Below are 72,089 nucleotides of genomic sequence, written 5' to 3'. Positions count from 1 at the left end.
AATGCCGGTGTAATTTACCTAACATGCATTAAGCGGTACTAACTCAAGTCATAATGCCAGGTGTAATTTACCTAACATGCATTAAGCGGTACTAACTCAAGTCATAATGCCGGTGTAATTTACCTAACATGCATTAAGCGGTACTAACTCAAGTCATATAATGCCGGTGTAATTTACCTAACATGCATTAAGCGGTACTAACTCAAGTCATAATGCCAGTGTAATTTACCTAACATGCATTAAGCGGTACTAACTCAAGTCATAATGCCAGTGTAATTTACCTAACATGCATTAAGCGGTACTAACTCAAGTCATAATGCCAGTGTAATTTACCTAACATGCATTAAGCAGTACTAACTCAAGTCATAATGCCGGTGTAATTTACCTAACATGCATTAAGCGGTACTAACTCAAGTCATAATGCCAGTGTAATTTACCTAACATGCATTAAGCGGTACTAACTCAAGTCATAATGCCGGTGTAATTTACCTAACATGCATTAAGCGGTACTAACTCAAGTCATAATGCCGGTGTAATTTACCTAACATGCATTAAGCGGTACTAACTCAAGTCATAATGCCTGTGTAATTTACCTAACATGCATTAAGCGGTACTAACTCAAGTCATAATGCTGGTGTAATTTACCTAACATGCATTAAGCGGTACTAACTCAAGTCATAATGCCGGTGTAATTTACCTAACATGCATTAAGCGGTACTAACTCAAGTCATAATGCCGGTGTAATTTACCTAACATGCATTAAGCGGTACTAACTCAAGTCATAATGCCGGTGTAATTTACCTAACATGCATTAAGCGGTACTAACTCAAGTCATAATGCCGGTGTAATTTACCTAACATGCATTAAGCGGTACTAACTCAAGTCATAATGCCAGTGTAATTTACCTAACATGCATTAAGCGGTACTAACTCAAGTCATAATGCCGGTGTAATTTACCTAACATGCATTAAGCGGTACTAACTCAAGTCATAATGCCGGTGTAATTTACCTAACATGCATTAAGCGGTACTAACTCAAGTCATAATGCTGTGTAATTTACCTAACATGCATTAAGCGGTACTAACTCAAGTCATAATGCCAGTGTAATTTACCTAACATGCATTAAGCGGTACTAACTCAAGTCATAATGCCGGTGTAATTTACCTAACATGCATTAAGCGGTACTAACTCAAGTCATAATGCCTGTGTAATTTACCTAACATGCATTAAGCGGTACTAACTCAAGTCATAATGCCGGTGTAATTTACCTAACATGCATTAAGCGGTACTAACTCAAGTCATAATGCCAGTGTAATTTACCTAACATGCATTAAGCGGTACTAACTCAAGTCATAATGCCAGTGTAATTTACCTAACATGCATTAAGCGGTACTAACTCAAGTCATAATGCCAGTGTAATTTACCTAACATGCATTAAGCGGTACTAACTCAAGTCATAATGCCGGTGTAATTTACCTAACATGCATTAAGCGGTACTAACTCAAGTCATAATGCCAGTGTAATTTACCTAACATGCATTAAGCGGTACTAACTCAAGTCATAATGCCAGTGTAATTTACCTAACATGCATTAAGCGGTACTAACTCAAGTCATAATGCCGGTGTAATTTACCTAACATGCATTAAGCGGTACTAACTCAAGTCATAATGCCGGTGTAATTTACCTAACATGCATTAAGCGGTACTAACTCAAGTCATAATGCCGGTGTAATTTACCTAACATGCATTAAGCGGTACTAACTCAAGTCATAATGCCGGTGTAATTTACCTAACATGCATTAAGCGGTACTAACTCAAGTCATAATGCCAGTGTAATTTACCTAACATGCATTAAGCGGTACTAACTCAAGTCATAATGCCGGTGTAATTTACCTAACATGCATTAAGCAGTACTAACTCAAGTCATAATGCCGGTGTAATTTACCTAACATGCATTAAGCGGTACTAACTCAAGTCATAATGCCAGTGTAATTTACCTAACATGCATTAAGCGGTACTAACTCAAGTCATAATGCCAGTGTAATTTACCTAACATGCATTAAGCAGTACTAACTCAAGTCATAATGCCGGTGTAATTTACCTAACATGCATTAAGCGGTACTAACTCAAGTCATAATGCCAGTGTAATTTACCTAACATGCATTAAGCGGTACTAACTCAAGTCATAATGCCAGTGTAATTTACCTAACATGCATTAAGCGGTACTAACTCAAGTCATAATGCCAGTGTAATTTACCTAACATGCATTAAGCGGTACTAACTCAAGTCATAATGCCGGTGTAATTTACCTAACATGCATTAAGCGGTACTAACTCAAGTCATAATGCCGGTGTAATTTACCTAACATGCATTAAGCGGTACTAACTCAAGTCATAATGCCTGGTGTAATTTACCTAACATGCATTAAGCGGTACTAACTCAAGTCATAATGCCGGTGTAATTTACCTAACATGCATTAAGCGGTACTAACTCAAGTCATAATGCCGGTGTAATTTACCTAACATGCATTAAGCGGTACTAACTCAAGTCATAATGCCGGTGTAATTTACCTAACATGCATTAAGCGGTACTAACTCAAGTCATAATGCCGGTGTAATTTACCTAACATGCATTAAGCGGTACTAACTCAAGTCATAATGCCGGTGTAATTTACCTAACATGCATTAAGCGGTACTAACTCAAGTCATAATGCCAGTGTAATTTACCTAACATGCATTAAGCGGTACTAACTCAAGTCATAATGCCGGTGTAATTTACCTAACATGCATTAAGCGGTACTAACTCAAGTCATAATGCCGGTGTAATTTACCTAACATGCATTAAGCGGTACTAACTCAAGTCATAATGCCGGTGTAATTTACCTAACATGCATTAAGCGGTACTAACTCAAGTCATAATGCCGGTGTAATTTACCTAACATGCATTAAGCGGTACTAACTCAAGTCATAATGCCGGTGTAATTTACCTAACATGCATTAAGCGGTACTAACTCAAGTCATAATGCCGGTGTAATTTACCTAACATGCATTAAGCGGTACTAACTCAAGTCATAATGCCGGTGTAATTTAATAGGAAGTGGTGAATGACGCAACGAGCAGAATCTACAGGCTTATAATTAAAGGCTGATTCCCTGATTACCTTAATAGTCGGAGTTCAGTGTTTGTTATTAACTTAAGGTTATATTCTGAAACTCTGGTTTGAAGATTACTTTTTTTTCCTGTAGCTATTTTTCTTAGGTCTGCCAGTCTTTGGCATTTTGTTAAAATGGGCATATGATTTATTAAAACTTCTAAAAAAAAAAACGTGCTTGTCTGAAAAGCATCCTCCAACTCCATCCTGTGACGTTTGCATGTTGTTGTTGTTGTTGTTGTTGTTGTTGTTGTTAGCAGCATTTGCAAACGCCTGCATGCAACAAACCACAAACGGGGCACTCGTTTTTTTACATTAATCTCATAGCAAAACATAACATACTCTTCGAAAACATCATGGATACCTCGCTGGCACATAGCGGCAGCGTTAGACAGGTCTGCTTGTGGTCGCTAGTTTAGCATTGATAACACTTACCTGTCTGGTGTACCGGACTTCTTCGGAGCCGTTGAGAAGTGGGCTTCTCTCGCCGCCACCGGACCCGTCACCCCGGCTCGACCACGACACTTTCTTCGTGATATTGGCCATGTTTACTCGCGGTAGTTCTCCACTCTCACAATCAGTGAGATAGTTTTTTTATTTTGCAGTTGTGTCTGGTTATAACCGCCTCTCATTCTTGCCTTCCTTTATGGGAGGATCTCAATGAGTTCCGCCTCGCGTCCTCTCTCCTCGTCTCCTTCTGAAAACCCATTGGAGGAGAAATCCAGAGGTCCCGCCCCTCTGACCATCTCCTCCAATGGGTTTTGAAAAGGAGACAAGGAGAGATGAGTGAGGACGTAAAGAGGGAACTTTAAGATATTCCACATGACTAAAATCATAGGCGAACTCGTGATGGTTTCTACCGGTGGCACACAGGGTCAAACATAACTGTTTTTCGCATGGATTTCTGGGAATTGTAGTTCTCTAACTGACAGCTGAGACCAAAATCAGAGGGAGAGGGAGACGCATTTTTGCCCTTATTTTACAGCATCAGAGCCAGGCAATGATATCGATGTCATATTATGAAGACCTGATGGTTTACATGTTGCTGGTTAATTATTGAATAATCTAGGTATTTGTAGCGGTTTTACATCAAGGATCTTGGACATTGAATTAGTTGAAGTAGACGGACAGAAAAAAACGATGCTTTTCCCTCTCAAGTGAAATAATACACTGACAAGACAAAACCATGCATAACAAAGACATACAAACAAATTCAAACGAACTGAGTGAATCAATGTTTATAGATAAAGGATCATTTGTCTCGTGAATGATGACTGTTATATATCCAGTAGAGTGGAGAGCAGCTCCAACTGACATAATCTTGATTTATTGGCATGATAATAACCGACATCAGATGTCAGTTGGTCAACTAGCCGCTAGTCTGTTGACTTTATAACAGAACATCTGAACAATCTGCCTCTCACTCTCTCTCTGTCTGTCGGTCTGTCCCTGTCTGTCTGTCCCTCTGTCTGCCTCTGTATGTCTGTCTGCCTCTCTCACTCTGTCTGTCTGTCGGTCTGTCTGCCTCTGTATGTCTGTCTGCCTCTCTCTCTGTCTGTAAGTCTCTCTCTCTCTCTGTCTGTCTGTCTGCCTCTCTGTCTGTCCGTCTGTCCCTCTGTCTGCCTCTGTATGTCTGTCTGCCTCTCTCTCTGTCTGTAAGTCTGCCTCTCTCTCTGTCTGTCTGCCTCTTTGTCTGTCCGTCTGTCCCTCTGTCTGCCTCTGTATGTCTGTCTGCCTCTCTCTCTGTCTGTAAGTCTGCCTCTCTCTCTGTCTAAGTCTGTATCGGTCTGTCTGTAAGTCTGTCTCTGTCTGTTGCTGGGTAACAATATATATGCTATGAAATAGTCTTTGTTTAGCCATATAACAACATTGCTTTAAGTAATAATTGATGGCTTTCATTCACATGCTCAATTTTACAGTGTGTCAGTGGCACTGTTTAAGGTTAGAGAAGTGTTCCTCTTTCAATACAGGTCCACGTCCAGTCCGAAGGGCAGTTCTGCCGGTCTTCATTCTCTCTGGTAGTTAATTGATGTCACGACTTCTGCCGAAGTCGTTGCCTCTCCTTGTTCGGGCGGTGCTCGGCGTTCGACGTCACCGGTCTTCTAGCCATCATTGATCCTTTTTCATTTTCCATTGGTTTTGTCTTGTCTTCCCACACACCTGTGTTCAATCCCATTCATTACCTGTTGTGTATTTAACCCTCTGTTTCCCCTCATGTCTTTGTCAGAGATTGATTTGTTGTCAGTGTAGTGTGATTGTTTGTATAGGTGCGCGTCGGGTCCTCGTACCCATGTTTTGTTTGTTTGTACATTTATTGTTATGGAGCATACTCTTGGAACTTTATTAAAAGACTCCATATTTACACTCCATTTGACTCTCCTGCGCCTGACTTCCCCGCCACCTATTACACCTATGCGTGACAATTGATGAACAGTAAAACATTTAGACAGCTGAATCCCAAGGCCCCCCAGGCTGGTTGTTGTTGTTTGTTATTATTTATTTTTAATTGACGCACAATTAAGACATAGACAACCAGGTGAGGGGAAATCAATTACCTTAATCAATTACCTTAATTACCTCAATTACCTCAATCAAGTACAGAGGAGTAAAAACAAGCCCACTCTGCCCTAAAGGACCACACCGTAGATCTAGGAGTGCCTATAGGGACGAGGGATGAGGGTCGGTTTGGAATCAGACGTCTCAGCTACAGTGTTCCAGGCACTCGCAGGCTACCTGCTGCACCTCCCCATGAACTCCGTAAACGTCCCCCAACTCGAGCACCACCCCCCGGGGTACCCCCCTCCCCGTAGCCACCCCCGTCACCTCCCCAGGACTCAACACCCGGTCCCATACGGTGAACCCCGCCAGGCGCCCCACGAACCCCTCGTTGGGATCAAACCCTCCCCCCTGGCTGTCCTGCTCTGCTCCCAGCACCACTATCCCCCCTCCCGGCACCTCGTAACCCTTCCTGAACCGTGACCCTGCGGAGGTCAGGCGCCGGTCGGTGTAGTGCCAGAATCGTCCCTGGATAGAGGACCAGAGTACACAGAGGTGGTGCCAGCACCCGTCCAGCACAGAGTCCACAGGGAGCTCACGGTACGCAGGGTCTCCCACCACGAAGTCCAGGGTTGCTCGGCTGGGGGTGGAGGAAGAGGAGGAGGAGGAGTTGCGTCCGTATAGGACTAGTTTGTTGTCGTTGTCTTCCGTGGCGTAAGAGAGGAGCGTTCCTACGTACCCGACGTCGACGCGGAGCCACAGGCACACGGAGAGTTCTGGAAGAGCAGGGAAGCTCCGGGAGAAGGTGACGTAGTTCTCAGAGGAAGCTGACGGGAACAGGAGCATGGAGTCCACATTACAGACTGGAGGAGAGAAAACAGAGACAAGATAGTCAGGGAGTACTGGAACAAAAACACTGCAACAAATCAGACCTGGGATAACTCTAGTTGTAACTACTCGTTGTGAAGTCAGACCTGGGATAACTCTAGTTGTAACTACTCGTTGTGAAGTCAGACCTGGGATAACTCTAGTTGTAACTACTCGTTGTGAAGTCAGACCTGGGATAACTCTAGTTGTAACTACTCGTTGTGAAGTCAGACCTGGGATAACTCTAGTTGTAACTACTCGTTGTGACATCAGTCCTGGGATAACTCTAGTTGTAACTACTGGTTGTGACATCAGACCTGGGAGAACTCTAGTTGTAACTACTGGTTGTGACATCAGACCTGGGATAACTCTAGTTGTAACTACTCGTTGTGACATCAGACCTGGGATAACTCTAGTTGTAACTACTCGTTGTGACATCAGACCTGGGATAACTCTAGTTGTAACTACTCGTTGTGACATCAGACCTGGGATAACTCTAGTAACTACTGGTGACATCAGACCTGGGATAACTCTAGTTGTAACTACTCGTTGTGACATCAGACCTGGGATAACTCTAGTTGTAACTACTCGTTGTGACAGTCAGACCTGGGATAACTCTAGTTGTAACTACTCATTGTGACATCAGACCTGGGATAACTCTAGTTGTAACTACTCATTGTGACATCAGACCTGGGATAACTCTAGTTGTAACTACTCATTGTGACATCAGACCTGGGATAACTCTAGTTGTAACTACTCGTTGTGACATCAGACCTGGGATAACTCTAGTTGTGACATCAGACCTGGGATAACTCTAGTTGTAACTACTCGTTGTGACATCAGACCTGGGATAACTCTAGTTGTAACTACTCGTTGTGACATCAGACCTGGGATAACTCTAGTTGTAACTACTCGTTGTGACATCAGACCTGGGATAACTCTAGTTGTAACTACTCGTTGTGACATCAGACCTGGGATAACTCTAGTTGTAACTACTCGTTGTGACATCAGACCTGGGATAACTCTAGTTGTAACTACTCGTTGTGACATCAGACCTGGGATAACTCTAGTTGTAACTACTCGTTGTTTCATCAGACCTGGGATAACTCTAGTTGTAACTACTCGTTGTGACATCAGACCTGGGATAACTCTAGTTGTAACTACTCGTTGTGAAGTCAGACCTGGGATAACTCTAGTTGTGACATCAGACCTGGGATAACTCTAGTTGTGACATCAGACCTGGGATAACTCTAGTTGTAACTACTGGTTGTGACATCAGACCTGGGAGAACTCTAGTTGTAACTACTGGTTGTGACATCAGACCTGGGATAACTCTAGTTGTAACTACTCGTTGTGACATCAGACCTGGGATAACTCTAGTTGTAACTACTCGTTGTGAAGTCAGACCTGGGATAACTCTAGTTGTAACTACTGGTTGTGACATCAGACCTGGGATAACTCTAGTTGTAACTACTCGTTGTGACATCAGACCTGGGATAACTCTAGTTGTGACATCAGACCTGGGATAACTCTAGTTGTGACATCAGACCTGGGATAACTCTGGTTGTGACATCAGACCTGGGATAACTCTAGTTGTAACTACTCATTGTGACATCAGACCTGGGATAACTCTAGTTGTGACATCAGACCTGGGATAACTCTAGTTGTAACTACTCATTGTGACATCAGACCTGGGATAACTCTAGTTGTGACATCAGACCTGGGATAACTCTAGTTGTAACTACTCATTGTGACATCAGACCTGGGATAACTCTAGTTGTAACTACTCTAGTTGTGACATCAGACCTGGGATAACTCTTGTGACATCAGACCTGGGATAACTCTAGTTGTAACTACTGGTTGTGACATCAGACCTGGGATAACTCTAGTTGTAACTACTCATTGTGACATCAGACCTGGGATAACTCTAGTTGTGACATCAGACCTGGGATAACTCTAGTTGTAACTACTGGTTGTGACATCAGACCTGGGATAACTCTAGTTGTAACTACTCGTTGTGACATCAGACCTGGGATAACTCTAGTTGTGACATCAGACCTGGGATAACTCTAGTTGTAACTACTGGTTGTGACATCAGACCTGGGATAACTCTAGTTGTAACTACTCATTGTGACATCAGACCTGGGATAACTCTAGTTGTAACTACTCGTTGTGACATCAGACCTGGGATAACTCTAGTTGTAACTACTCATTGTGACATCAGACCTGGGATAACTCTAGTTGTAACTACTGGTTGTGACATCAGACCTGGGATAACTCTAGTTGTAACTACTCGTTGTGACATCAGACCTGGGATAACTCTAGTTGTAACTACTGGTTGTGACATCAGACCTGGGATAACTCTAGTTGTAACTACTCGTTGTGACATCAGACCTGGGATAACTCTAGTTGTAACTACTCGTTGTGACATCAGACCTGGGATAACTCTAGTTGTAACTACTCGTTGTGACATCAGACCTGGGATAACTCTAGTTGTGACATCAGACCTGGGATAACTCTAGTTGTAACTACTGGTTGTGACATCAGACCTGGGATAACTCTAGTTGTAACTACTCGTTGTGACATCAGACCTGGGATAACTCTAGTTGTAACTACTGGTTGTGACATCAGATGGGATAACTGGGATAACTCTAGTTGTAACTACTCGTTGTGACATCAGACCTGGGATAACTCTAGTTGTAACTACTCGTTGTGACATCAGACCTGGGATAACTCTAGTTGTAACTACTCGTTGTGAAGTCAGTCCTGGGATAACTCTAGTTGTAACTACTGGTTGTGACATCAGACCTGGGATAACTCTAGTTGTGACATCAGACCTGGGATAACGCTAGTTGTAACTACTCGTTGTGACATCAGACCTGGGATAACTCTAGTTGTAACTACTCGTTGTGACATCAGACCTGGGATAACTCTAGTTGTAACTACTCGTTGTGACATCAGACCTGGGATAACTCTAGTTGTAACTACTCGTTGTGACATCAGACCTGGGATAACTCTAGTTGTAACTACTCGTTGTGACATCAGACCTGGGATAACTCTAGTTGTAACTACTCGTTGTGAAGTCAGACCTGGGATAACTCTAGTTGTAACTACTCGTTGTGACATCAGACCTGGGATAACTCTAGTTGTGACATCAGACCTGGGATAACTCTAGTTGTGACATCAGACCTGGGATAACTCTGGTTGTGACATCAGACCTGGGATAACTCTAGTTGTAACTACTCATTGTGACATCAGACCTGGGATAACTCTAGTTGTGACATCAGACCTGGGATAACTCTAGTTGTAACTACTCATTGTGACATCAGACCTGGGATAACTCTAGTTGTGACATCAGACCTGGGATAACTCTAGTTGTAACTACTCATTGTGACATCAGACCTGGGATAACTCTAGTTGTAACTACTCATTGTGACATCAGACCTGGGATAACTCCTTTTCAGAGGGAATAATTGGACTAAAACTCTTTGAATACAGATCCCAAAAACAGACTACCTTGTAAAACTATTTGAATGCAGGTCCCCACCGGTTCCTATTTGACCCTGTTGGTCATCTATGAACGTTTCAACATCTGAACAGTCTGGGGTTAATGGCCATGTAGTATTATAATCTCCACCCGGCACAGCCAGAAGAGGACTGGCCACCCCTCAGAGCCTGGTTCCTCTCTACCCAGTACAGCCAGAAGAGGACTGGCCACCCCTCAGAGCCTGGTTCCTCTCTACCCAGTACAGCCAGAAGAGGACTGGCCACCCCTCAGAGCCTGGTTCCTCTCTACCCAGTACAGCCAGAAGAGGACTGGCCACCCCTCAGAGCCTGGTTCCTCTCTACCCAGTACAGCCAGAAGAGGACTGGCCACCCCTCAGAGCCTGGTTCCTCTCTACCCAGTACAGCCAGAAGAGGACTGGCCACCCCTCAGAGCCTGGTTCCTCTCTACCCAGTACAGCCAGAAGAGGACTGGCCACCCCTCAGAGCCTGGTTCCTCTCTACCCAGTACAGCCAGAAGAGGACTGGCCACCCCTCAGAGCCTGGTTCCTCTCTACCCAGTACAGCCAGAAGAGGACTGGCCACCCCTCAGAGCCTGGTTCCTCTCTACCCAGTACAGCCAGAAGAGGACTGGCCACCCCTCAGAGCCTGGTTCCTCTCTACCCAGTACAGCCAGAAGAGGACTGGCCACCCCTCAGAGCCTGGTTCCTCTCTACCCAGTACAGCCAGAAGAGGACTGGCCACCCCTCAGAGCCTGGTTCCTCTCTACCCAGTACAGCCAGAAGAGGACTGGCCACCCCTCAGAGCTTGGTTCCTCTCTACCCAGTACAGCCAGAAGAGGACTGGCCACCCCTCAGAGCCTGGTTCCTCTCTACCCAGTACAGCCAGAAGAGGACTGGCCACCCTCAGAGCCTGGTTCCTCTCTACCCAGTACAGCCAGAAGAGGACTGGCCACCCCTCAGAGCTTGGTTCCTCTCTACCCAGTACAGCCAGAAGAGGACTGGCCACCCCTCAGAGCCTGGTTCCTCTCTACCCAGTACAGCCAGAAGAGGACTGGCCACCCCTCAGAGCCTGGTTCCTCTCTACCCAGTACAGCCAGAAGAGGACTGGTCACCCCTCAGAGCTTGGTTCCTCTCTACCCAGTACAGCCAGAAGAGGACTGGCCACCCCTCAGAGCCTGGTTCCTCTCTACCCAGTACAGCCAGAAGAGGACTGGCCACCCCTCAGAGCCTGGTTCCTCTCTACCCAGTACAGCCAGAAGAGGACTGGCCACCCCTCGGAGCCTGGTTCCTCTCTACCCAGTACAGCCAGAAGAGGACTAGTCACCCCTCAGAGCCTGGTTCCTCTCTACCCAGTACAGCCAGAAGAGGACTGGCCACCCCTCAGAGCCTGGTTCCTCTCTACCCAGTACAGCCAGAAGAGGACTGGCCACCCCTCGGAGCCTGGTTCCTCTCTACCCAGTACATCCAGAAGAGGACTAGTCACCCCTCAGAGCCTGGTTCCTCTCTACCCAGTACAGCCAGAAGAGGACTGGCCACCCCTCAGAGCCTGGTTCCTCTCTACCCAGTACAGCCAGAAGAGGACTGGCCACCCTCAGAGCCTGGTTCCTCTCTACCCAGTACAGCCAGAAGAGGGACTGGCCACCCTCAGAGCCTGGTTCCTCTCTACCCAGTACAGCTAGAAGAGGACTGGCCACCCCCCAGAGCCTGGTTCCTCTCTACCCAGTACAGCCAGAAGAGGACTGGCCACCCCTCAGAGCCTGGTTCCTCTCTACCCAGTACAGCCAGAAGAGGACTGGCCACCCCTCAGAGCCTGGTTCCTCTCTACCCAGTACAGCCAGAAGAGGACTGGTCACCCCTCAGAGCCTGGTTCCTCTCTAGGTTTCTTCCTAGGTTCCTGACTTTCTCTGGAGTTTTTCCTAGCCACCGTGCTTCTACATCTGCATTGCTTGCTGTTTGGGGTTTTAGGCTGGGTTCCTGTACAGCACTTTGTGACATCAGCTGATGTAAAAAGGGCTTCATAAATACATTTGATATCTTCCTTGCTGTTACGACTATCCCCTCATATGGATGTGAGGAGGAGGGAGAGAGAGAGGGAAGGAGAGGGAATGAGAGAAAGAGCTCTGGGGATATGAGCAGGAGGATATGAGTGGACAACAACTAGACTATCCCCTCATATGGATGTGAGGAGGAGGACTGGAGGCTATAGAGAATGAGAGAAAGAGATCTGGAGATATGAGCAGGAGGATATGAGGGGACAACAACTAGACTATCTCCTACAACTAGACTATCCCCTTTCTCTCTTTCTATCTCATTCCCTCTCCTTCCCTCTCTCTCTCCCTCCTCCTCACATCCACAGGTCAGGACAATGTAGTAAAAGCAGACAGTAAATCATGAAGCCTGAAGTCTACTGTAGCCCAGGATGACGGTCCCTACAGGACTGGCTGGATGGGGGTTCTGGCCGGAGAACAGGATTGGCTGGATGGGGGTTCTGGCCGGAGAACAGGATTGGCTGGATGGGGGTTCTGGCCGGAGAACAGGACTGTCAGTGTAACAGCTTTATTCTCAGTCATGTTTTATAGGTCAAACACACCATGATGACGAACAGCTAAAAGCAGACTGGTACCCAGGCTATAGGAAGGAAACAGACTGGTACCCAGGCTATAGGAAGGCTATAGAAACAGACTGGTACTCAGACTATAGGAAGGCTATAGAAACAGACTGGTACTCAGGCTATAGGAAGGCTATAGAAACAGACTGGTACCCAGGCTATAGGAAGGCTATAGAAACAGACTGGTACCCAGGCTATAGGAAGGCTATAGAAACAGACTGGTACCCAGGCTATAGGAAGGCTATAGAAACAGACTGGTACCCAGGCTATAGGAAGGCTATAGAAACAGACTGGTACCCAGGCTATAGGAAGGCTATAGAAACAGACTGGTACCCAGGCTATAGGAAGGCTATAGAAACAGACTGGTACCCAGGCTATAGGAAGGCTATAGAAACAGACTGGTACCCAGGCTATAGGAAGGCTATAGAAACAGACTGGTACCCAGGCTATAGAAACAGACTGGTACCCAGGCTATAGGAAGGCTATAGAAACAGACTGGTACCCAGGCTATAGGAAGGCTATAGAAACAGACTGGTACCCAGGCTATAGGAAGGCTATAGAAACAGACTGGTACCCAGGCTGGTATAGAAACAGACTGGTACCAGGCTATAGGAAGGTTATAGAAACAGACTGGTACCCAGGCTATAGGAAGGCTATAGAAACTTCTCTCTCTCTCTCTCTCTCTCTCTCTCTCTCTCTCTCTCTCTCTCTCTCTCTCTCTCTCTCTCTCTCTCTCTCTCTCTCTCTCTCTCTCTCTCTCTCCCTCTCCTGTCTCTCTCTCTCTCTCTCTCATCTGTTTATCTATTTAGAGAGCAGAGGACCTTGTAGTCCCAAGATGGGGCAAATGTAATGGTTCAACTCCCCTTTCCCTCCAAACTGAAGGGGAAAACACAACAATGCCTTTATCAGATGTGTGTGTGTGTGTGTGTGTGTGTGTGTGTGTGTGTGTGTGTGTGTGTGTGCGTGCGTGTGCGTGTGTGTGTGTGTGTGTGTGTGTGTGTCTCAGCAGATGTTGTTTCTGGATGTAAAACAATTCAATTCATTATTTTCCTCATCAATATACACACAATACCCCCATAATGACATCACAATACCCCATGATGACATCACAATACCCCGTAATGACATCACAATACCCCATAATGACAAAGTGAAAACCCGTGCTGCGTTGGTTTGGCTTTCCTGCCACTTGTGTTGTGCACAGATGATTACGGATCTCCTGTATTGGTACTCCTGTATTGGTACTCCTGTATTGGTACTCCTGTAATGGTACTCCTGTATTGGTGTAATTTACCTAACATGCATTAAGCGGTACTAACTCAAGTCATAATGCCGGTGTAATTTACCTAACATGCATTAAGCGGTACTAACTCAAGTCATAATGCCGGTGTAATTTACCTAACATGCATTAAGCGGTACTAACTCAAGTCATAATGCTGGTGTAATTTACCTAACATGCATTAAGCGGTACTAACTCAAGTCATAATGCCGGTGTAATTTACCTAACATGCATTAAGCGGTACTAACTCAAGTCATAATGCTGGTGTAATTTACCTAACATGCATTAAGCGGTACTAACTCAAGTCATAATGCCGGTGTAATTTACCTAACATGCATTAAGCGGTACTAACTCAAGTCATAATGCCGGTGTAATTTACCTAACATGCATTAAGCGGTACTAACTCAAGTCATAATGCTGGTGTAATTTACCTAACATGCATTAAGCGGTACTAACTCAAGTCATAATGCTGGTGTAATTTACCTAACATGCATTAAGCGGTACTAACTCAAGTCATAATGCCAGTGTAATTTACCTAACATGCATTAAGCGGTACTAACTCAAGTCATAATGCCGGTGTAATTTACCTAACATGCATTAAGCGGTACTAACTCAAGTCATAATGCCAGTGTAATTTACCTAACATGCATTAAGCGGTACTAACTCAAGTCATAATGCTGGTGTAATTTACCTAACATGCATTAAGCGGTACTAACTCAAGTCATAATGCCGGTGTAATTTACCTAACATGCATTAAGCGGTACTAACTCAAGTCATAATGCCAGTGTAATTTACCTAACATGCATTAAGCGGTACTAACTCAAGTCATAATGCTGGTGTAATTTACCTAACATGCATTAAGCGGTACTAACTCAAGTCATAATGCCGGTGTAATTTACCTAACATGCATTAAGCGGTACTAACTCAAGTCATAATGTCAGTGTAATTTACCTAACATGCATTAAGCGGTACTAACTCAAGTCATAATGCCTGTGTAATTTACCTAACATGCATTAAGCGGTACTAACTCAAGTCATAATGCTGGTGTAATTTACCTAACATGCATTAAGCGGTACTAACTCAAGTCATAATGCCAGTGTAATTTACCTAACATGCATTAAGCGGTACTAACTCAAGTCATAATGCCGGTGTAATTTACCTAACATGCATTAAGCGGTACTAACTCAAGTCATAATGCTGGTGTAATTTACCTAACATGCATTAAGCGGTACTAACTCAAGTCATAATGCTGGTGTAATTTACCTAACATGCATTAAGCGGTACTAACTCAAGTCATAATGCTGGTGTAATTTACCTAACATGCATTAAGCGGTACTAACTCAAGTCATAATGCTGGTGTAATTTACCTAACATGCATTAAGCGGTACTAACTCAAGTCATAATGCTGGTGTAATTTACCTAACATGCATTAAGCGGTACTAACTCAAGTCATAATGCCGGTGTAATTTACCTAACATGCATTAAGCGGTACTAACTCAAGTCATAATGCTGGTGTAATTTACCTAACATGCATTAAGCGGTACTAACTCAAGTCATAATGCCAGTGTAATTTACCTAACATGCATTAAGCGGTACTAACTCAAGTCATAATGCCAGTGTAATTTACCTAACATGCATTAAGCGGTACTAACTCAAGTCATAATGCCGGTGTAATTTACCTAACATGCATTAAGCGGTACTAACTCAAGTCATAATGCTGGTGTAATTTACCTAACATGCATTAAGCGGTACTAACTCAAGTCATAATGCCAGTGTAATTTACCTAACATGCATTAAGCGGTACTAACTCAAGTCATAATGCCGGTGTAATTTACCTAACATGCATTAAGCGGTACTAACTCAAGTCATAATGCCGGTGTAATTTACCTAACATGCATTAAGCGGTACTAACTCAAGTCATAATGCCGGTGTAATTTACCTAACATGCATTAAGCGGTACTAACTCAAGTCATAATGCTGGTGTAATTTACCTAACATGCATTAAGCGGTACTAACTCAAGTCATAATGCCGGTGTAATTTACCTAACATGCATTAAGCGGTACTAACTCAAGTCATAATGCCAGTGTAATTTACCTAACATGCATTAAGCGGTACTAACTCAAGTCATAATGCCGGTGTAATTTACCTAACATGCATTAAGCGGTACTAACTCAAGTCATAATGCCTGTGTAATTTACCTAACATGCATTAAGCGGTACTAACTCAAGTCATAATGCCAGTGTAATTTACCTAACATGCATTAAGCGGTACTAACTCAAGTCATAATGCCAGTGTAATTTACCTAACATGCATTAAGCGGTACTAACTCAAGTCATAATGCCGGTGTAATTTACCTAACATGCACTAAGCGGTACTAACTCAAGTCATAATGCCGGTGTAATTTACCTAACATGCATTAAGCGGTACTAACTCAAGTCATAATGCCGGTGTAATTTACCTAACATGCATTAAGCGGTACTAACTCAAGTCATAATGCCAGTGTAATTTACCTAACATGCATTAAGCGGTACTAACTCAAGTCATAATGCCGGTGTAATTTACCTAACATGCATTAAGCGGTACTAACTCAAGTCATAATGCCGGTGTAATTTACCTAACATGCATTAAGCGGTACTAACTCAAGTCATAATGCCGGTGTAATTTACCTAACATGCATTAAGCGGTACTAACTCAAGTCATAATGCCGGTGTAATTTACCTAACATGCATTAAGCGGTACTAACTCAAGTCATAATGCTGGTGTAATTTACCTAACATGCATTAAGCGGTACTAACTCAAGTCATAATGCCGGTGTAATTTACCTAACATGCATTAAGCGGTACTAACTCAAGTCATAATGCTGGTGTAATTTACCTAACATGCATTAAGCGGTACTAACTCAAGTCATAATGCTGGTGTAATTTACCTAACATGCATTAAGCGGTACTAACTCAAGTCATAATGCCGGTGTAATTTACCTAACATGCATTAAGCGGTACTAACTCAAGTCATAATGCTGGTGTAATTTACCTAACATGCATTAAGCGGTACTAACTCAAGTCATAATGCTGGTGTAATTTACCTAACATGCATTAAGCGGTACTAACTCAAGTCATAATGCCGGTGTAATTTACCTAACATGCATTAAGCGGTACTAACTCAAGTCATAATGCCAGTGTAATTTACCTAACATGCATTAAGCGGTACTAACTCAAGTCATAATGCCGGTGTAATTTACCTAACATGCATTAAGCGGTACTAACTCAAGTCATAATGCCGGTGTAATTTACCTAACATGCATTAAGCGGTACTAACTCAAGTCATAATGCCGGTGTAATTTACCTAACATGCATTAATGCGGTACTAACTCAAGTCATAATGCCGGTGTAATTTACCTAACATGCATTAAGCGGTACTAACTCAAGTCATAATGCTGGTGTAATTTACCTAACATGCATTAAGCGGTACTAACTCAAGTCATAATGCCGGTGTAATTTACCTAACATGCATTAAGCGGTACTAACTCAAGTCATAATGCCAGTGTAATTTACCTAACATGCATTAAGCAGTACTAACTCAAGTCATAATGCCAGTGTAATTTACCTAACATGCATTAAGCGGTACTAACTCAAGTCATAATGCTGGTGTAATTTACCTAACATGCATTAAGCGGTACTAACTCAAGTCATAATGCCGTGTAATTTACCTAACATGCATTAAGCGGTACTAACTCAAGTCATAATGCCAGTGTAATTTACCTAACATGCATTAAGCGGTACTAACTCAAGTCATAATGCCGGTGTAATTTACCTAACATGCATTAAGCGGTACTAACTCAAGTCATAATGCCAGTGTAATTTACCTAACATGCATTAAGCAGTACTAACTCAAGTCATAATGCCGGTGTAATTTACCTAACATGCATTAAGCGGTACTAACTCAAGTCATAATGCCAGTGTAATTTACCTAACATGCATTAAGCAGTACTAACTCAAGTCATAATGCTGGTGTAATTTACCTAACATGCATTAAGCGGTACTAACTCAAGTCATAATGCCAGTGTAATTTACCTAACATGCATTAAGCGGTACTAACTCAAGTCATAATGCCAGTGTAATTTACCTAACATGCATTAAGCAGTACTAACTCAAGTCATAATGCCGGTGTAATTTACCTAACATGCATTAAGCGGTACTAACTCAAGTCATAATGCCAGTGTAATTTACCTAACATGCATTAAGCAGTACTAACTCAAGTCATAATGCCGGTGTAATTTACCTAACATGCATTAAGCGGTACTAACTCAAGTCATAATGCCAGTGTAATTTACCTAACATGCATTAAGCGGTACTAACTCAAGTCATAATGCCGGTGTAATTTACCTAACATGCATTAAGCAGTACTAACTCAAGTCATAATGCCAGTGTAATTTACCTAACATGCATTAAGCGGTACTAACTCAAGTCATAATGCCAGTGTAATTTACCTAACATGCATTAAGCGGTACCAACTCAAGTCATAATGCCAGTGTAATTTACCTAACATGCATTAAGCGGTACTAACTCAAGTCATAATGCTGGTGTAATTTACCTAACATGCATTAAGCGGTACTAACTCAAGTCATAATGCCGGTGTAATTTACCTAACATGCATTAAGCGGTACTAACTCAAGTCATAATGCCAGTGTAATTTACCTAACATGCATTAAGCAGTACTAACTCAAGTCATAATGCCGGTGTAATTTACCTAACATGCATTAAGCGGTACTAACTCAAGTCATAATGCCAGTGTAATTTACCTAACATGCATTAAGCAGTACTAACTCAAGTCATAATGCCGGTGTAATTTACCTAACATGCATTAAGCGGTACTAACTCAAGTCATAATGCCGGTGTAATTTACCTAACATGCATTAAGCGGTACCAACTCAAGTCATAATGCCGGTGTAATTTACCTAACATGCATTAAGCGGTACTAACTCAAGTCATAATGCCAGTGTAATTTACCTAACATGCATTAAGCGGTACCAACTCAAGTCATAATGCCAGTGTAATTTACCTAACATGCATTATTAAGCGGTACTAACTCAAGTCATAATGCTGGTGTAATTTACCTAACATGCATTAAGCGGTACTAACTCAAGTCATAATGCCAGTGTAATTTACCTAACATGCATTAAGCGGTACTAACTCAAGTCATAATGCCGGTGTAATTTACCTAACATGCATTAAGCGGTACTAACTCAAGTCATAATGTCAGTGTAATTTACCTAACATGCATTAAGCAGTACTAACTCAAGTCATAATGCCGGTGTAATTTACCTAACATGCATTAAGCAGTACTAACTCAAGTCATAATGCCGGTGTAATTTAATAGGAGTGGTGAATGACGCAACGAGCAGAATCTACAGGCTTAATTAAAGGCTGATTCCCTGATTACCTTAATAGTCGGAGTTCAGTGTTTGTTATTAACTTACGGTTATATTCTGAAACTCTGGTTTGAAGATTACTTTTTTTTTCTGTAGCTATTTTTCTTATGTCTGCCAGTCTTTGGCATTTTGTTAAAATGGGCATATGATTTATTAAAACTTCTAAAAAAAACGTGCTTGTCTGAAAAGCATCCTCCAACTCCATCCTGTGACGTTTGCATGTTGTTGTTGTTGTTGTTGTTGTTGTTGTTGTTGTTGTTGTTGTTAGCAGCATTTGCAAACGCCTGCATGCAACAAACCACAAACGAGGCACTCTTTTTTTTTACATTAATCTCATAGCTAAACATAACATAATGGTTTTTACTCTTCGAAAACATCATGGATAACTCGCTGGCACATAGCGGCAGCGTTAGACAGGTCTGCTTGTGGTCGCTAGTTTAGCATTGATAACACTTACCTGTCTGGTGTACCGGACTTCTTCAGAGCCGTTGAGAAGTGGGCTTCTCTCGCCGCCACCGGACCCGTCACCCCGGCTCGACCACGACACTTTCTTCGTGATATTGGCCATGTTTACTCGCGGTAGTTCTCCACTCTCACAATCAGTGAGATAGTTTTTTTATTTTGCAGTTGTGTCTGGTTATAACCGCCTCTCATTCTTGCCTTCCTTTATGGGAGGATCTCAATGAGTTCCGCCTCGCGTCCTCTCTCCTCGTCTCCTTCTGAAAACCCATTGGAGGAGAAATCCAGAGGTCCCGCCCCTCTGACCATCTCCTCCAATGGGTTTTGAAAAGGAGACAAGGAGAGATGAGTGAGGACGTAAAGAGGGAACTTTAAGATATTCCACATGACTAAAATCATAGGCGAACTCGTGATGGTTTCTACCGGTGGCACACAGGGTCAAACATAACTGTTTTTCGCATGGATTTCTGGGAATTGTAGTTCTCTAACTGACAGCTGAGACCAAAATCAGAGGGAGAGGGAGACGCATTTTTGCCCTTATTTTACAGCATCAGAGCCAGGCAATGATATCGATGTCATATTATGAAGACCTGATGGTTTACATGTTGCTGGTTAATTATTGAATAATCTAGGTATTTGTAGCGTTTTACATCAAGGACCTTGGACATTGAATTAGTTGAAGTAGACGACAGAAAAAAAATGCTTTTCCCTCTCAAGTGAAATAATACACTGACAAGACAAAACCATGCATAACAAAGACATACAAACAAATTCAAACGAACTGAGTGAATCAATGTTTATAGATAAAGGATCATTTGTCTCGTGAATGATGACTGTTATATATCCAGTAGAGTGGAGAGCAGCTCCAACTGACATAATCTTGATTTATTGGCATGATAATAACCGACATCAGATGTCAGTTGGTCAACTAGCCGCTAGTCTGTTGACTTTATAACAGAACAATCTGAACAATCTGCCTCTCTCACTCTCTCTGTCTGTCGGTCTGTCTGCCTCTGTATGTCTGTCTGCCTCTCTCTCTGTCTGTAAGTCTGTCTCTCTCTCTGTCTGTCTGTCTGCCTCTCTGTCTGTCTGTCCCTCTGTCTGCCTCTGTATGTCTGTCTGCCTCTCTGTCTGTCTGTCCCTCTGTCTGCCTCTGTATGTCTGTCTGCCTCTCTCTCTGTCTAAGTCTGTATCCTCTGTCTGTCTCTGTCTCTCTGTCTGTCTGTCTGTCTGTCTGTCTGTCTGTCTGTCTGTCTGTCTGCCTCTCTCTCTGTTTAAGTCTGTATCTGTCTGTCTGTAAGTCTGTCTCTCTCTCTGTCTGTTGCTGGGTAACAATATATATGCTATGAAATAGTCTTTGTTTAGCCATATAACAACATTGCTTTAAGTAATAATTGATGGCTTTCATTCACATGCTCAATTTTACAGTGTGTCAGTGGCACTGTTTAAGGTTAGAGAAGTGTTCCTCTTTCAATACAGGTCCACATCCAGTCCAAAGGGCAGTTCTGCCGGTCTTCATTCTCCCTGGTAGTTAATTGATGTCACGACTTCTGCCGAAGTCGTTGCCTCTCCTTGTTCGGGCGGTGCTCGGCGTTCGACGTCACCGGTCTTCTAGCCATCATTGATCCTTTTTTCATTTTCCATTGGTTTTGTCTTGTCTTCCCACACACCTGTGTTCAATCCCATTCATTACCTGTTGTGTATTTAACCCTCTGTTTCCCCTCATGTCTTTGTCAGAGATTGATTTGTTGTCAGTGTAGTGTGATTGTTTGTATAGGTGCGCGTCGGGTCTTCGTACCCATGTTTTGTTTGTTTGTACATTTATTGTTATGGAGCATACTCTTGGAACTTTATAAAAAGACTCCATATTTACACTCCATTTGACTCTCCTGCGCCTGACTTCCCCGCCACCTATTACACCTATGCGTGACAATTGATGAACAGTAAAACATTTAGACAGCTGAATCCCAAGGCCCCCCAGGCTGGTTGTTGTTGTTTGTTATTATTTATTTTTAATTGACGCACAATTAAGACATAGACAACCAGGTGAGGGGAAATCAATTACCTTAATTGATCAATCAAGTACAGAGGAGTAAAAACAAGCCCACTCTGCCCTAAAGGACCACACCGTAGATCTAGGAGTGCCTATAGGGATGAGGGACGAGCGGTTAGGGTCGGTTTGGAATCAGACGTCTCAGCTACAGTGTTCCAGGCACTCGCAGGCTACCTGCTGCACCTCCCCATGAACTCCGTCAACGTCCCCCAACTCGAGCACCACCCCCCGGGGTACCCCCCTCCCCGTAGCCACCCCCGTCACCTCCCCAGGACTCAACACCCGGTCCCATACGGTGAACCCCGCCAGGCGCCCCACGAACCCCTCGTTGGGATCAAACCCTCCCCCCTGGCTGTCCTGCTCTGCTCCCAGCACCACTATCCCCCCCTCCCGGCACCTCGTAACCCTTCCTGAACCGTGACCCTGCGGAGGTCAGGCGCCGGTCGGTGTAGTGCCAGAATCGTCCCTGGATAGAGGACCAGAGTACACAGAGGTGGTGCCAGCACCCGTCCAGCACAGAGTCCACAGGGAGCTCACGGTACGCAGGGTCTCCCACCACAAAGTCCAGGGTTGCTCGGTTGGAGGTGGAGGAAGAGGAGGAGGAGGAGTTGCGTCCGTATAGGACTAGTTTGTTGTCGTTGTCTTCCGTGGCGTAAGAGAGGAGCGTTCCTACGTACCCGACGTCGACGCGGAGCCACAGGCACACGGAGAGTTCTGGAAGAGCAGGGAAGCTCCGGGAGAAGGTGACGTAGTTCTCAGAGGAAGCTGACGGGAACAGGAGCATGGAGTCCACATTACAGACTGGAGGAGAGAAAACAGAGAGACAAGATAGTCAGGGAGTACTGGAACAAAAACACTGCAACAAATCAGACCTGGGATAACTCTAGTTGTAACTACTCGTTGTGAAGTCAGACCTGGGATAACTCTAGTTGTAACTACTCGTTGTGACATCAAGACCTGGGATAACTCTAGTTGTAACTACTCGTTGTGAAGTCAGACCTGGGATAACTCTAGTTGTAACTACTCGTTGTGACATCAGACCTGGGATAACTCTAGTTGTAACTACTCGTTGTGACATCAGACCTGGGATAACTCTAGTTGTAACTACTCGTTGTGACATCAGACCTGGGATAACTCTAGTCACATCAGACCTGGGATAACTCTAGTTGTAACTACTGGTTGTGACATCAGACCTGGGATAACTCTAGTTGTGACATCAGACCTGGGATAACTCTAGTTGTAACTACTCGTTGTGACATCAGACCTGGGATAACTCTAGTTGTAACTACTGGTTGTGACATCAGACCTGGGATAACTCTAGTTGTAACTACTGTTGTGACATCAGACCTGGGATAACTCTAGTTGTAACTACTGGTTGTGACATCAGACCTGGGATAACTCTAGTTGTAACTACTGGTTGTGACATCAGACCTGGGATAACTCTAGTTGTGACATCAGACCTGGGATAACTCTAGTTGTAACTACTGGTTGTGACATCAGACCTGGGATAACTCTAGTTGTGAACAGACCTGGGATAACTCTAGTTGTAACTACTCGTTGTGACATCAGACCTGGGATAACTCTAGTTGTAACTACTGGTTGTGACATCAGACCTGGGATAACTCTAGTTGTAACTACTCGTTGTGACATCAGACCTGGGATAACTCTAGTTGTGACATCAGACCTGGGATAACTCTAGACATCAGACCTGGGATAACTCTAGTTGTGACATCAGACCTGGGATAACTCTAGTTGTGACATCAGACCTGGGATAACTCTAGTTGTAACTACTCGTTGTGACATCAGACCTGGGATAACTCTAGTTGTAACTACTCGTTGTGACATCAGACCTGGGATAACTCTAGTTGTAACTACTCATTGTGACATCAGACCTGGGATAACTCTAGTTGTGACATCAGACCTGGGATAACTCTAGTTGTAACTATCACATCAGACCTGGGATAACTCTAGTTGTAACTACTCGTTGTGACATCAGACCTGGGATAACTCTAGTTGTGACATCAGACCTGGGATAACTCTAGTTGTGACATCAGACCTGGGATAACTCTAGTTGTGACATCAGACCTGGGATAACTCTAGTTGTGACATCAGACCTGGGATAACTCTAGTTGTGACATCAGACCTGGGATAACTCTAGTTGTGACATCAGACCTGGGATAACTCTAGTTGTAACTACTCGTTGTGACATCAGACCTGGGATAACTCTAGTTGTAACTACTCGTTGTGAAGTCAGACCTGGGATAACTCTAGTTGTAACTACTCATTGTGACATCAGACCTGGGATAACTCTAGTTGTGACATCAGACCTGGGATAACTCTAGTTGTGACATCAGACCTGGGATAACTCTAGTTGTGACATCAGACCTGGGATAACTCTAGTTGTGACATCAGACCTGGGATAACTCTAGTTGTGACATCAGACCTGGGATAACTCTAGTTGTAACTACTGGTTGTGACATCAGACCTGGGATAACTCTAGTTGTAACTACTGTTGTGACATCAGACCTGGGATAACTCTAGTTGTAACTACTCATTGTGACATCAGACATGGGATAACTCTAGTTGTGACATCAGACCTGGGATAACTCTAGTTGTGACATCAGACCTGGGATAACTCTAGTTGTGACATCAGACCTGGGATAACTCTAGTTGTAACTACTCGTTGTGACATCAGACCTGGGATAACTCTAGTTGTAACTATCAGAAGTCAGACCTGGGATAACTCTAGTTGTAACTACTCGTTGTGAAGTCAGTCCTGGGATAACTCTAGACTACTGGTTTCATCAGACCTAATAACTCTAGTTGTAACTACTCGTTGTGACATCAGACCTGGGATAACTCTAGTTGTAACTACTCGTTGTGACATCAGACCTGGGATAACTCTAGTTGTAACTACTGGATAACAGTCCTGGGATAACTCTAGTTGTAACTACTGTTGTGACATCAGACCTGGGATAACTCTAGTTGTAACTACTGGTTGTGACATCAGACCTGGGATAACTCTAGTTGTAACTACTCGTTGTGACATCAGACCTGGGATAACTCTAGTTGTAACTACTCGTTGTGACATCAGACCTGGGATAACTCTACTCGTTGTGACATCAGACAGTCTGGGATAACTCTAGTTGTAACTACTCGTTGTGACATCAGACCTGGGATAACTCTAGTTGTGGTTGTGACATCAGACCTGGGATAACTCTAGTTGTAACTACTCATTGTGACATCAGACCTGGGATAACTCTAGTTGTGACATCAGACCTGGGATAACTCTAGTTGTAACTACATCAGACCTGGGATAACTCTAGTTGTAACTACTCGTTGTGACATCAGACCTGGGATAACTCTAGTTGTAACTACTGGTTGTGACATCAGACCTGGGATAACTCTAGTTGTAACTACTCGTTGTGAAGTCAGTCCTGGGATAACTCTAGTTGTAACTACTCGACATCAGACCTGGGAGAACTCTAGTTGTAACTACTGGTTGTGACATCAGACCTGGGATAACTCTAGTTGTAACTACTCGTTGTGACATCAGACCTGGGATAACTCTAGTTGTAACTACTCGTTGTGAAGTCAGACCTGGGATAACTCTAGTTGTAACTACTGGTTGTGACATCAGACCTGGGATAACTCTAGTTGTAACTACTCGTTGTGACATCAGACCTGGGATAACTCTAGTTGTGACATCAGACCTGGGATAACTCTAGTTGTGACATCAGACCTGGGATAACTCTAGTTGTAACTACTCGTTGTGACATCAGACCTGGGATAACTCTAGTTGTGACATCAGACCTGGGATAACTCTAGTTGTAACTACTCGTTGTGACATCAGACCTGGGATAACTCTAGTTGTAACTACTCGTTGTGACATCAGACCTGGGATAACTCTAGTTGTGACATCAGACCTGGGATAACTCTAGTTGTAACTACTGTTGTGACATCAGACCTGGGATAACTCTAGTTGTAACTACTCGTTGTGACATCAGACCTGGGATAACTCTAGTTGTAACTTCTGGTTGTGACATCAGACCTGGGATAACTCTAGTTGTGACATCAGACCTGGGATAACTCTAGTTGTAACTACTCGTTGTGACATCAGACCTGGGATAACTCTAGTTGTAACTACTCGTTGTGACATCAGACCTGGGATAACTCTAGTTGTAACTACTCGTTGACATCAGACCTGGGATAACTCTAGTTGTAACTACTGTTGTGACATCAGACCTGGGATAACTCTAGTTGTAACTACTCGTTGTGACATCAGACCTGGGATAACTCTAGTTGTAACTACTCGTTGTGACATCAGACCTGGGATAACTCTAGTTGTGACATCAGACCTGGGATAACTCTAGTTGTAACTACTGGTTGTGACATCAGACCTGGGATAACTCTAGTTGTAACTACTGGTTGTGACATCAGACCTGGGATAACTCTAGTTGTAACTACTCGTTGTGACATCAGACCTGGGATAACTCTAGTTGTAACTACTCGTTGTGAAGTCAGACCTGGGATAACTCTAGTTGTAACTACTCGTTGTGAAGTCAGTCCTGGGATAACTCTAGTTGTAACTACTCGTTGTGACATCAGACCTGGGATAACTCTAGTTGTAACTACTCGTTGTGACATCAGACCTGGGATAACTAGTTGTAACTACTCGTTGTGACATCAGACCTGGGATAACTCTAGTTGTAACTACTCGTTGTGAAGTCAGTCCTGGGATAACTCTAGTTGTAACTACTGGTTGTGACATCAGACCTGGGATAACTCTAGTTGTGACATCAGACCTGGGATAACGCTAGTTGTAACTACTCGTTGTGACATCAGACCTGGGATAACTCTAGTTGTAACTACTCGTTGTGACATCAGACCTGGGATAACTCTAGTTGTAACTACTCGTTGTGAAGTCAGACCTGGGATAACTCTAGTTGTAACTACTCGTTGTGAAGTCAGACCTGGGATAACTCTAGTTGTGACATCAGACCTGGGATAACTCTAGTTGTGACATCAGACCTGGGATAACTCTAGTTGTAACTACTCATTGTGACATCAGACCTGGGATAACTCCTTTTCAGAGGGAACAATTGGACTAAAACTCTTTCAATACAGATCTCAAAAACAGACTACCTTGTAAAACTATTTGAATGCAGATCCCCACCGGGGTTATTATTTGACCCTGTTGGTCATCTATGAACGTTTCAACATCTGAACAATCTGGGGTTAATGGCCATGTAGTATTATAATCTCTACCCAGTACAGCCAGAAGAGGACTGGTCACCCCTCAGAGCCTGGTTCCTCTCTACCCAGTACAGCCAGAAGAGGACTGGTCACCCCTCAGAGCCTGGTTCCTCTCTACCCAGTACAGCCAGAAGAGGACTGGCCACCCCTCAGAGCCTGGTTCCTCTCTACCCAGTACAGCCAGAAGAGGACTGGCCACCCCTCAGAGCCTGGTTCCTCTCTACCCAGTACAGCCAGAAGAGGACTGGCCACCCCTCAGAGCCTGGTTCCTCTCTACCCAGTACAGCCAGAAGAGGACTGGCCACCCCTCAGAGCCTGGTTCCTCTCTACCCAGTACAGCCAGAAGAGGACTGGTCACCCCTCAGAGCCTGGTTCCTCTCTACCCAGTACAGCCAGAAGAGGACTGGCCACCCCTCAGAGCCTGGTTCCTCTCCACCCAGTACAGCCAGAAGAGGACTGGCCACCCCTCAGAGCCTGGTTCCTCTCCACCCAGCACAGCTAGAAGAGGACTGGCCACCCCTCAGAGACTGGTTCCTCTCTACCCAGTACAGCTAGAAGAGGACTGGCCACCCCCCAGAGCCTGGTTCCTCTCTACCCAGTACAGCCAGAAGAGGACTGGCCACCCCTCAGAGCCTGGTTCCTCTCTACCCAGTACAGCCAGAAGAGGACTGGTCACCCCTCAGAGCCTGGTTCCTCTCTAGGTTTCTTCCTAGGTTCCTGACTTTCTCTGGAGTTTTTCCTAGCCACCGTGCTTCTACATCTGCATTGCTTGCTGTTTGGGGTTTTAGGCTGGGTTCCTGTACAGCACTTTGTGACATCAGCTGATGTAAAAAGGGCTTCATAAATACATTTGATATCTTCCTACCTCCTTGCTGTTACGACTATCCCCTCATATGGATGTGAGGAGGAGGGAGAGAGAGAGGGAAGGAGAGGGAATGAGAGAAAGAGCTCTGGGGATATGAGCAGGAGGATATGAGTGGACAACAACTAGACTATCCCCTCATATGGATGTGAGGAGGAGGGAGAGAGAGAGAGAGATCTGGAGATATGAGCAGGAGGATATGAGGGGACAACAACTAGACTATCCCCTTTCTCTCTTTCTATCTCATTCCCTCTCCTTCCCTCTCTCTCTCCCTCCTCCTCACATCCACAGGTCAGGACAATGTAGTAAAAGCAGACAGTAAATCATGAAGCCTGAAGTCTACTGTAGCCCAGGATGATGGTCCCTGCAGGACTGGCTGGATGGGGGTTCTGGCCGGAGAACAGGACTGTCAGTGTAACAGCTTTATTCTCAGTCATGTTTTATAGGTCAAACACACCATGATGACGAACAGCTAAAAGCAGACTGGTACCCAGGCTATAGGAAGGAAACAGACTGGTACCCAGGCTATAGGAAGAGGACTGGTACCCAGGCTCAGAAGCTATAGAAACAGACTGGTAGCCAGGCTATAGAAACAGACTGGTACTCAGGCTACAGACTGGTACTCAGATAGGACTGGAAACAGACTGGTACCCAGGCTATAGGAAGGCTATAGAAACAGACTGGTACTCCTATAGGAAGGCTATAGAAACAGACTGGTACTCAGACTATAGGAAGGCTATAGAAACAGACTGGTAGCCAGGCTATAGGAAGATAGAAACAGACTGGTAGCCAGGCTATAGAAACAGACTGGTACTCAGACTATAGGAAGGCTATAGAAACAGACTGGTACTCAGACTACAGGAAGGCTATAGAAACAGACTGGTAGCCAGGCTATAGGAACAGACTGGTACTCAGACTATAGGAAGGCTATAGAAACAGACTGGTACTCAGGCTATAGGAAGGCTATAGAAACAGACTGGTACTCAGACTATAGGAAGGCTATAGAAACAGACTGGTACTCAGACTATAGGAAGGCTATAGAAACAGACTGGTACTCAGACTATAGGAAGGCTATAGAAACAGACTGGTACTCAGACTATAGGAAGGCTATAGAAACAGACTGGTACCCAGACTATAGGAAGGCTATAGAAACAGACTGGTTCCCAGGCTATAGGAAGGTTATAGAAACAGACTGGTACCCAGACTATAGGAAGGTTATAGAAACAGACTGGTACCCAGACTATAGGAAGGCTATAGAAACAGACTGGTAGCCTATAGGAAGGTTATAGAAACAGACTGGTACCCAGACTATAGGAAGGCTATAGAAACAGACTGGTAGCCAGGCTATAGGAAGGCTATAGAAACAGACTGGTAGCCAGGCTATAGGAAGGCTGTAGAAACAGACTGGTACCCAGGCTATGGAAGGCTATAGAAACAGACTGGTACCCAGACTATAGGAAGGCTATAGAAACAGACTGGTAGCAGGCTATAGGATGGCTGTGAAACAGACTGGTAGCCAGGCTATAGGATGGCTGTAGAAACAGACTGGTACCCAGGCTATCTATAGAAACAGACTGGTACCCAGACTATAGGAAGGTTATAGAAACACTGGTACCCAGACTATAGGAAGGCTGAGAAACAGACTGGTTCCCAGGCTATCTATAGAAACAGACTGGTACAGACTATAGGAAGGCTATAGGACTGGTACCAGATAGGATGGTTCCTCTCTGGTAGCCAGGCTATAGGATGGTTATAGAAACAGACTGGTAGCCAGGCTATAGGAAGAGCTGGTACTGGTTCCTAGAAACAGACTGGTAGCCAGGCTATAGGAAGGAAACAGACTGGTAGCCAGGCTATAGGAAGGAAACAGACTGGTTCTATAGGAAGGAAACAGACTGGTACCAGGCTATAGGAAGGGACTGGTCTCAGGCTATAGGAAGAAACAGACTGGTAGTTCCAGACTCTGGACAGACTGGTAGCCAGACTATAGGAAGGAAACAGACTGGTACCCCTATAGGAAGGCCATAGAAACAGACTGGTACCCAGGCTATAGGAAGGCTATAGAAACAGACTGGTAGCCAGTTTCAGACTGGTACCCAGGCTCAGGAAGGCCATAGAAACAGACTGGTACCCAGGCTATAGGAAGGCTATAGAAACAGACTGGTACTCAGACTAAGGAAGGCCTAGAAACAGACTGGTACCCAGGCTATAGGAAGGCTATAGAAACAGACTGGTACTCAGACTATGGTACTCAGACTATAGGAAGGAACAGACTGGTACTCAGACTATAGGAAGGCTATAGAAACAGACTGGTAGCCAGGCTATAGGATGGTTATAGAAACAGACTGGTACCCAGACTGGATGCTATAGAAACAGACTGGTACCCAGACTATATAAGGCTATATTTGAAACAGACTTCCTTGGCTATAGGAAGGAAACAGACTGGTACCCAGGCTATAGGAAGGAGAAACAGACTGGTAGCCAGGCTATAGGATGGCTATAGAGACTGGTACCCAGGCTATAGGAAGGTTATAGAAACAGACTGGTAGCCAGGCTATGGAAGGCTATAGAAACAGACTGGTACCCAGGCTATAGGAAGGGAAACAGACTGGTACCCAGGCTAGGAAGGTTATAGAAACAGACTGGTAGCCAGGCTAAGGAAGGCTGTAGAAACAGACTGGTACCCAGGCTATAGGAAGGAAACAGACTGGTACCCAGGCTATGGGATATAGAAACAGACTGGTAGCCAGGAGGAAGGCTGTAGAAACAGACTGGTACTCAGACTATAGGAAGGCTAGAAACAGACTGGTAGCCAGGATAGGAAGGCTGTAGAAACAGACTGGTACTCAGACTATAGGAAGGCTATAGGACTGGTAGCCAGGCTATGGAGGGAAACAGACTGGTACTCCAGACTATCTCCTAGAAACAGACTGGTAGCCAGGCTATAGGAACTGGTACTCAGGCTATAGGAAGGCTATAGAAACAGACTGGTACCCTCTCAGACTGGTACTCAGACTATAGGAAGGCTATAGAAACAGACTGGTAGCCAGGCTCAGACTGGTACCTATAGGAAGGCTATAGAAACAGACTGGTACCAGACTATAGGAAGGCTATAGAAACAGACTGGTACCCAGGCTATAGGAAGGCTATAGAAACAGACTGGTACCCAGACTATAGGAAGGTTATAGAAACAGACTGGTACCCAGACTATAGGAAGGCTATAGAAACAGACTGGTAGCCAGGCTATAGGAAGGTTATAGAAACAGACTGTACCCAGACTATAGGAAGGCTAGAAACAGACTGGTAGCCAGGCTATAGGAAGGCTATAGAAACAGACTGGTAGCCAGGCTATAGGATGGTTATAGAAACAGACTGGTAGCCAGGCTATAGGAAGGAAACAGACTGGTACTCAGACTATAGGAAGGCCATAGAAACAGACTGGTAGCCAGGCTTCAGACTGGTAGCCAGGCTATAGGAGGAAACAGACTGGTACCCAGGCTATAGGGAAGGAAACAGACTGGTAGCCAGGCTATAGGAAGGAAACAGACTGACTGGCTATAGGAAAAGAAACAGACTGGTACCCAGACTATAGGAAGGAAACAGACTGGTACCCAGGCTATAGGAAGGAAACAGACTGGTACCCAGGCTATAGGAAGGTTATAGAAACAGACTGGTACCCAGGCTATAGGAAGGAAACAGACTGGTACCCAGGCTATAGGAAGGAAACAGACTGGTACCCAGGCTATAGGAAGGCTATAGAAACAGACTGGTACCCAGGCTATAGGAAGGTTATAGAAACAGACTGGTACCCAGGCTATAGGAAGGCTATAGAAACAGACTGGTACCCAGGCTATAGGAAGGCTATAGAAACAGACTGGTACCCAGGCTATAGGAAGGTTATAGAAACAGACTGGTACCCAGGCTATAGGAAGGAAACAGACTGGTACCCAGGCTATAGGAAGGAAACAGACTGGTACCCAGGCTATAGGAAGGAAACAGACTGGTACTCAGGCTATAGGAAGGAAACAGACTGGTACTCAGGCTATAGGAAGGCTATAGAAACAGACTGGTACTCAGACTATAGGAAGGCTATAGAAACAGACTGGTACTCAGACTATAGGAAGGCTATAGAAACAGACTGGTAGCCAGGCTATAGGAGGGAAACAGACTGGTACTCAGACTATAGGAAGGCTATAGAAACAGACTGGTAGCCAGGCTATAGGAACAGACTGGTAGCCAGGCTATAGGAACAGACTGGTACTCAGGCTATAGGAAGGCTATAGAAACAGACTGGTACTCAGGCTATAGGAGGGAAACAGACTGGTACTCAGACTATAGGAAGGCTATAGAAACAGACTGGTAGCCAGGCTATAGGAACAGACTGGTACCCAGACTATAGGAAGGCTATAGAAACAGACTGGTACCCAGACTATAGGAAGGCTATAGAAACAGACTGGTACCCAGGCTATCTATAGAAACAGACTGGTACCCAGACTATAGGAAGGTTATAGAAACAGACTGGTACCCAGACTATAGGAAGGCTATAGAAACAGACTGGTAGCCAGGCTATAGGAAGGTTATAGAAACAGACTGGTACCCAGACTATAGGAAGATATATAGAAACAGACTGGTAGCCAGGCTATAGGAAGGCTATAGAAACAGACTGGTAGCCAGGCTATAGGAAGGCTGTAGAAACAGACTGGTACCCAGGCTATAGGAAGGCTATAGAAACAGACTGGTACCCAGACTATAGGAAGGCTATAGAAACAGACTGGTAGCCAGGCTATAGGATGGCTGTAGAAACAGACTGGTAGCCAGGCTATAGGATGGCTGTAGAAACAGACTGGTACCCAGGCTATAGGAAGGCTATAGAAACAGACTGGTACCCAGACTATAGGAAGGTTATAGAAACAGACTGGTACCCAGACTATAGGAAGGCTGTAGAAACAGACTGGTACCCAGGCTATAGGAAGGCTATAGAAACAGACTGGTACCCAGACTATAGGAAGGCTATAGAAACAGACTGGTAGCCAGGCTATAGGATGGCTATAGAAACAGACTGGTAGCCAGGCTATAGGATGGTTATAGAAACAGACTGGTACCCAGGCTATAGGAAGGCTGCAGACTGGTAGCCAGGCTATAGGATGGTTATAGAAACAGACTGGTACCCAGACTATAGGAAGGCTATAGAAACAGACTGGTAGCCAGGCTATCGGAAGGCTGTAGAAACAGACTGGTACCCAGGCTATAGGAAGGCTATAGAAACACACTGGTACTCAGGCTATGGGAAGGCTATAGAAACAGACTGGTACTCAGACTATAGGAAGGAAACAGACTGGTACTCAGACTATAGGAAGGCTATAGAAACAGACTGGTAGCCAGGCTATAGGAAGGCTATAGAAACAGACTGGTACTCAGACTATAGGAAGGCTATAGAAACAGACTGGTACTCAGACTATAGGAAGGCTATAGAAACAGACTGGTACTCAGGCTATAGGAAGGCTATAGAAACAGACTGGTACTCAGACTATAGGAAGGCTATAGAAACAGACTGGTACTCAGACTATAGGAAGGCTATAGAAACAGACTGGTACTCAGGCTATAGGAAGGCTATAGAAACAGACTGGTACTCAGACTATAGGAAGGCTATAGAAACAGACTGGTACTCAGACTATAGGAAGGCTATAGAAACAGACTGGTACCCAGGCTATAGAAACAGACTGGTACCCAGGCTATAGGAAGGCTATAGAAACAGACTATAGGAAGGTTGAAGAGAACTGATTCTGTCAGCCATTTATCAACATGTCAATCACAAACTGTTATAACCAGCTGACTGATCAATGTGTAGAGATGATTCTGCATTTCTTGGCCAAGGCAGTGTGTATCACTTTCTAGACTTACAGAATATAGTGATTCTCTAACTGGGTCTATTTATATTAGGTTATTCAGCGTGAACAATAGAGTTAGATTGATTCTTCAGATGTGAACATAACTCTTAACTCTCAGATGGTCCAAACCCACTGAGACTATATCCTGTATCTATCACACACGTAACCTCTCTCTCTCTCTCTCTCTCTCTCTCATTCTCTCTCTGTTCTCTCTCTGTTCTCTCTCTCTCTCTCTCTCTCTGTTCTCTCTCTCTCTGTGTCTCTCTCTCTCTCTGTCTCTCTCTCTCTCTCTCTCTCTCTCTCTGTCTCACTCTCTCTCTCATCTCATTCTCTCTCTCTCTCTCTCTCTCTCTCTCTCTCTCTTCTCTCTCTCTCTCTCTCATCAATATTCGTCTGTTTATCTATTTAGAGAGCAGAGGACCTTGTGATGGGGCAAATGTAATGGTTCACTCCAATTCCCTCCGAACTGAATGGAAAAACACAACAATGCCTTTATCAATGTGTGTGTGTGTGTGTGTGTGTGTGTGTGTGTGTGTGTGTGTGTGTGTGTGTGTGTGTGTGTGTGTGTGTTCCTGGTCTCTCGTACTCAGCAGATGTTGTTTCTGGATGTAAAACACGTACAGTGCATTGTGAAAGTTTTCTTATGTTACGGCCTTATTCTAGAATGGATTCAATTCATTATTTTCCTCATCAATATACACACAATACCCCATGATGACATCACAATACCCCATGATGACATCACAATACCCCATGATGACATCACAATACCCCATGATGACATCACAATACCCCATAATGACATCACAATACCCCATAATGACATCACAATACCCCGTAATGACATCACAATACCCCATAATGACATCACAATACCCCGTAATGACATCACAATACTCCATAATGACAAAGTGAAAACAGGTGCTTTGGTTTGGCTTTCTGCATGTCACTTGTGTTGTGCACAGATGATTACGGATCTCCTGTATTGGTACTCCTGTATTGGTACTCCTGTATTGGTACTCCTGTATTGGTACTGCTGTATTGGTACTCCTGTATTGGTACTCCTGTATTGGTACTCCTGTATTGGTACTCCTGTATTGGTACTCCTGTATTGGTACTCCTGTATTGGTACTCCTGTATTGGTACTCCTCACTCTTTTGTTTGGGTTTCTACCCTGTGTTTTGTATACGTGTTTGTTTGGTCTGCGTGCCTTTACACGGCACGCTGTAATTTGGGTCAATAAAAACACCTATTACGTATTCCTGCGCCTGTCTCCCATTCTGTCATACCAGCGTGACAATAAGTATTCAGACCCTTTGCTATGAGACTCGAAATTGAGCTCAGGTACATCCTGTTTCCATTGATCATCCTTGAGATGTTTCTACAATTTGATTGGAGTCCACCTGTGGTAAATTCAGTTGATTGGATATGATTTGGAAAGACACACACCAGTCTATATAAGGTCCCACAGTTGACAAGTGCATGTCAGAGCAAAAACCAAGCCATGAGGTCGAAGGAATTGTCCGTAGAGCTCAGAGACAGGATTGTGTCGAGACACAGATCTGAGGAAGGGTAAAAATAATAATAATACTGCAGAATTGAAGATCCCCAAGAACACAGTGGCCTCCAAGGGTACCAAAACATTTCTGCAGCATTGAAGGGCCCAGTGGCCTCCATCATTCTTAAATGGAAGAAGTTTGGAACCACCAAGACTCTTCCTAGAGCTGGCCGTCCTGCCAGACTGAGCAATTGGTGGAGAAGGACCTTGGTCAGGGATGTGACCAAGAACCCGATGGTCACTCTGACAGAGCTCCAGAGTTCCTCTGTGGAGATGGCAGAACCTTCCAGAAGAACAAAAACCTATGCAGCACTCCACCAATCAGGCCTTTATGGTAGGGTGGTGGTCAGACGGAAGCCACTCCTTAGGAGTTTGTCAAAACGCACCTAAAGACTCGCAGACAATGAGAAACAAGATTCTCTGGTCTGATGAAACCAAGATTGAACTCTTTGGCCTGAATGCCAAGCATCACATCTGGAGGAAACCTGGCACCCTCCCTATGCTGTGGGGATGATTTTCAGCGGCAGGGACTGGGAGACTAGTCAGGATCGAGGGAAAGGTGAACGGAGCAGAGTACACAGAGATCCATGATGAAAACCTGTTACAGAGCGCTCAGACTGGGGCGAAGGTTCACCTTCCAACAGCACAATGACCCTAAGCACACAGCCAAGACAATGCAGGAGTGGCTTCGGGACAAGTCTCTCTGAATGTCCTTGAGTGGCCCAGTCAGAGCACGGACTTGAACCCGATCGAACATCTCCGGAGAGACGTGAAAATAGCTGTGCAGCGAAGCAACGCTCCCCATCCAACCTGACAGAGCTTGAAAGGATCTGCAGAGAAGAATGGGAGAAACTCCCCAAATACAGGTGTGCCAAGCTTGTAGCGTCATACACAAGAAGACTAGAGGCTGTAATCGCTGTCAAAGGTGCTTCAACAAAGTACTGAGTAAAGGGTCTGAATACTTATTTAAATGTGATATTTCCGTTTTTTGTTTGCAAAAATGTCTAACTATTCTATGGGATACTATGTAATGTCACACCACATTACATCTCTTTAGGGGATACTATGTAATGTCACACCACATTACACCTCTTTATGGGATACTATGTAATGTCACACCACATTACACCTCATTATGGGATACTATGTGATGTCACACCACATTACACCTCTTTATGGGATACTATGTAATGTCACACCACATTACACCTCTCTATGGGATACTATGTAATGTCACACCACATTACACCTCTCTATGGGATACTATGTGATGTCACACCACATTACACCTCATTATGGGATACTATGTAATGTCACACCACATTACACCTCATTATGGGATACTATGTAATGTCACATCACATTACACCTCATTATGGGATACTATGTAATGTCACACCACATTACACCTCATTATGGGATACTATGTGAATGTCACACCACATTACACCTCATTATGGGATACTATGTGACGTCACACCACATTACACCTCATTATGGGATACTATGTGATGTCACACCACATTACACCTCATTATGGGATACTATGTAATGTCACACCACATTACACCTCATTATGGGATACTATGTGATGTCACACCACATTACACCTCATTATGGGATACTATGTGATGTCACACCACATTACACCTCATTATGGGATACTATGTGATGTCACACCACATTACACCTCATTATGGGATACTATGTGATGTCACACCACATTACACCTCATTATGGGATACTATGTGATGTCACACCACATTACACGTCATTATGGGATACTATGTGATGTCACACCACATTACACCTCATTATGGGATACTATGTGATGTCACATTACATTACACCTCATTATGGGATACTATGTGATGTCACACCACATTACACCTCATTATGGGATACTATGTGATGTCACACATTACACCTCATTATGGGATACTATGTGACATTACACCTCATTATGGGATACTATGTGATGTCACACCACATTACACCTCATTATGGGATACTATGTGATGTCACACCACATTACACCTCATTATGGGATACTATGTGATGTCACACCACATTACACCTCATTATGGGATACTATGTGACATTACACCTCATTATGGGATACTATGTGATGTCACACCACATTACACCTCATTATGGGATACTATGTGATGTCACACCACATTACACCTCATTATGGGATACTATGTGACGTCACATCACATTACACCTCATTATGGGATACTATGTGATGTTACACCTCATTATGGGATACTATGTGATGTCACACCATATTACACCTCATTATGGGATACTATGTGATGTCACACCACATTACACCTCATTATGGGATACTATGTGATGTCACACCACATTACACCTCATTATGGGATACTATGTGATGTCACACCACATTACACCTCATTATGGATACTATGTGATGTCACACCACATTACACCTCATTATGGGATACTATGTGATGTCACACACATTACACCTCATTATGGGATACTATGTGATGTCACACCACATTACACCTCATTATGGGATACTATGTGATGTCACACACATTACACCTCATTATGGGATACTATGTGATGTCACACCACATTACACCTCATTATGGGATACTATGTAATGTCACACCACATTACACCTCATTATGGATACTATGTGACATTACACCTCATTATGGGATACTATGTGATGTCACACCACATTACACCTCATTATGGGATACTATGTGATGTCACACCACATTACACCTCATTATGGGATACTATGTGACGTCATGGGATACTATGATGTCACACCACATTACACCTCATTATGGGATACTATGTGATGTCACACCACATTACACCTCATTATGGGATACTATGTGATGTCACACCACATTACACCTCATTATGGGATACTATGTGATGTCACACCACATTACACCTCATTATGGGATACTATGTGATGTCACACCACATTACACCTCATTATGGGATACTATGTAATGTCACACCACATTACACCTCATTATGGGATACTATGTGATGTCACACCACATTACACCTCATTATGGGATACTATGTGATGTCACACCACATTACACCTCATTATGGGATACTATGTGATGTCACACATTATGGGATACATTACATTACACCTCATTATGGGATACTATGTGATGTCACACCACATTACACCTCATTATGGGATACTATGTGATATTACACCACATTCACCTCATATATGGGATACTATGTGATGTCACACCACATTACACCTCATTATGGGATACTATGTGATGTCACACCACATTACACCTCATTATGGGATACTATGTGACACACCACATTACACCTCATTATGGGATACTATGTGATGTTACACCTCATTATGGGATACTATTATTATGGGATACTATGTGACGTCACACCACATTACACCTCATTATGGGATACTATGTGATGTCACACCACATTACACCTCATTATGGGATACTATGTGATGTCACACCACATTACACCTCATTATGGGATACTATGTGATGTCACACCACATTACACCTCATTATGGGATACTATGTGATGTCACACCACATTACACCTCATTATGGGATACTATGTGATGTCACACCACATTACACCTCATTATGGGATACTATGTGATGTCACACCACATTACACCTCATTATGGGATACTATGTGATGTCACACCACATTACACCTCATTATGGGATACTATGTGATGTCACACCACATTACACCTCATTATGGGATACTATGTGATGTCACACCACATTACACCTCATTATGGGATACTATGTGATGTCACACACATTACACATTACTATGTGTCCATTACACCTCATTATGGGATACTATGTGATGTCACACCACATTACACCTCATTATGGGATACTATGTAATGTCACACCACATTACACCTCATTATGGGATACTATGTGATGTCACACCACATTACACCTCATTATGGGATACTATGTGATGTCACACCACATTACACCTCATTATGGGATACTATGTCACACCACATTACACCTCATTATGGGATACTATGTGATGTCACACCACATTACACCTCATTATGGGATACTATGTGATGTCACATTATGGGATACACATTACACCTCATTATGGGATACTATGTGACATTACACCTCATTATGGGATACTATGTGATGTTACACCACATTACACCTCATTATGGGATACTATGTAATGTCACACCACATTACACCTCATTATGGGATACTATGTGACGTCACATCACATTACACCTCATTATGGGATACTATGTGATGTCACACCACATTACACCTCATTATGGGATACTATGTGATGTTACACCACATTACACCTCATTATGGGATACTATGTAATGTCACACCACATTACACCTCATTATGGGATACTATGTGATGTCACACCACATTACACCTCATTATGGGATACTATGTGATGTCATTATGGGATACTATGTGATGTCACACACATTACACCTCATTATGGAATACTATCATTATGTACTATGTGATGTCACACCACATTACACCTCATTATGGGATACTATGTACACACCTCATTATGGGATACTATGTGATGTCACACCACATTACACCTCATTATGGGATACTATGTGATGTCACACCACATTACACCTCATTATGGGATACTATGTGATGTCACACCACATTACACCTCATTATGGGATACTATGTGATGTCACACCTCATTATGGGATACTATGTGATGTCACACCTTACACCTCATTATGGGATACTATGTGATGTCACATTACACATTATGTTGACACCTCACCTCATTATGGGATACTATGTGATGTCACACCACATTACACCTCATTATGGGATACTATGTGATGTCACACCTCATTATGGGATACTATGTGATGTCACACCTCATTACACCTCATTATGGGATACTATGTGATGTCACACCTTATTACACCTCTCTATTTTATAGTTCTTTAATTGGCATTACATCACTGGATGCTGTGTTGTGTTGCTGACAGAGGGGTTCCAGAAATCCCCGTTTGAAGATTCCTGGAACCACAATGGAACAAGCAGGACATCCGGAATCTTTCAGCCAGAAATGACGGAAAACCTGGGAATTCTGGTAAAGTTATTGGAGTTTGTCTTTCCTGTTATTGACACCTGATAGAGGTTGATCTGAAGGTACTTACTGGTGGCTTCTCTCCTGGGGATGTGCTGCAGAGGGATCTTGTGTCTCACTGGAAGCTGGAGAAGGTTCTGGATTTGTGATTCCTCTCCTTTCATCTCCTCCTCTTTCTTCCTCCTCTCTGTCCGCTCTTCCTCTCCCCTCCTCCTCTCTGTCCGCTCTTCCTCTCCCCTCCTCCTCTCTGTCCGCTCTTCCTCTTCCTTCCTCCTCTCTGTCTGCTCTTCCTCTCCCCTCCTCCTCTCTGTCCGCTCTTCCTCTTCCTTCCTCCTCTCTGTCCGCTCTTCCTCTCCCCTCCTCCTCTCTGTCTGCTCTTCCTCTCCCCTCCTCCTCTCTGTCCGCTCTTCCTCTTCCTTCCTCCTCTCTGTCCGCTCTTCCTCTCCCCTCCTCATCTCTGTCCGCTCTTCCTCTCCCCTCCTCATCTCTGTCCGCGTCACTTCACTCCTCCTCCACACCTCATCCCCCCTCCTCCTCTCCATCTCTCCCTCCTCTCTCGTCTCCTCCACAAACTGTGGTTTTGGCCCCTGTTGAGGACGACCAGGCCGGGGGCTCTCCTGTCCTCTCTCCCCCAGCCTCTTCCTCTCCTCCTGGGACTGAGAAGGAGGTTGTGTGGGGTGGGGAGGTGGAGGCTGTAGTCTTGTCCTCATCCTCCTGTCTTTTGTGTGTTTTGGCTGGGAATGGGGTTGGGGATGGGGCTGAGAGTAGGGCTGAGGCTGAATGTTAGCCTGAGGCTGGGGCTGGTAATATGTCTGGGTGTCCTGTCTTGGGCTCTGTCCTCTGGAGGCCTGGGTCCTCCGTGGGGGTGCTGTGTCCTGGGGGGTGAGGTTGGAGGTGATGGGGTCTCCTGTCCTCTCTGATCCCCTGGAAGAGATTACATTCCCCTGTAAAAGCTCCCCCAGCCTCCCTTCGAGCCGGCTCATCCGGAGACCCTGCTCCCTCAGGGACTCCTGGAGACCTCTCAGCCCGACCAGAAGCTCCTCTCGCTGGGCCTCCAGGGAGTCGAGACGCCCCTCCTGGCTGTGGAGCTCCAGGGTGAGGCTGGAGAGAGACTCTCCCTGCTCCTGACTCAGTCTCTGGGTCTGCCTGCTGCCCTGTGGAGAGGAGAGGAGAGGAGAGGAGAGGAGAGGAGAGGAGAGGAGAGGAGAGTTATAGCAGAACAGATTATAAGCACTACATTTGGCTAATTGACCTTATATTATTAACTCGGGAAGAGTGAGATATTTTTATCTGGTCAGGGTCATCTTAACTCGATCCTGGGAACCTCATTGGGTGCACATTGTTTTTTTCCCCGAGCACTACACAAATAACCAACTTTGAATCAGCTGTGTAGTGCTAGGGCAAAAACTGAAATGACATTCCAGGGAGGCCCCAGGACTGACTTTGGGTGGCCCTGCCTCAGTGTTTCCCAAACTGCCCCTGTCTGTAGCTTACAGTACCTGTCCCTGTCTGTTGTTGCCTAGAGTCCCTGTCTGTAGCTTAGAGTACCTGTCTGTTGTTGCTTAGAGTACCTGTCCCTGTCTGTTGTTGCTTAGAGTACCTGTCCCTGTCTGTTGTTGCTTAGAGTGCCTGTCCCTGTCTGTTGTTGCTTAGAGTACCTGTCCCTGTCTGTTGTTGCTTAGAGTACCTGTCCCTGTCTGTTGTTGCTTAGAGTGCCTGTCCCTGTCTGTTGTTGCTTAGATACCTGTCCCTGTCTGTTGTTGCTTAGGTACCTGTCCTGTCTGTTGTTGCTTAGAGTCCCTGTCTGTTGTTGCTTAGAGTACCTGTCCCTGTCTGTTGTTGCTTAGAGTCCTGTCCCTGTCTGTTGTTGCTTAGAGTACCTGTCCCTGTCTGTCTGTTGCTTAGAGTCCTGTCCCTGTCTGTTGTTGCTTAGAGTCCTGTCCCTGTCTGTTGTTGCTGAGTTGTCCCTGTCTGTTGTTGCTTAGAGTGCCTGTCCCTGTCTGTTGTTGCTTAGAGTCCTGTCCCTGTCTGTTGTTGCTTAGAGTCCCTGTCTGTTGTTGCTTAGAGTACCTGTCCTGTCTGTTGTTGCTTAGAGTACCTGTCCCTGTCTGCAGCTGTAGAGTACCTGTCCCTGTCTGTTGTTGATTAGAGTACCTGTCCCTGTCTGTTGTTGCTTAGAGTCCCTGTCTGTTGTTGCTTAGAGTACCTGTCCCTGTCTGTTGTTGCTTAGAGTACCTGTCCCTGTCTGTCAGCCCCTGTCCCTGTCTGTTGTTGCTTAGAGTCCCTGTCTGTTGTTGCTTAGAGTACCTGTCCCTGTCTGTTGTTGCTTAGAGTACCTGTCCCTGTCTGTTGTTGCTTAGAGTACCTGTCCCTGTCTGTTGTTGCTTAGAGTACCTGTCCCTGTCTGTTGTTGATTAGTGTACCTGTCCCTGTCTGTTGTTGCTTAGAGTACCTGTCCCTGTATGTAGCTTAGAGTACCTGTCCCTGTCTGTTGTTGCTTAGAGTACCTGTCCCTGTCTGCAGCTTAGAGTACCTGTCCCTGTCTGTTGTTGCTTAGAGTCCCTGTCTGTTGTTGCTTAGAGTACCTGTCCCTGTCTGTTGTTGCTTAGAGTACCTGTCCCTGTCTGTTGTTGCTTAGAGTACCTGTCCCTGTCTGTTGTTGCTTAGAGTACCTGTCCCTGTCTGTTGCCTAGAGTACCTGTCCCTGTCTGTTGTTGCTTAGAGTACCTGTCCATGTCTGTTGCTTAGAGTACCTGTCCCTGTCTGTTGTTGCTTAGTGTACCTGTCCCTGTCTGTTGTTGCTTAGAGTCCCTGTCTGTTGTTGCTTAGAGTACCTGTCCCTGTCTGTTGCTTAGAGTACCTGTCCCTGTCTGTTGTTGCTTAGAGTACCTGTCCCTGTCTGTTGCTTAGAGTACCTGTCCCTGTCTGTTGTTGCTTAGAGTACCTGTCCCTGTCTGTTGTTGCTTAGAGTACCTGTCCCTGTCTGTTGTTGCTTAGAGTACCTGTCCCTGTCTGTTGCTTAGAGTACCTGTCCCTGTCTGTTGTTGCTTAGTACCTGTCCCTGTCTGTTGTTGCTTAGAGTACCTGTCCCTGTCTGTTGCTTAGAGTACCTGTCCCTGTCTGTTGTTGCTTAGAGTACCTGTCCCTGTCTGTTGTTGCTTAGAGTACCTGTCCCTGTCTGTTGTTGCTTAGAGTACCTGTCCCTGTCTGTTGTTGCTTAGAGTCCCTGTCTGTTGTTGCTTAGAGTACCTGTCCCTGTCTGTTGTTGCTTAGAGTACCTGTCCCTGTCTGTTGTTGCTTAGAGTACCTGTCCCTGTCTGTTGTTGCTTAGAGTCCCTGTCTGTTGCTTAGAGTACCTGTCCCTGTCTGTTGTTGCTAGAGTCCCTGTCCCTGTCTGTTGTTGCTTAGAGTACCTGTCCCTGTCTGTTGTTGCTTAGAGTACCTGTCCCTGTCTGTTGTTGCTTAGAGTACCTGTCCCTGTCTGTTGTTGCTTAGAGTACCTGTCCCTGTCTGTTGTTGCTTAGAGTACCTGTCCCTGTCTGCAGCTTAGAGTACCTGTCCCTGTCTGTTGTTGCTTAGAGTACCTGTCCCTGTCTGTTGTTTAGAGTACCTGTCCCTGTCTGTTGCTTAGAGTACCTGTCCCTGTCTGTTGTTGCTTAGAGTACCTGTCCCTGTCTGTTGTTGCTTAGAGTCCTGTCTGTTGTTGCTTAGAGTACCTGTCCCTGTCTGTTGTTGCTTAGACCTGTCCCTGTCTGTTGTTGCTTAGAGTACCTGTCCCTGTCTGTCTGCTTAGAGTACCTGTCCCTGTCTGTTGTTGCTTAGACCTGTCCCTGTCTGTTGTTGCTTAGAGTACCTGTCCCTGTCTGTTGTTGCTAGAGTACCTGTCCCTGTCTGTTGTTGCCCTGTCTGTCTGTTGCTTAGAGTACCTGTCCCTGTCTGTTGTTGTACCTGTCCCTGTCTGTTGTTGCTTAGAGTTGTCCCTGTCTGTTGCTTAGAGTACCTGTCCCTGTCTGTTGTTGATTAGAGTACCTGTCCCTGTCTGTTGTTGCTTAGACCTGTCCCTGTCTGTTGTTGCTTAGAGTACCTGTCCCTGTCTGTTGTTGCTTAGAGTACCTGTCCCTGTCTGCAGCTTAGAGTACCTGTCCCTGTCTGTTGTTGCTTAGAGTCCCTGTCTGTTGTTGCTTAGAGTACCTGTCCCTGTTGTTGCTTAGAGTACCTGTCCCTGTCTGTTGTTGCTTAGAGTACCTGTCCCTGTCTGTTGTTGCTTAGAGTACCTGTCCCTGTCTGTTGCCTAGAGTACCTGTCCCTGTCTGTTGCTTAGAGTACCTGTCCATGTCTGTTGCTTAGAGTACCTGTCCCTGTCTGTTGTTGCTTAGTGTACCTGTCCCTGTCCTGAGTCCCTGTCTGTTGTTGCTTAGAGTACCTGTCCCTGTTGTTGCTTAGAGTACCTGTCCCTGTCTGTTGTTGCTTAGAGTACCTGTCTGTTGTTGCTTAGAGTACCTGTCCCTGTCTGTTGCTACCTGTCCCTGTCTGTTGTTGCTTAGAGTACCTGTCCCTGTCTGTTGTTGCTTAGAGTACCTGTCCCTGTCTGTTGTTGCTTAGAGTACCTGTCCCTGTCTGTGTTGTTAGAGTACCTGTCCCTGTCTGTTGTTGCTTAGACCTGTCCCTGTCTGTTGTTGCTTAGAGTACCTGTCCCTGTCTGTTGTTGCTTAGAGTACCTGTCCCTGTCTGTTGTTGCTTAGAGTACCTGTCCCTGTCCCTGTCTGTTGCTGTCTGTGTCTGTTGCTTAGAGTACCTGTCCCTGTCTGTTGTTGCTTAGAGTACCTGTCCCTGTCTGTTGCTTAGAGTACCTGTCCCTGTCCCTGTCTGTTGCTTGAGTACCTGTCCCTGTCTGTTGTTGCTTAGAGTACCTGTCCCTGTCTGTTGTTGCTAGAGTACCTGTCCCTGTCTGTTGTTGCTTAGAGTACCTGTCCCTGTCTGTTGTTGCTTAGAGTACCTGTCCCTGTCTGTTGTTGCTGTAGAGTACCTGTCCCTGTCTGTTAGAGAGTACCTGTCCCTGTCTGTTGCTTAGAGTCTTCCCTCCATCCTCTTGTTCTTCCTCTGTACCTGTCCCTGTCTGTTGTTGCTTAGAGTACCTGTCCCTGTCTGTTAAAACAGCCTGTCCCTGTCTGTTGCTTAGAGTACCTGTCCCTGTCTGTTGTTGCTAATAGAGTACCTGTCCCTGTCTGTTGTTGCCTACCTGTCCCTGTCTGTTGCTTACCTGTCCCTGTCTGTTGTTGACTGGTAGAGTACCTGTCCCTGTCTGTTAATGAGAGTACCTGTCCCTGTCTGTTGCTTAGAGTACCTGTCCCTGTCTGTTGTTGCTTAGAGTACCTGTCCCTGTCTGTTGAATTAGAATGACCCGTCCCTGTCTGTTGCTTAGAGTACCTGTCCCTGTCTGTTGCTTAGAGTACCTGTCCCTGTCTGTTGTTGCTTAGGAGTACCTGTCCCTGTCTGTTAATTAGAGTACCTGTCCCTGTCTGTTGCCATTGGAGTACCTGTCCTGTCTGTTAAACTAGGTACCTGTCCCTGTCTGTTAATTAGAGTACCTGTCCCTGTCTGTGTCTCAGTCCTCTCTCCAGCGAGGCCAGTCTTCCCTCCATCCTCTTGTTCTTCCTCTTTAGTTTACTGCTCCGGTCTTTCAGGACGTCCAGCTCCTGTTGTTTTGGGGTAAGATTTTTTATGTTTCCCCCCACAAAAACAAAACAGGACAGAAACAAGATAAAACAATGACAGGGCCCAAACTAAAAGGAAATATAAGCATAACAATCATTTTAACGTAATAATATAACATAATATATAACATACATGTAAATATAACATAATATTACAGTAATAATAATATAACTAAAATGATATAAACAGTAACCTGTGTGGTGGTGTCTCTGAGTTGCGTTAGTTCCTGGGTGAGGTTTCTGTGTTGGTCAGACAGGGTCTGAACTCTGACCTCTAGGGGGTCGACACATTAGACACATGGTTCAGAAGGTCTAACCGGGTCAGGGTCTGTTCCTGGAATCGACGGAACTGACAAACAAACACACAACCAATCATCTCCAGTTCTTACACACACACTACATTTACAGCAGTACATGGAAACCCGTTTAAATGAGGGGATTCGGCTACTTCGGTCCCGGCTTCACCCGTTGCTGACAGGTGTATAAAATCGAGCACTCAAGCCATGCAATCTCCATAGACAAACATTGACAGTAGAATGACCCGTACTGAAGATCTCAGTGACTTTCAACGTGGCACCGTCATAGGATGCAAATTTTCCAGCAAGTCAGTTCATCCAATGTCTTCCTTGCTAGAGCTGCCCCAGTCAACTGTAAGTGCTGTTATTGTGAAGTGGAAACGTCTAGGAGCAAAACGGCTCAGCCACGAAGAAGCAGACCACACAAGTTCACAGAACAGGACCGCTGAGTGGTGAAGAGCGTAAAAATAGTTTGTCATTGGTTGCAACACTCACTGCCGAGTTCCAAACTACCTCTGGAAGCAACGTCGGCACAAGAACTGTTCGTCGGGGAGCTTCATGAAATGGGTTTCCATGGCAGAGCAGCCGCACACAAGCCTAAGATCACCATGCGTAATGCCAAGCGTCGGCTGGAGTGGTGTGAAGCTCGCCGCCTCTGGACTCTGGACTCTGGAGCAGTGGAAAGGTTTTCTCTGGAGGGATGAATCACGCTTCACCATCTGTCAGTCCGACGGACGAATCTGGGTTTGGCGAATGCCAGGAGAACTCTACCTGCCCCAATGCATAGTGCCAACTGTAAAGTTTGTTGGAGGAAGAATAATGGTCTGGGGCTGATTTTTTCATTGATTTGGGCTAGAACCTAGAGTTCTAGTGAAGAGAAATCTTAACGCTACAGCATAAAATTATATTCTAGACGATTCTGTGCTTCCAAAATTTGTGGCAACAGTTTGGGAAGGCCCTTTCCAGAAGAGTGTTTCAGCATGTTCCAATATCTAGTGGAAAACCTTCCCAGAAGATGCACAAATAGCAGCAATCTTCAAAATCTAGTGGTCCATAAGCCTTCCCAGAAGAGTGAGGCTGTTATAGCAGCATTGTTGGTCATCTAGTGTAAAACCTTCCCAGAAGAGTATGGAGGTAAACGAAGCAGTTCCAACTAGTGACTGGCCTGCAAGAACATCCCAGAAGAGTGGAGGCTGTTATAGCAGCATTGTTCCATCGAACACCTCTGGGATTCCCAGAAGCTGGAGGCTGTTCAGGCTGGATATATTTACCATTTCCCATCAATTCCCATTATTAAAGCTGGAGTTGACACCGACTGTGAGCCAGGCCTAATGATCGCCCCTGTAACATCAGTGCCTGGAGGGCAGGCTGTTATAGCCAATGTTCCAACATCTAGTGGAAAGTCTTCCCAGAAGAGTGGAGGCTGTTATAGCCCGCCAGCAATGTTCATCTGTAGTGGGAAACCTTCCCAGAAGAGAGGAGGCTGTTATAGCAGCAATGTTCCAACATCTAGTGGAAAGCCTTCCCAGAAGAGAGGAGGCTGTTATAGCAGCAATGTTCCAACATCTAGTGGAAAGCCTTCTCAGAAGAGAGGAGGCTGTTATAGCAGCAAAGCTGGGACCAGCTCCATGGTTATGCCTGTGATTTTGGAATGAGATGTTGGACGATCAGGTGTCCACATACTTTTGGTCATGTAGTGTATCCCACTTAATGATAAAAACATTTTTTTTTTTAATTTTCTTGTAATAAAACAATAACATATCAAGGGAGACACACACACATACACACACATGAACAGACTTATACACAAACACACTCACACAGACACACACATGATCACAGAACACACTTATACACAAACACACTCACACAGATACACACAGACACACTCACACAGACACAATGTTCCAACACACTAGTGGAAAGTCTCCCACAGATACACACAGACACACTCACACAGATACACACAGACACACTCACACAGATACACACAGACACAAACACACAGACACACTCACACATGACACACACAAACACATTCACACAGACACACTCACACAGATACACACAGACACACTCACACATATACACACAGACACACTCACACAGACACACACACACAGACACATTCACACAGACACACTCACACAGATACACACAGACACACTCACATAGACAGACTCACACATATACACACAGACACAAACACACAGACACACTCACACAGACACACACACACAAACACATTCACACAGACACACTCACACAGATACACACAGACACACTCACACAGACACACTCACACATATACACACAGACGCACACAGACACACACAAACACACACATGAACAGACTTATACACACACACTCACACAGATACACACAGACACACTCCCACAGATACACACACACACAAACACACTCACACAGACACACACACACAAACACATTCACACAGACACACTCACACAGATACACACAGACACACTCACACAGACACAAACACACAGACACACTCACACATACACACAGACACAAACACATTCACACAGACACACTCACACAGACACACAGACACACACAAACACACTCACACACACAAACACACACACACACAGACACACACAAACACATTCACACAGACACACTCACACAACACACACAGATACACTCACACAGACACACTCACACAGACACACAGACGCACACAGACACACACACACAGACACACTCACACACACACACACACAAACACACTCACACAGACACACACCCACAGATACACACTCACACAGACACACACACAAAACCATACACACCGACCTGATCGTCAAGTCGTCTGAGTCTCTGGTAGATGGGCTTCCTGAGCTCAGCAGTCCCCTGTCCCCTACAGGCCTGAAGCTGGAGGACAACCAGGAGAACCAGGGCCAGGGCCCTCCGTCCGGCTCTGAGGCTGGTCATAGTGCAGCGTGGCTGGGTTAGGGCAGGGCCGGGGTCTGGGTGTCTCGAGGTGCGGAGGTTGTTAACTCTGAGAACTACAGAGGATAACTAATAGAGGTGAAGGAGAGAGAAGAGGGATGGGAAGCCCCCTAACACACACACACACATCTGTTTTTTTCCCACAATGCATCACTGGCAGGGAAGCAGAGGCAGAACATGATGAGTTTACCAGACACACACACACATGCACACACACACACACACACATAATACACAAGTGAACACAAACACCATTAACAAATAGGTGAAATAAAGTAACAAATTATATTTTACAAATCTAGGTCAGATTTTCTCTTTTTGCAGTGTAGTCAGTTGGCTGTAGTTGTATAGATATATATTAGTCAGGTGTCTGTAGTTGTATAGATATATATTAGTCAGGTGTCTGTAGTTGTATAGATATATATTAGTCAGGTGGCTGTAGTTGTATATATATATATTAGTCAGGTGGCTGTAGTTGTATAGATATATATTAGTCAGGTAAATGTAGTTGTATAGATATATATTAGTCAGGTAAATGTAGTTGTATAGATATATATTAGTCAGGTGGCTGTAGTTGTATAGATATATATTAGTCAGGTAAATGTAGTTGTATAGATATATATTAGTCAGGTGGCTGTAGTTGTATAGATATATATTAGTCAGGTAAATGTAGTTGTATAGATATATATTAGTCAGGTGGCTGTAGTTGTATAGATATATATTAGTCAGGTAAATGTAGTTGTATGATATATATTAGTCAGATAAATGTAGTTGTATAGATATATATTAGTCAGGTAAATGTAGTTGTATAGATATATATTAGTCAGGTAAATGTAGTTGTATAGATATATATTAGTCAGGTGGCTGTAGTTGTATAGATATATATTAGTCAGGTAAATGTAGTTGTATAGATATATATTAGTCAGGTAAATGTAGTTGTATAGATATATATTAGTCAGGTGGCTGTAGTTGTATGATGTATATTAGTCAGATAAATGTAGTTGTATAGATATATATTAGTCAGATAAATGTAGTTGTATAGATATATATTAGTCAGGTAAATGTAGTTGTATAGATATATATTAGTCAGGTGTAGTAGTTGTAAATGGGACAGGTTGTATAGATATATATTTGTTGTTGCTGAGTAGTTGTATGATGACAGGTAAATGTAGTTGTATAGATATATATTAGTAATGTTGTGTGTAATGTTGTCTGTAGTTGTATGAGTAGTAATGTTGTAGTAATGTTGTCTGAGTCAGGTAAATGTAGTAATGTATAGATATATATTAGTCAGGTAAATGTTGTCTGAGTATAGATGATAATAATGTTGTCTGAGTGGGACAGGTTGTAGATGTAAATGTTGTCTGAGTGGGACAGGTTGTATGATGTAGTAATGTTGTCTGAGTGGGACAGGTTGTATGATGTAGTAATGTTGTGTGTAATGTTGTCTGAGTGGGACAGGTTGTATGATGTAGTAATGTTGTCTGAGTGGGACAGGTTGTATGATGTAGTAATGTTGTCTGAGTGGGACAGGTTGTATGATGTAGTAATGTTGTGTGTAATGTTGTCTGAGTGGGACAGGTTGTATGATGTAGTAATGTTGTTGTCTGAATGTGTCTGGACAGGTTGTATGGAGTAGGTTGTTGTCTGATTGATGTAGTAATGTTGTGTGTAATGTTGTCTGAGTGGGACAGGTTGTATGATGTAGTAATGTTGTCTGAGTGGGACAGGTTGTATGATGTAGTAATGTTGTGTGTAATGTTGTCTGAGTGGGACAGGTTGTATGATGTAGTAATGTTGTCTGAGTGGGACAGGTTGTATGATGTAGTAATGTTGTCTGAGTGGGACAGGTTGTATGATGTAGTAATGTTGTGTGTAATGTTGTCTGAGTGGGACAGGTTGTATGATGTAGTAATGTTGTCTGAGTGGGACAGGTTGTATGATGTAGTAATGTTGTGTGTAATGTTGTCTGAGTGGGACAGGTTGTATGATGTAGTAATGTTGTCTGAGTGGGACAGGTTGTATGATGTAGTAATGTTGTGTGTAATGTTGTCTGAGTGGGACAGGTTGTATGATGTAGTAATGTTGTCTGAGTGGGACAGGTTGTATGATGTAATAATGATGTAGTAATGTTGTCTGAGTGGGACAGGTCGCTCTGATGATGGCTATCGTACGGTACATTTCCTGAACTTGCTTCGTCATTGGATAAATCTCAGAACACACAGACAAACACACACGCACACACACACACACACACACACACACACACACACACACACACACACACACACACACACACACACACACACACACACACACACACACACACACACACACACACACACACACACACACACACACACACACACACACACACACACACACACACACACACACACACACACACACACACACACACACACACACACAGAAAGAATGTTCATAGCCCTGTTGTGGAATGCAGAGAACACAAAAAAAGGTTTGGTTCTGGGCTTAGGAATGTAGTCGATCAGGCCGAGCGGCCACACACACACACACACACACACACACACACACACACACACACACACACACACACACACACACACACACACACACACCTTGACTGAGTATAGGACCACGCCTGCAATGACAATCTAGTCAGAGCCAACACCCTCCACGTCACTCAGTCACACACGCACAAACACACACACACACACACACACACACACACCTTCTGATGGGCCTCACCCTGTTCCCTGGGAGTGGTTGGGGGCTGGTGGGAGAAGAGGAGGGGGAGGAGGGAGTCACTGACACACACACACACACACACACCTTCTGATGAACCTCACCCTGTTCCCTGGGAGTGGTTGGGGGCTGGTGGGAGAAGAGGAGGGGGAGGAGGGAGGGACTGACACAAACTGCAATCGATGCTTTTTCCCATCCTGTACTTTACATCTCTCTAAATGACTTCCATTCTAAACCAGAGCTCTATTCTAGAATGTCTTAGTTCCACAGTAGAACCTGCATTTCCTGACAAAATGTCAACAATATAAAACAATTAGAGTGTCATTTCACCAGATTTGAAACCCCTTATTCAAGGTTTCAAAGACCTCTCTGATGAGAGTAGGCTACCCGTCCTGTTGGGGGGGGAGAACGCAGAGAGCTGTGGGTTGGCAGCGCACTACATTGAAGACCTCTCTGATGAGGATAGGCTACCCGTCCTGTTGGGGAGGACGCAGAGAGCTGTGGGTTGGCAGACCACTACATTGAAGACCTCTCTGATGAGAATAGGCTACCCGTCCTGTTGGGGGAGGACGCAGAGACAGAGAGCTGGTTGGTCTGATGAGAATAGGCTACCCGTCCTGTTGGGGGAGGACGCAGAGAGCTGTGGGTTGGCAGCGCACTACATTGAAGACCTCTCTGATGAGAATAGGCTACCCGTCCTGTTGGGGGGACACAGAGACGGCTACCCGGTTGGGGAGGACAGAGAGCTGTGGGTTGGCAGAGCACTACATTGAAGACCTCTCTGATGAGGATAGGCTACCCGTCCTATTGGGGGAGAACGCAGAGAGACCTCTCTGATGAGAATAGGCTACCCGTCCTGTTGGGGGAGGACGCAGAGAGACCTCTCTGATGAGGATAGGCTACCCGTCCTATTGGGGGAGAACGCAGAGAGACCTCTCTGATGAGAATAGGCTACCCGTCCTGTTGGGGGAGGACGCAGAGAGCTGTGGGTTGGCAGCGCACTACATTGAAGACCTCTCTGATGAGAATAGGCTACCCGTCCTGTTGGGGGAGGACGCAGAGAGCTGTGGGTTGGCAGCGCACTACATTGAAGACCTCTCTGATGAGAATAGGCTACCCGTCCTGTTGGGGGAGGACGCAGAGAGCTGTGGGTTGGCAGCGCACTACATTGAAGACCTCTCTGATGAGAATAGGCTACCCGTCCTGTTGGGGGAGGACGCAGAGAGCTGTGGGTTGGCAGCGCACTACATTGAAGACCTCTCTGATGAGAGTAGGCTACCCGTCCTGTTGGGGGAGGACGCAGAGAGCTGTGGGTTGGCAGCGCACTACATTGAAGACCTCTCTGATGAGAATAGGCTACCCCGTCCTGTTGGGGAGGACGACAGAGAGCTGTGGGTTGGCAGCGCACTACATTGAAGACCTCTCTGATGAGAGTAGGCTACCCGTCCTGTTGGGGAGGACGACAGAGAGCTGTGGGTTGGCAGCGCACTACATTGAAGACCTCTCTGATGAGAATAGGCTACCCGTCCTGTTGGGGAGGACGCAGAGAGCTGTGGGTTGGCAGACCACTACATTGCTGCCTGACATAAGATGAGGGACCCTACATGTCTGACAGACCAACCATGTCCTTGTGGGTTGGCAGGTTTCCTGTAACATGAGGGACAGAGTCTGAAGACCAACCATGTTTTCCTTGGCCCACCCATTGCTCCTGCCATAACTGAGACTTGAACCAACCATGTCCTCTATGAACATGAGGGGACTGCCAGTGCCCACCCCTGCCTGCCATAACATGAGGGACAGTGTCTGACAGACCAACCATGTCCTCTATGTGGGTTGGCAGACCACTACATTGCTGCCTGACATAACATGAGGGACAGTGCCTGACAGACCAACCATGTCCTCTGGGGTTGGCAGACCAACCTGCCTGACATGAGGGACAGGTCCAGACCAACCATGTCTCTATGGGGTTGGCAGACCACTACCTGCCTGACATAACATGGGGACAGAGTCTGACAGACCAACCAACCTATGACCAGGTGCCACCTGTCTACAAGTCAGTCAGAGCCCACCCCTCCACCCTGGACTTGAACAACCTCTATGACCAGGTCCACCTCTACAAGGCAGCAGAGCCCACCCCTCCACCCTGGACTTGAACAACCTCTATGACCAGGTCCACCTCTACAAGGCAGCAGAGCCCACCCCTCCACCCTGGACTTGAACAACCTCTATGACCAGGTCCACCTCTACAAGGCAGCAGTGCCCACCCCTCCACCCTGGACTTGAACAACCTCTATGACCAGGTCCACCTCTACAAGGCAGCTGAGCCCACCTTCCACCCGGACTTGAACAACCTCTACACTGACCAGGTCCACCTCTACAAGGCAGCAGTGCCCACCCCTCCACCCTGGACTTGAACAACCTCTAGACCTCTACAGGTCCACCTGGACTTACACATAGACCAGGTCCACCTCTACAAGGAGCAGTGCCCACCCCTCCACCCTGGACTTGAACAACCTCTATGACCAGGTCCCACCTCTACAAGGCAGCAGTGCCCACCCCTCCACCCTGGACTGACACATAGACCAGGTCCACCCACAAGGCAGCAGTGCCCACCCCTCCACCCTGGACTTGAACAACCTCTATGACCAGCCACCCCTCCACCCTGGACTTGAACAACTCTATGACCAGGTCCACTCTACAAGGCAGCAGAGCCCACCTTCGCCCCGGACTCTAAAGATCCCCAACACTTCACAGAGGAGCAACAGATCAATAGACACCCCAGACCAGCGAGACACTCTCCCAGACCTGCGGGACCCTCCCCTGGACCTACACATAGAGGACCCACGCCGAGAGGACTCACACCCAGACCAGCGAGACACTCTCCCAGACCTGCGGGACCCTCCCCTGGACCTACACATAGAGGACCCACGCCGAGAGGACTCACACCCAGACCAGCGAGACACTCTCCCAGACCTGCGGGACCCTCCCCTGGACCTACACATAGAGGACCCACGCCAAAAGGACTTACATCCAGACCACAAAACCACCAGCCACATCCACACCCCCACCCCAACCAATCATCACCCCCCAAGTCAACCATGCCCACACCCCATTTAGGTCCCCTCAGATCAGACCTATACCCCTCCTGCCCACCCCATGCGCCCCACTCCCGCAAAGAGGGCCACAACATGGAAGTCACACATACGCCCAGGTAGTGAGCAGGCAAACAGGCCCAACCCCCACACTTACACTAGTCCAAGCCAATGACATGTACCAGATACTCAGCAGGCTCTGCTCACACTTACTGGCCTGAGGCCAAACCACACGACCAACAACATTGGACACTTTATAGAGCACAAAGCCTTCACTATATCATCCTGGAATATCAAGGTCTGAGGTCATCTGCCTTTGGCCTAAAGAGCAAGAACCCGGACTTCACCAAAGAAATTAGAAATACAGACATTGTCATCCTAAAAGAAACCTGGTATAGAGGAGACAGACCCACTGGTTGTCCTCTAGGTTACAGAGAGCTGGTAGTCCCATCCACCACACTACCAGGTGGGTGGTATAGAGGAGACGGACCCACTGGTTGCCCTCTAGGTTACAGAGAGCTGGTAGTCCCATCCACCACACTACCAGGTGGGTGGTATAGAGGAGATGGACCCACTGGTTGTCCTCTAGGTTACAGAGAGCTGGTAGTCCCATCCACCACACTACCAGGTGGGTGGTATAGAGGACATGGACCTACTGGTTGACCTCTAGGTTACAGAGAGCTGGTAGTCCCATCCACCACACTACCAGGTGTGAAACAGGGAAGGGACTCAGGGGGTATGCTAATTTGGTATAGAGCAGACCTAACTCACTCCATTAAATTAATCAAAACAGGAACATTTTACATTTGTCTAAAAATTCAAAAGGAAATGATCTTAACAGAGAATAATCTCCTCCTGTGTGCTACCTATATCCTAGAATCACTAGAATCCCCATACTTTAATGAGGTCTGTGACGACCTAAGTGCCAGAACCGGACAAGAACCTGACACCCACAGCACACAGGGGGACAAACACCTGCCTGGAGGTGACCCCCCCCATCTGCCCCCCTAGGCACAACGACGACAACATAACCAACAGAAACAGGTCACAACTCCTGCAGCTCTGTCACAAGTTGGGTATGTATATAGTCAATGGTACAGTAGGCTTCGAGGGGACTCCTATGGTAGGTACCTATAGCTCATCTCTTGGCAGTAGTACTGTAGACTACTTAATCACTGACCTCAACCCAGAATCTCTCAGAGTGTTCACAGTCAGCCCACCGACACCCCAATCAGATCACAGCAAAATCACAGTCTACTTAAACTGAGCAAAACTCAATCATGAGGCATCAAAGCCAAAGGAACTGAGTAATATTAAGAAATTCTATAGATAGAAGGAATGTCGTGTAGAAACTTAACAAAAAAACAATTAGGCAACAACACATTCAATCCCTTTTAGAAAACTTCCTGGACAAAACGTTCTACTGCATGGAAAACCTCCCCAAATAGAGGTGTGCCAAGCTTGTAGCTCCATAAACATATTAGAGACACATATCTCCCTCAGATTACACAGATCCACAAACAATTCAAAAACAAACCTTATTTTGATAAACTCCCACATTTACTGGGTGAAATACCACAGTGTTCCATCACAGCAGCACGATTTGTGACCTGTTGCCACAAGAAAAGGTCAACCAGTGAAGAATTGTACAACCCATATTTATGTTTATTTATTTTCCCTTTTGCTCTTCAACTATTTGCACATCATATGAAATGACTTTACTATTTTGGAACTTATTTAACTTTTGTTAACATGTGTTTCCCATGCCAATAAAGCCCTTGAATTGAAAAGAGAGAGAGAGAAGAGAGAGAGAGAGAGAGAGAGAGAGAGAGAGAGAGAGAGAGAGAGAGAGAGAGACAGAGAGACAGAGAGAGAGAGACAGAGAGAGAGAGAGAGAGAGAGAGAGAGAGAGAGAGAGAGAGAGAGAGAGAGAGAGAGAGAGAGAGAGAGAGAGAGAGAGAGAGAGAGAGAGAGACAGAGAGAGAGAGAGAGAGAGAGAGAGAGAGAGACAGAGAGACAGAGAGAGAGACAGAGAGAGAGAGAGAGAGAGAGACAGAGAGAAAGAGAGAGAGAGAGAGAGAGAGAGAGAGAGAGAGAGAGGGAGACAGAGAGAGAGAGAGAGAGAGAGAGAGAGAGAGAGAGAGAGAGGGAGACAGAGAGAGAGAGAGAGAGAGAGAGAGAGAGAGAGAGAGAGAGAGACAGAGAGAGAGAGAGAGAGAGAGAGAGACAGAGAGAGAGAGACAGAGAGAAGAGAGACAGAGAGACAGAGAGAGAGAGAGAGAGAGAGACAGAGAGAGAGAGAGAGAGAGAAAGAGAAGAGAGAGGGAGACAGAGAGAGAGATAGAGAGAGAGAGAGAGAGAGATTCAGAGACTAGAGAGAGAGAGAGACAGTTTCCATTGATCAGAGAGAGACAACTTGAGAGAGAGAGAGAGAGAGAGAGGACAGAGAGAGAGAGAGAGAGAGAGAGAGAGAGAGACAGAGAGAGAGAGAGAGAGAGAGATCTGGGGAAGGATAAAGGGAGTGAAAACATTTTTACATTTACATTACATTTTAAGTCATTAGCAGAAATACCTTATTCTTATTCAGAAAGAGACTTGGGAAATTGAGAATCTGTCAGTATCTGTGTCAATGTCCTCCTGTCACATTCCAAGATAAAGGGAAGTGAAAAGATTAGGTTTTTAGAAATGTATGACCATATCAATAGCAGAAATAACCTTTTTACATAAGTATTCAGACCCTTTGCTATGAGACTTGAAATTGAGCTCAGGTACATCCTGTTTCCATTGATCATCCTTGAGATGTTTCTACAACCTTAAAGATTGGGGTTCACCTGTGGTAAATTCAATTGATTAAAGACATGATTTGGAAAGGCACACCTACCTGTCCTTAAAGAGGTGGGGTTTCAGGTGAGGGGGTGAGAGGGATTACTCAGGTAAAAGATCTCTGAGACAGGATTGTGGTATTCCTTAAAGAGGCACAGATCTGGGAAGGGTACATCAAAACATTTATGCAGCATTGAAGGTCCCCAAGAACACAGTGACCTCCATCATTCAAGGTTTTTCAGCAGCAGGGACAGGTTGGGAGACTAGTCAAGATTGAGGGAAAGTTGAACAGAGCAAAGTACAGAGATCCATGATGAAAACCTGCTCCAGAGTGCTCAGGACCTCAGACTGAGGCGAAGGTTCACCTTCCAACAGGACAACGAACCTAAGCACACAGCCAAGACAACACAGGAGTGGCTTCAGGACAAGTCTCTGAATGTCCTTGAGTGGCCCAGCCAAAGCCTGAACCCGATTGAACATCTCTGGAGAGACCTGAAAATAGCTGTGCAGCGACGCTCCCCATCCAACCTGACAGAGCTTGATAGGAATACAGGTGTGCCAAGCTTGTAGCGTCATACCCAAGAAGACTCAATGCTGTAATTGCTGCCAAAGGTGCATCAACAGAGTACTGATTAAAGGTTCTGAATACATATGTAAATGTCATATTATTATATATATATATATAAAAACGTGCAAAAAAAAGCTGTTCTAAAAGGCTTATGTTTTGTCTTTGTCATTATATGGGGTATTGTGATTATGGGGTATTGTGATGTCATTATGGGGTATTGTGATGTCATTATGGGGTATTGTGATGTCATTATGGGGTATTGTGATGTCATCATGGTGTATTGTGTGTAGATTGATGAGGGAAAAACAACAATCGAATCCATTTTAGAATAAGGCTGTAACATAACAAAATGTGGAAAAAGACAATGTTTGTGAATACTTTCCCTCTAGGTTTGGACTAGTAGTCAGGTAAGAGTACGGGGTGGTTAGAAACAGGTTATAGTGAGAGTAGAGTACTGCTGAGAAACAGGCCCAGCCCTACTGCATGCCAACAAACACAAAACCCACGCAAACAAAGAACACACAGAGAAAACACACTCAGGATGTATCCCAAATGATACCCTATTCCCTATATAGTGCACTACTTTGGACCAAGGCCCTGGATGGAAAAGGGATGTGCCCTGATCAAAAGTAGTGCACTATATAGAGAATAGGGTGCGTACTCCACCATTCAGGAAGAATGCACCTGGTTAGACTGTCAAGACATGAGACAGTATCATCCACCCAGGAAGATTCCTGACATACAGGTAATCATCCACCCAGGAAGATTCCACCCAGGATGACATATTTAGGACTAGGTTAATGAGGGGTGGGACTTGGAGAAGGGGCGGGGCCTGTACAGTATCATCCACCCAGGAAGATTCCTATGACATATTTAGGACTAGGTGAATGAGGGGTGGGACTTGGAGAAGGGGCGGGGCCTGGGAGTGGATAAGGGAGTGAGGGAAGCAGAGAGAGAGTTCTCCGTACTATCAACAGCTACAACACATATTTATCTACACAGCTAGACAGGTAAGACTCTCTACTGAATGACATTCATTATTATTGTTGTTACACAGGTCAAATAAAGGTTAAATATAATTAATAAATAAAAGGTAAGAATCTATACTGAATTACATTCATTATTATTGTTGTTACACAGGTCAAATAAAGGTTAAATATAATTAATAAATAAAAGGTAAGAATCTATACTGAATTACATTCATTATTATTGTTGTTAGACAGGTCAAATAAAGGTTAAATATAATTAATAAATAAAAGGTAAGAATCTATACTGAATGATATTCATTGTTATGGTCGTCAGGGTTGACCTGTGGCTTTCAGGTGACTTCAGGTGTGCGGTTCAGGCCGGTTGATAACTTCGAACCCACTGGGCAAAAATTGGTTGAATCAATGTTGTTTCCACGTTATTTCAACCCCCCAAAAAATCTATGTGATGATGTTGAATCAACGTGGAAGACTGGATGGATTTGCATAAAGTCATCAACATAATGGAATTTATTTTTATTTTTATTTCAAACCTAAATCCAATGACATGGGGACATTTGTTGTTGATTTCACACTGAATTCACATGAGTTGACAACTCAACCAAATGTAAATCCCAACTAGACATTGAACTGACGTCTGTGCCCAGTGGGTCGTTTTCATAGATTACACCGAAACAGATCTGAGACGGGCTACAGAAAGTAAACCAAACTGTTGAAATACTAATCATTCACTATCCACCTGTGAGACTGAGCAAGACAGAGATGAGGTGTGTGATGTCATTCCCTATATAGTTAGGTGCTTGGGAGTTGTCTCTCTGTCATATGGAGTAGGTGTCTGGTCTGAGAGTTACAGAACGACTGCCTTTAGAAGGCAACAAATCCCTTTGAGAACGGCCTATGGGTGGGTGTCCATATGAGTCAGAAACACTTATTCTAGTGTCACATTTGACTACAAAGTGGAAATAGGATCATTTTGGTCGTGAAGTCAGTCTCGTCTAAAACGGAGTTTGGAACATTCATGCATCACAATGGGTAAACGAAGGCTGGGTTTTGATTTGCTGATGTCCTTATGCCCATTAACATGGGCTGAACAGCTGGAAGCTCTCTATCCAATAGCACAGACAGTGTGACAGACCTGTTCAGCAGCTCCGACTGTGTACATCAGACAACACATAGCAAACACCTTAGTTAGATGTAAAATTGCGCAACTAAAAAAAAAAAATCCTTGACAAATAGGCTACAGTGTCTCATGAGGGACAAACATTACAACCAAACGCAGAATCGGTCAGGAAAAATATCTAGTTTTTCTAATGAGGAACAGAAAATGCCAATCGGAGTGTTCAGTGGATCTATAAGGTTCATTATAAACTGGGTGGTTTGAGCCCTGAATTCTGATTGGCTGAAAGCCATGGTATATCAGGCCGTATACCACGGGTATGACGAAACACTTATTTTTACTGCTCTAATTACGTTGGTAACCAGTTTATAATATAAATAAGGAACCTCCGGGGTTTGTGATATATGGCCAATAAATACCACGGCTAAGGGCTGTGTCCAGGTACTCCGCGTTGTGTCGTGCTTAGAACAGCCCTTTAGCCGTGATATGTTGGCAATATACCACACCTCCTCGGGCCGTATTGTTTAATTATAGACTGCCCTGACATTCTCTGTTTCAATGCTTCTATCATGTTAAATACTAACCTCTACCAGTATGAACTGTCAGTAGGTCTAATAAGCCAATATGGACTGTGAGTTCCCTTCGGTTTTCATTCAACCAGGTATAGTCACCATTCCATTTAATAACAGTGTTTTCATTCTACCAGTATGGACTGTCAGTAGGTTGGTATAGTCACCATTCCATTTAATAACAGTGTTTTCATTCTACCAGTATGGACTGTCAGTAGGTTGGTATAGTCACCATTCCATTTAATATTCTACAGTGTCTTCATTCCACCAATAACAGTGTTTTTCATTCTACCAGTATGGACTGTCAGTAGGTTGGTATAGTCACATTCCATTTAATAACAGTGTCATCATTCTACCAGTATGGACTGTCAGTAGGTTGGTATAGTCACCATTCCATTTAATAACAGTGTCTTCATTCTACCAGTATGGACTGTCAGTAGGTTGGTATAGTCACCATTCCATTTAATAACAGTGTTTTCATTCTACCAGTATGGACTGTCAGTAGGTTGGTATAGTCACCATTCCATTTAATAACAGTGTCTTCATTCTACCAGTATGGACTGTCAGTAGGTTGGTATAGTCACCATTCCATTTAATAACAGTGTTTTCATTCTACCAGTATGGACTGTCAGTAGGTTGGTATAGTCACCATTCCATTTAATAACAGTGTTTTCATTCTACCAGTATGGACTGTCAGTAGGTTGGTATAGTCACCATTCCATTTAATAACAGTGTCTTCATTCTACCAGTATGGACTGTCAGTAGGTTGGTATAGTCACCATTCCATTTAATAACAGTGTCTTCATTCTACCAGTATGGACTGTCAGTAGGTTGGTATAGTCACCATTCCATTTAATAACAGTGTCTTCATTCTACCAGTATGGACTGTCAGTAGGTTGGTATAGTCACCATTCCATTTAATAACAGTGTCTTCATTCTACCAGTATGGACTGTCAGTAGGTTGGTATAGTCACCATTCCATTTAATAACAGTGTCTTCATTCTACCAGTATGGACTGTCAGTAGGTTGGTATAGTCAGTAACAGTGTTTTCATTCTACCAGTATGGACTGTCAGTAGGTTGGTATAGTCACCATTCCATTTAATAACAGTGTTTTCATTCTACCAGTATGGACTGTCAGTAGGTTGGTATAGTCACCATTCCATTTAATAACAGTGTCTTCATTCTACCAGTATGGACTGTCAGTAGGTTGGTATAGTCACCATTCCATTTAATAACAGTGTTTTCATTCTACCAGTATGGACTGTCAGTAGGTTGGTATAGTCACCATTCCATTTAATAACAGTGTCTTCATTCTACCAGTATGGACTGTCAGTAGGTTGGTATAGTCACCATTCCATTTAATAACAGTGTCTTCATTCTACCAGTATGGACTGTCAGTAGGTTGGTATAGTCACCATTCCATTTAATAACAGTGTTTTCATTCTGTATGGACTTCAGTATGGTATAGTCACCATTCCATTTAATACACACTTCATTCTACCAGTATGGACTGTCAGTAGGTTGTTCCATTTAATAACAGTTCCATTCTAGTAACAGTGTTGGTATAGTCACCATTCCATTTAATAACAGTGTTTTCATTCTACCAGTATGGACTGTCAGTAGGTTGGTATAGTCACCATTCCATTTAATAACAGTGTTTCATTCTACCATTATGGACTGTCAGTAGGTTGGTATAGTCACCATTTTTAATAACATTCCATTTAATAACAGTGTCTTCATTCTACAGTGTCTTCAGTATGGACTGTCAGTAGGTTGGTATAGTCACCATTCCATTTAATAACAGTGTCTTCATTCTACCAGTATGGACTGTCAGTAGGTTGGTATAGTCACCATTCCATTTAATAACAGTGTTTTCATTCTACCAGTATGGACTGTCAGTAGGTTGGTATAGTCACCATTCCATTTAATAACAGTGTTTTCATTCTACCAGTATGGACTGTCAGTAGGTTGGTATAGTCACCATTCCATTTAATAACAGTGTCTTCATTCTACCAGTATGGACTGTCAGTAGGTTGGTATAGTCACCATTCCATTTAATAACAGTGTCTTCATTCTACCAGTATGGACTGTCAGTAGGTTGGTATAGTCACCATTCCATTTAATAACAGTGTTTTCATTCTACCAGTATGGACTGTCAGTAGGTTGGTATAGTCACCATTCCATTTAATAACAGTGTCTTCATTCTACCAGTATGGACTGTCAGTAGGTTGGTATAGTCACCATTCCATTTAATAACAGTGTTTTCATTCTACCAGTATGGACTGTCAGTAGGTTGGTATAGTCACCATTCCATTTAATAACAGTGTCTTCATTCTACCAGTATGGACTGTCAGTAGGTTGGTATAGTCACCATTCCATTTAATAACAGTGTTTTCATTCTACCAGTATGGACTGTCAGTAGGTTGGTATAGTCACCATTCCATTTAATAACAGTGTCTTCATTCTACCAGTATGGACTGTCAGTAGGTTGGTCAGTAGGTTGGTATAGTCTACATCACCATTCCATTTAATAACAGTGTTTTCATTTGTCTTCATTTGTTTCCTCTGTAAACACACTCACTGCCATGTCGTTGTTGTTGAGGATCATTAGTAACAGCTGATAATATATATATATTTTTTTTTAAACTAATATTGAGGTCAATTAAATCGGTTAATTTGGAGCGAAGCACAGATGAAGTCATAACGTTTTGTACCTGACTTGGCATCAACACAACCTCACACTCTATTCCTGAGAATATGTACAAAAAAGTATTTCAGCAGATTTTGATGCGTTTTTGTATGTTTTTTTGTGTGGCTTAATTTGTGTGAAAATACACACATTTTCAGAGTAGTTTGTTGAAAGTTATAGGAGCAATGGAGTTTGGGAATTGCTGTTCTACACTGTTTTTTTAGTGTCTCACATTTATTTATATAAAAAACAAACGTCTTAACGACCCAATAATGTTAAACAACCAGGTCGTGACCTAAATAATTATAATATAATATTATCCTTACGTTGTGTTATTATGTTGTTGTTGTTGTTGTCGTCGTTGTTGTTGTTGTTGTTGTCGTTATTATTGATGCCGATACTGTTTTCTATGCTTGTTTTCACATAACACTTTGGGATACTGGTGCTGTGTCGGATTTTATGAGGGTTGCCAGATTGGAGTAAAAAGCTGTTTTTGTCCGGGGGGTTTTGTGTGTGGGATCGATGAAGGTATTTGATTGGGGAATGGGGATACATGTTCATGACGGGAAATGAATTCATCAATAAATGTGAGGAATTTCATTTGATTTAACCTTTTATTTAACATAGTTAAAACAGCCTGTAAAAAATAATCTGTTAGGTTTCAATTCCCCCGGTGCAACTATAACAAGTCTGGACTAGGATCAATTAAACCACATCAATAACAGGTCTGGACTAGGATCAATTAAACCACATCAATAACAGTCTGGACTAGGATCAATTAAACCACATCAATAACAGGTCTGGACTAGGATCAATTAAACCACATCAATAACAGGTCTGGACTAGGATCAATTAAACCACATCAATAACAGGTCTGGACTAGGATCAATTAAACCACATCAATAACAAGTCTGGACTAGGATCAATTAAACTATATCAATAACAGGTCTGGACTAGGATCAATTAAACCATATCAATAACAGGTCTGGACTAGGATCAATTAAACCACATCAATAACAGGTCTGGACTAGGATCAATTAAACCACATCAATAACAGGTCTGGACTAGGATCAATTAAACCACATCAATAACAGGTCTGGACTAGGATCAATTAAACCACATCAATAACAGGTCTGGACTAGGATCAATTAAACCACATCAATAACAGGTCTGGACTAGGATCAATTAAACCATATCAATAACAGGTCTGGACTAGGATCAATTAAACCACATCAATAACAGGTCTGGACTAGGATCAATTAAACTATATCAATAACAGGTCTGGACTAGGATCAATTAAACTATATCAATAACAGGTCTGGACTAGGATCAATTAAACCATATCAATAACAGGTCTGGACTAGGATGGGGTGGCAGGTCTGGACTAGTGGTTCAGAGTGTAGAGGTGGCAGGTATCCTAGTGGTTAGAGTGTAGAGGTGGCAGGTAGCCTAGTGGTTAGAGTGTAGAGGTGGCAGGGTAGCCTAGTGGTTAGAGTGTAGAGGTGGCAGGGTAGCCTAGTGGTTAGAGTGTAGAGGCGGCAGGGTAGCCTAGTGGTTAGAGTGTAGAGGCAGCAGGGTAGCCTAGTGGTTAGAGCGTTGCACTAGTAACCGAAAGGTTGCAAGTTCAAATCCCTTAGCTGACAAGGTACAAATCTGTTGTTCTGCCCCTGAACAAGGCAGTTAACCCACTGTTCCCAGGCCGTCATTGAAAATAAGAATTTGTTCTTAACAGACTTGCCTAGTTAAATAAAGGTAAAATAAGTAAAAAATTAAGCCATATCAATAACAAGTCTGAACAATGCAGTTAAACAGGTTAATGTATTGATTCATGTTGTCTTATGGCAGTTCCCAAGGCCGTTTCATGATGATTACTGCAGTCATGTTATATAATCAGGCTGCTGTAAACAAGGCATATGCCAGCATTGTTGAACCACTGCCTCGGCCCAGAGGCCGACAAGACTTTCCTGGCAACGGCCGTCAGAGCTCACTTTGCCACGTATGAGCCCTGGTTAGAGTCCCTGTTGCAGCTTTCGCCGTCTTCCGCTACACTGGTGGCAGAGTTGGGATCAGAGTCCAGCTCACGGTCTATGTGATCGAGTGGTGGGAAGCGGTCTGTTTTCCAACATTGTGTTGGGGTGTAATTACGTTGATGTATCTAGTGAACAGTGGATGACAACAACGGGCGTGACGGATAGAAGTCGTCACTACAGGTGTGAACAAGTCTTACGTCAAAGTAGCCTGAAGCTGAATGCTGAACCCCAGTTATTCAGAACAACATCCACTGTGACTGTCTCATTTACAAATGTTCACATATGGAACAAAACACATTCTACTCATTTACATATGTTCACTGTCTACTCATTTACATATGTTCACTTATAGAACAAACACATTCTACTATTTGCACATGTTCTACTTTAATGTTCACTTATGGAACAAACACATTCTTCATTTACATATGTTCACTTATAGAACAAACACATTCTACTCATTTACATATGTTCACTTATGAACAAACACATTCTATTTACATATGTTCACTTATGGAACAAACACATTCTACTCATTTACATATGTTCACTTATAGAACAAACACATTCTACTCATTTACATATGTTCACTTATAGAACAAACACATTCTACTCATTTACATATGTTCACTTATAGAACAAACACATTCTACTCATTTACATATGTTCACTTATAGAACAAACACATTCTACTCATTTACATATGTTCACTTATAGAACAAACACATTCTACTCATTTACATATGTTCACTTATGGAACAAACACATTCTACTCATTTACATTCATGAACAAACACATTCTACTCATTTACATATGTTCAATAGAACAAACACATTCTACTCATTTACATATGTTCACTTATGGAACAAACACTACTCATTTACATATGTTCACTCAAACACATTCTACATTTACATATGTTCACTTATAGAACAAACACATTCTACTCATTTACATATGTTCACTTATAGAACAAACACTATCATTTACATATGTTCACTTATGGAACAAACACATTCTACTCATTTACATATGTTCACTTATAGAACAAACACATTCTACTCATTTACATATGTTCACTTATAGAACAAACACATTCTACTCATTTACATATGTTCACTTATAGAACAAACACATTCTACTCATTTATATGTTCACTTATAGAACAAACACATTCTACTCATTTACATATGTTATAGAACAAACACATTCTACTCATTTACATTTACTTATATGTTCTACTCATTTACATATGTTCACTTATGGAACAAACACATTCTACTCATTTACATATGTTCACTTATAGAACAAACACATTCTACTCATTTACATATGTTCACTTATAGAACAAACACATTCTACTCATTTACATATGTTCACTTATGGAACAAACACATTCTACTCATTTACATATGTTCACTTATAGAACAAACACATTCTACTCATTTACATATGTTCACTTATAGAACAAACACATTCTACTCATTTACATATAGAACAAACACATTCACTTTTATGGAACAAACACATTCTACTCATTTACATATGTTCACTTATAGAACAAACACATTCTACTCATTTACATATGTTCACTTATGGAACAAACACATTCTACTCATTTACATATGTTCACTTATAGAACAAACACATTCTACTCATTTACATATGTTCACTTATAGAACAAACACATTCTACTCATTTACATATGTTCACTTATAGAACAAACACATTCTACTCATTTACATATGTTCACTTATAGAACAAACACATTCTACTCATTTACATATGTTCACTTATAGAACAAACACATTCTACTCATTTACATATGTTCACTTATAGAACAAACACATTCTACATTTACATATGTTCACTTATGGAACAAACACATTCTACTCATTTACATATGTTCACTTATAGAACAAACACATTCTACTCATTTACATATGTTCACTTATAGAACAAACACATTCTATCATTTACATATGTTCACTTATGGAACAAACACATTCTACTCATTTACATATGTTCACTTATAGGAACAAACACATTCTACTCATTTACATATGTTCACTTATGGAACAAACACATTCTACTCATTTACATATGTTCACTTATAGAACAAACACATTCTACTCATTTACATATGTTCACTTATAGAACAAACACATTCTACTCATTTACATATGTTCACTTATAGAACAAACACATTCTACTCATTTACATATGTTCACTTATGGAATAGAACAAACACATTCTACTCATTTACATATGTTCACTTATAGAACAAACACATTCTACTCATTTACATATGTTCACTTATAGAACAAACACATTCTACTCATTTACATATGTTCACTTATGGAACAAACACATTCTACTCATTTACATATGAACAAACACATTCTACTCATTTATATGTTCACTTATAGAACAAACACATTCTACTCATTTACATATGTTCACTTATGGAACAAACACATTCTACTCATTTACATATGTTCACTTATGGAACAAACACATTCTACTCATTTACATATGTTCACTTATAGAACAAACACATTCTACTCATTTACATATGTTCATAGAACAAACACATTCTACTCATTTATAGAACAAACACATTCTAATCATTTACATATGTTCACTTATAGAACAAACACATTCTACTCATTTACATATGTTCACTTATAGAACAAACACATTCTACTCATTTACATATGTTCACTTATAGAACAAACACATTCTACTCATTTACATATGTTCACTTATAGAACAAACACATTCTACTCATTTACATATGTTCACTTATGGAACAAACACATTCTACTCATTTACATATGTTCACTTATAGAACAAACACATTCTACTCATTTACATATGTTCACTTATAGAACAAACACATTCTACTCATTTACATATGTTCACTTATGGAACAAACACATTCTACTCATTTACATATGTTCACTTATAGAACAAACACATTCTACTCATTTACATATGTTCACTTATGGAACAAACACATTCTACTCATTTACATATGTTCACTTATGGAACAAACACATTCTACTCATTTACATATGTTCACTTATGGAACAAACACATTCTACTCATTTACATATGTTCACTTATAGAACAAACACATTCTACTCATTTACATATGTTCACTTATAGAACAAACACATTCTACTCATTTACATATGTTCACTTATGGAACAAACACATTCTACTCATTTACATATGTTCACTACCAGCGTGGACCCCATTTACATATGGAACAAACACATTCTACACATTGACAAACTACCCGTTTAAAGTGTTATAAAAACCAGGGCTCCCAAAGTGGCGCAGCGGTCTAAGACACTGCATCTCAGTGCGGGGCGTCACTTCCCCTGGTTCAAATCCAGGCTGTATCACATCTGGCCGTGATTGGGAGTGCCATAGGGCGGCGAACAACTGTCCCAATGTCATCTGGGTTTGGCCCCGGGGAGGCTGTCATTGTAAATAGGAATTTGTTCTTAATTTAACTGACTTGCCTAGTTAAGGTTAAAAATAAAACCATGCTGTTATTTTATTACTGAAGTATATATATGTGTTGATTAATTATTTCTTTCTTCAGTGGAAATACAGAATATGTATAAAATACCAAATATACCAACAGCTAAATTAAGTAGATATTTACAACTTTTAACCATGTGATCACTAACAACATTCAAACTACACACATTTAACCATGTCATCACTACGGCAACATTCAAACTACACACATTTAACCATGTCATCACTACTGCAACATTCAAACTACACACATTTAACCATGTCATCACTACTGCAACATTCAAACTACACACATTTAACCATGTCATCACTACTGCAACATTCAAACTACACACATTTAACCATGTCATCACTACTGCAACATTCAAACTACACACATTTAACCATGTCATCATTACTGCAACATTCAAACTACACACATTTAACCATGTCATCACTACGGCAACATTCAAACTACACACATTTAACCATGTGGTCACTACTGCAACATTCAAACTACACACATTTAACCATGTTAATCACTACTGCAACATTCAAACTACACACATTTAACCATGTCATCACTACGGCAACATTCAAACTACACACATTTAACCATGTCATCACTACTGCAACATTCAAACTACACACATTTAACCATGTCATCACTAACATTCAAACTACACACATTTAACCATGTCATCACTACGGCAACATTCAAACTACACACATTTAACCATGTCATCACTACGGCAACATTCAAACTACACACATTTAACCATGTCATCACTACGGCAACATTCAAACTACACACATTTAACCATGTCATCACTACGGCAACATTCAAACTACAGACATTTAACCATGTCATCACTATGGCAACATTCAAACTACACACATTTAACCATGTGGTCACTACTGCAACATTCAAACTACACACATTTAACCATGTGATCACTACGGCAACATTCAAACTACACACATTTAACCATGTCATCACTACGGCAACATTCAAACTACAGACATTTAACCATGTGATCACTACGGCAACATTCAAACTACACACATTTAACCATGTCATCACTACTGCAACATTCAAACTACACACATTTAACCATGTCATCACTACGGCAACATTCAAACTACACACATTTAACCATGTCATCACTATGGCAACATTCAAACTACACACATTTAACCATGTGGTCACTACTGCAACATTCAAACTACACATTTAACCATGTGATCACTACGGCAACATTCAAACTACACACATTTAACCATGTCATCACTACGGCAACATTCAAACTACACACATTTAACCATGTCATCACTACGGCAACATTCAAACTACACACATTTAACCATGTCATCACTACGGCAACATTCAAACTACACACATTTAACCATGTCATCACTACGGCAACATTCAAACTACACACATTTAACCATGTCATCACTACGGCAACATTCAAACTACACACATTTAACCATGTCATCACTACGGCAACATTCAAACTACACACATTTAACCATGTCATCACTACGGCAACATTCAAACTACACACATTTAACCATGTCATCATTACTGCAACATTCAAACTACACACATTTAACCATGTCATCACTACGGCAACATTCAAACTACACACATTTAACCATGTCATCACTACGGCAACATTCAAACTACACACATTTAACCATGTCATCACTACGGCAACATTCAAACTACACACATTTAACCATGTCATCACTACTGCAACATTCAAACTACACACATTTAACCATGTCATCATTACGGCAACATTCAAACTACACACATTTAACCATGTCATCACTATGGCAACATTCAAACTACACACATTTAACCATGTGGTCACTACTGCAACATTCAAACTACACACATTTAACCATGTTAATCACTACTGCAACATTCAAACTACACACATTTAACCATGTCATCACTACGGCAACATTCAAACTACACACATTTAACCATGTCATCACTACTGCAACATTCAAACTACACACATTTAACCATGTCATCACTACGGCAACATTCAAACTACACACATTTAACCATGTCATCACTACGGCAACATTCAAACTACACACATTTAACCATGTCATCACTACGGCAACATTCAAACTACAGACATTTAACCATGTGATCACTACGGCAACATTCAAACTACACACATTTAACCATGTCATCACTACTGCAACATTCAAACTACACACATTTAACCATGTCATCACTACGGCAACATTCAAACTACACACATTTAACCATGTCATCACTATGGCAACATTCAAACTACACACATTTAACCATGTGGTCACTACTGCAACATTCAAACTACACACATTTAACCATGTCATCACTACGGCAACATTCAAACT

The 72,089-nt window shown here is 43.5% G+C and overlaps 2 protein-coding genes and 1 long non-coding RNA gene across 9 annotated transcripts in view; 1 reads left to right on the top strand and 2 right to left on the bottom strand.

The window, feature by feature from the left end:
• clcn7 (chloride channel 7) overlaps positions 1-3,792 on the bottom strand; it is an 83,393-nt gene extending 79,601 nt beyond the window's left edge. Inside the window, 1 exon segment of the mRNA XM_052509290.1 lies at positions 3,585-3,792. Coding sequence (XP_052365250.1) covers positions 3,585-3,695 — 111 coding nt within the window. The 5' untranslated portion in view covers positions 3,696-3,792.
• Positions 3,793-21,114: 17,322 nt separating this feature from the next.
• LOC118382233 (trichohyalin) lies at positions 21,115-49,648 on the bottom strand. The gene is given in 6 exon segments (XM_052509289.1): positions 21,115-22,224; positions 22,226-22,647; positions 40,629-41,712; positions 46,147-46,254; positions 46,467-46,621; positions 49,393-49,648. Coding segments are annotated over 4 exon segments (1,797 nt in total). The 5' UTR covers positions 46,201-46,254; positions 46,467-46,621; positions 49,393-49,648; the 3' UTR covers positions 21,115-21,987.
• An 11,885-nt stretch (positions 49,649-61,533) lies between these two features.
• On the top strand, positions 61,534-63,898 carry LOC127924587 (uncharacterized). 7 transcript variants are annotated; one of them, XR_008118294.1, is made up of 4 exons: positions 61,534-61,648; positions 61,871-62,455; positions 62,509-62,638; positions 63,205-63,898. It is a non-coding gene; the product is annotated as an uncharacterized LOC127924587 (long non-coding RNA). The 7 variants fall into 7 exon arrangements; XR_008118297.1 differs by lacking the exon at positions 61,534-61,648 and having other exon boundaries at positions 61,811-62,065; positions 62,326-62,455; XR_008118296.1 differs by lacking the exon at positions 61,534-61,648 and having other exon boundaries at positions 61,811-62,065; positions 62,261-62,455.
• Positions 63,899-72,089: the final 8,191 nt, after the last annotated feature.

The sequence above is a fragment of the Oncorhynchus keta genome, unplaced genomic scaffold, assembly GCF_023373465.1.
Source record: "Oncorhynchus keta strain PuntledgeMale-10-30-2019 unplaced genomic scaffold, Oket_V2 Un_contig_4355_pilon_pilon, whole genome shotgun sequence".
NCBI lineage: Eukaryota > Metazoa > Chordata > Actinopteri > Salmoniformes > Salmonidae > Oncorhynchus > Oncorhynchus keta.
The sequence above is the reverse complement of the archived record's forward strand: the minus strand, read 5'-3'. Positions and strand labels throughout refer to the sequence as shown.